Consider the following 72,089-nt stretch of genomic DNA (forward strand, 5'->3'; position numbering starts at 1 on the left):
AACTTATTTTATATGATAAATTTGATTTAATTTGTGTAATTATATAAACTCCCTATATAAGTGATATTATACCTATATATAAACATATGTTATATTTTTATACGAATTATTTAGGTTATATTAAAATATTAGATCACTTTGCAAATAATAAATTTGGTATAAATTTTTAATTTTATTAGTTCATATTAATATTATAAAGCATATATATACACAACTTACGTGATGAGGATGAAATTGGGCACTTAAGTATATTGAAATCTAACTTCAGCGAAAATACGAAACATCAAGATAAAGCCGCAGATCTGAGGCTAAAGGGGAACCAGAATAAAAGTGGGAAGCGAAAGATTATATTATAACTACATAAATGCAAATTTTAAACACGTGGCAACCAACGATTTGCACTTCTCAAATATTATTATTTGGGCCTCGAAACTAGACTAAATGGGTCTTAGTATAATATCTAACTAATAGACTATAAATAGACCCCTAAGATTAAATGTAAACAAGTCATTCCATAGGAGGAAATCAAATAAACAAATGTTATCTTCTTTTTTGCGCACTCAATTTCTTTGTTCTTAGCTTTTAGATCGATTTTCTTCATTTTTTTCATAAATTTGTCGTTGAATCTAATACCCAACTCAACATTACGCGAATCTAAAATTATATTCGCCGTGCATAGCGTGGGAGGTACATTAGTTTGTAATATAATGACTAATTTTATTTTATAAAGCCAAAAACAATACTACTAAGCCTAAAAATAGTAATTCTACATGGCCCGAATCTAAAGTATGATGTATGGCCCAATGGCTTTATAAGAAATTAACCACCATACGAAGCCCAACTTTTTAACATACATGTACAACACTACAATTTTAGGGTTAGAATGCGGTGTAATTCCTACGGCTGCTCTCCTTAATTTTATTTGTTCATCAGCAACACGCCGCTTCTCCATTCATCCTTCTTGTTTCTTTTGTTATTTCCTCAACCACACTAATCCTTAATACCAATCTCTTTTCGCCGCCTTTGCTGCCGTCGTTGAATGGAGTTGCAATCTCCCAACGGACATGAGGATTCCCTTGTCTGCAATTAGAGGATCGCGCTCTCTGCCGGCCACCGTCGAATGGAGCAGCATTTTCCAACAAACCTGAGTCCTTTGCTGCAAATAGAAAAGGTGCCCTTCAGCTCCTCCGTGCTCTCTGCAACAATAGTAGTTGTGTTTGTGAAACAAGGTAATTGTAAATATGAAATGTGAGAGTGAAGCATTCAGCTTTATAGGGTGAAAACTTGGAGGCTACTCATAGAACTCTATGTTTACCCAGTAAATTAATTTGTTTACCCAATAGATTGTTAGATGTCAAGCTTGGGCTCCAAGTTTTAATAGTAGATTACTATAAATCAGATGTTGAAATTGATGAACTGAAAGATTACTATAAATCAGATGTTGAAATTGATGAACTGAATTACACATTAGTTAAAAGGCTGGAGTGTTTTGGCGGGAAAATAGCCAAATTGTGATGTACTCAGCTTTATATATAGATATAGATATAGATATAGATATAGATATATAGATAGATCATTTCCACTCAGTCACTTATGTATCTTCTGCCATCCAATATCCTTAACATGCATTCTTTTCTTGTCATCCTTAGGCTCGTCTACAATTGAGGATGAGTGTTGTTCTAAACTAGTACATATATATCATACTTTTCTTACTGAGAATCACTCAACCAAATTAAAGCCTGAATCAAGCTAAATTACCCAAGAGTCTGCTTCCATTTTCTGACTTCTGGTATGCAGAAATGCATGTTGATTATGTCCAACATATGTTTTTCCCTGAATGCGTCCATGAGAACTGCATTATACTTTAGCACTGTCAATCCTGAGAGTAAAATTTATACTTACATGTGTAACCATTAGAACTGGATGCTGTAGAAAAATGATTTTCCTTACAATTAAGATTTGGAAACAGGCATATATGCTTGGATCTAATGTAATATCATAATATGTATGGTGTAAATGAATTCATATTTGTTGTCCATTCATGTTTCCAGTTTGTTTAGATGGACTGGACGAAGGTGTGGGGCTGTGTTAAGGACCACTCTAGGTGCATCAGACCACTATTTCGTATAGTGAGGGATCAGAAAGTAATTCTATCTGTTGGAAAGAGGTTCTATTCTTCACAGGAACAAGGACGATATCCTTTGGAAAGAAAGACATCATGGATGTGCAAGCTGCCATGTGTTCTAGTGGACACTGTGTTTGTGAGTAAAAATACATCACTGCGGTGCGTGCATAGCATGAAAAATGATCCGGACTTGAGTAGGGACTTTTTTGTACAACTCTGGCTTGCTGATAAAAAGGAGACATGGCCTACTGCCAAACGAAGGCATAAAGTTCTTAAATTCGATAGCAGTGGTGAAACAGTAATTGATGGCCGAACTATTCCGGGACTTATTCAGAGAATGCTTTCTGGTGCTTTAGATGAGAAGTCTTATGGCAAGATGAAGTCAGGTCTTAAGCAACCACCTACCAGCCAATCCATCACTGGTACATTAGAACCAATGTCTTTGGAAGAGGTAATGTTATCATGTGCTCTTTGGAGCCATGTATATATATATATATATATATATATATATATATATATATATATGTTCAAGAAAGAACCACTAAATAAAAAAAAGAATGGAGAATCATTCTCAGTCATTTGATCATCAAGATCTACGGTGGATGCATCATCTTGTTGGATGAATGCAGAACCTGGGTTCGAATCCTGAAGGGAGCAATTTTTTTTATTTTTTTAGCGCATTAATTTTAACAGCGAATGCATTAATTTTTAAAGTGGATGCATTAGATTTGATGGTTCACACGTTCTCACAAATAATGTATTCTCTCTAGAACCACACCCTATATATATGTGTGTGTGTCAAAAATTAGAAGCATTCTTTAGTTTTTTATATCACTTCAATTCTGGTATCAGTAATTTTTATGGCCAAACATTATGACGCTTCTATGTAAATTGACTTGACCAAAAACTTAATTTCAGTCCAAGGTTGCACCTCTTCTTGCAAGATCCAATCTACTGATTACCAGGGATATCGAATGGGCCAACTTGGTTCTTGGTTTTGAGCAGGTAAGCTTTAAGGTTTAAGAACTCCTCCAATAGCATTCAGTAGACATCTTGTCCCATTTGCCGACATAATATATGATATTGGGGGAAAACTATGTATGTGTTTCAACCATTCTCATGGTGATACTGATCATATTTTGATGTTGGTGGACGAAGTTTTTTATCCATCAGCATATGCTGTTAGATTTGGTGGCTCAACTGGACATCTTAGTCTGAAGAAAAAAAGCAACCTCTATTTACCTCACTAGGGTAAATACTGAGAGAATTGATGTGTTGTGAGATTTTTTAGTTTTGATAGCTGTAGGACTTGGTATTCTATTATACTTTCTATTTTGATTGGTTAGTTGACAACCATTTCTGATGATTAACTAACAATTTGCTTTGAATTTTTTTTCACATGTTTGACTAGGTCTCAACTAGAGGAAGCTGATTTTTACCAGATAATTACATAAATAGATTGGGCAATAAAACACTATTTGACGTATCTATAGCTTCTTCAGTTTCATAGATCTTTGATGCCTTCTGATGTATATTTTTTCATGTACAGATACATTTATCCGATTATCTTTTCTAATGAGGTGTGGCTTTGTGCAGGAAAACCGATATGCAATGGTTGATGTCTGCTACCCTCAAGCAGTATGTCTGTTCTTGGTTTTACTCCCTTGTGGTTTTACCATTCATTTGGTGCTGGTTTAAAGAAACTGACTGATATTGGACTCAGTAGTAGTAATTCTTAACATTTTACTTGTAGCCTGTAGGTTTCATACGCGAGCAGAGCAACGTGATTGCGAGACAGGTATCAATAACGCTTTGTGTCTGATATTCATAGTTTCTTTATTTTATAGTACAATATTTTTGATTGTCGTTTTTTCCATACTTCTGTTAATTACTTGCCTCTGAAAAGCATATTCATCTGTAGTGGCTCAAAATTGTTGAACATCATAATTAACTCAATGTAGTTACTTTGCAATAACAGTTGGATCCAAATATTTTCTTGCTCCAGTAAATATTTGATCACATACGGAAATAGAAAATTAAGTCATTGTTAGAGACTTAGAGGTTAAGTGTAAAATTGAATTCGTTACGTCTTTTGATTTGTTTGTGTTATGATGAAGATGCAAACCTTTGGTAAAAATACTTAGTAAAATTTGGATTATTTGTTATTAGATACTTGAATAAAATTGACACAGTATAATATAAAGATTACACTGAAGTTGGTTTCCCCCTTTTTGACCCTTTCTGCAGTTTTACTTGATAAATGATGCCCAAAACAGTCATTATCGAGTTTGGTGTTTTTGGTTCTTGTTTTTATTTTTCCTTGTTACTTTTTCCTTGCGGGGCATCAATTTTTTGTTTTTGTTTTTGTTTGATGATGGCAACACATTTTCCTGCAGTTGCTTCGCTTAAGACGCCCTTTCATCGCACAGATTACTGATGGATCTGGCAACGAGCTCTTTAGGGTTAGAACTTGTAATTGTTCTCATTATCTTCCATCTGCACTTGGACACCTCTTTTGGGTGTATGATTGGTGCTAATTGTTTTCTTTTGTATAACTGCGTCCAAGTAGGTTCGAAGGCCCTTTTGGTGGATCACCAGTTCCATTTATGCAGAGATAAATGGGAAAGTATGGTTTTCATCATGTCTTTTTTATGGATCTTTAATCTAACAATTGAGCCTAAATCTAAGCAATTTCGAAATAGCAGAGGTTTTTTTGGACTTAATGTCATTTGCCTTCTTTTCTGTCAGGAAATTGGTGTTGTTCACAGAAGATGGCATCTCTGGAGGAGAATTTATGACTTGTACTTGGGGTATGTTCTTTTAGTTCCCAGCCTAATATATTCACGGAATCTCTCAAACATGTGATTTTGATCAGCTGTCTGTCTCTTCTCTCTCAGGAATAAGCAATTTGCAGTTGTTGAGAACCCAGGCTTGTGGAACTGGACTTTCACTTTGAAGGACATTGATGGAAATGTATTGGCTGAGATAGACCGTGACTGGAGGGGTTTCGGATTTGAGGTTCTTGAATTATTATTTGATTCACGTAGAGTCGAGGAGATAGACCAGATTTGTTTTTACTTTAACACAAAATGAAAAGCTAGATTTATCCTTTTTGTTGCCATGGTGCGAGTGCGACTGACTAGTAAGGGATATAATTTCATTTTCTTTGTCAGCTAGTCTTGCTTGTCAAGTTATAGAATAGAATATTTATTGTCTATGTTGGTGATAGATTGACTTAGTAAACATTAAGAATTGGTGAATTAGTGATGCTATAATTTACCAAAGAGACCTATCTGCTGATTAGAAGAGCAACCGACTTTTCGTAATTGTTGTGCAGATTTTTACAGATGCTGGTCAGTATGTGATTCGATTTGGGAGCTCCAATTCTGGTGTTGCGCCGGCAGCAGAGGTAATTCACCGCATAAGTCGCACATTCGTTTTATTTAAATAGTGAATTTTCTTAATCGCATTTCTGCTTTTGTAGGTGCAAGAGTTAAATGTAGCTCGTTCCTTGACTCTGTCTGAGAGAGCAGTAGCTGTTGCCCTAGCTGTTTCACTTGATAATGACTACTTCTCCAGACATGGAGGCTGGTAAGATACTGGTTTTCCATATACCTTTAGACATTCATCATCATCCTCTAGTGAAAACGGTGCAGCCTTAGTCTAGCAGGGGTGCTTATCCGCTTTCTTGAAGTACTAACAGCACTCTCTCTCTCTAGCCATATATGCATGATAAGCAAAACTCTTCTCCAATCTGCATGATTGTTTGAGTGTGCTACTGTAGTACTTGCTTTCAGGCAATACATGCTGAAAAGTAGTATAACTTTCTTGTTCTTATCAGGGGCTTTCCCTTTATGGTGGTCGATGATTGAGAGTTGGTTGGCAAGAGGAGGGCTGAACGCGGTCAGATTTGAAACTCAGCCTTTCCTCACATTCGTTAAAGATATTCTTTTTTTTGTTTTTTCACTGCCAATGAGTGGCTATGGGAAAGTGAATTAGAGGCTTGTCGCAAAATCTTAAGTTAATCGAGCTTGAACCTCAACTGAATGCTTTATGTGCTTTCCATTCACTCTTTTGGTAGCAGCGAAAAGTTATCATGGCCATCATCATATGTGTCCTGTCGTGTCAAATTCTTGGATAATCACAGGATTAATTACCTATGTTTGCATCTTGCTATTTTGGTGGTTGTGTAGCCGATTCGAAGCTACTTAGGGCGTGTTTGACTTCCTTGTTAAGGATAGTTTGTTTCGTAATATGGGGTTAACTCTCCGTTTGATATCCCAATTTCTCAAAAGTGAAGGCCCGGAAATTAAGGCTTGGCCCGGCCTTAAACACTGTTACACAGTGGAAATAGAACTGGAGCCCTCCCCCGGTTACAGTAGCTCGATGCTACAGTAATTCTTGTTTAATTTTTCATTCACGCAATTGCCCCCAATTCCCATCACCACCAACACCACCCTGCCCTCGCCGACATCGCTGTTCCTCACCAACGTTCACCGGCGGGATTAATTCTTGCGAAGGGAACTCATCGATTACCACCGATTTCAGCGCGGCGGTATTAGTTTCTCACCTTTACCACCAATATCATGAGAAATCCCCTTTCCAAAATCGTTGCCTCCATTGACCTAAACCATGTAAATCTGCAAGGAAGTGGAAAAGGTCTAAATCTTGAATTTTGATGGGGGAGGGAAAGTGGGATGAGATGGGTTGTTTTCTTTTGAGGGGTTTTGCAGGGGGAAGGGAGGGAGGCAGCGGTGGGCTGAATCTTCTTGGCGGTGGGGCGGGTCGGCGCTGGAGGGAGTGAGGCGGCGATGTGCCGATTCTTATTAGCGGCGGGGCGGCGCTGGAGGGAGGGAGGGAAGGGCTGAAGTGGGAGGAGATGAGTTGTTTCTTTTTTTGTGGTTTTGCAGGGGAGGGGGAGGCGGCAGTGGGGTGAATCTTCTTGGCAGTGGGCAAGTCGGCGCTGGAGAGACGGAGGCGGCGATGCGCCGATTCTTATTGGCGGCGCTGGAGGGAGGGAGGGAGGGGCTGAAGTGGGAGGAGATGAGTTGTTTCTTTTTTTTGGGGGGGTTTTGCAGGGGAAGGGGATGCGGCGGTGGGGTGAATCTTCTTGGCGGTGGGCGAGTCGACGCTGAAGAAAGGGAGGCGCTGCGCTGATTCTTGTTGGAGGTGGCGGCTGGCGCTGGAGGGAGGGAGAGAGGCGGTGATGGGGGCGGGGGTGGGATGGAAGATGATGAGAGAGGCCTGTAGCACAAATTTGGTTCTACCTTTTCTATTTTTTAATTTAAAATTTTAATTGATTTAATAGTATAAGGTTAAAATAGTAATTTCACTATTTAATCTAGATTTTAATTTAAACTATCAAACAATTAATTCATGCTATCTAAATTTTATTCTTGATTTATCAAACACTAGGCTAAATTACATGGGTTTCATTTCCTACCATGGGCCTCCTAGTTAAAAATTATCATTCTGGTGTTTACGAAACCAACACCTAAAACTATAGAGAGAAACCGCGAACTATACCTAGTGTGGTGACTTGAAGAAGACGAAGTAAAAGTGAGCGGAAACCTTGCCTCAAAGAGAAAATAGCAGTTGTATTCGAAAATATGAGATAGCGTAAATTATAATACACGAGCTCGGGCCCTATTTATAGATTTACAAACGGAGGGGTAAAATAGTAAAAACATCTTCGGTGCATGCGTCTTGCGTGGTGGAAGGGTATACTGGTAATTTCGATAATACGCGGGAGACCTTCCCGCGCATTTAATGATTCCTCTGGTAGAAATGTCTCTTCTGGTAAATGCGTCTTCTCTGACGATGTAATCTCTGGTGGAGGTGACTCTTCTGGTAGACACGTCGTCTCTGGCAAAGGCTTCTCCTCTGGCGATGGTGACTTCCCTGGCGCGGATGACTCCTCTGACAAACACGTCGTCTCTGGCAAATGCTTCTCCTCTGGCGATGGTGACTTCCCTGGTGCGGATGACTCCTCTGACGAAGGTGGTTCCCCTGGTGAGGGTGACTTCTCTGAAGAACGCGATTCCTCTGGCAAGAGCCATTCCTCTGATGGGTGATATCCTTTTGGTAAGGATGGTTCTTCTAACCCATGCTGCTCCTCTGACGGGAGTGATTCCTCTGATTTGTACTCTCCCCCTACTCTGCACATATTGCTCCTCACCACATTCCTTAACCCACATGATTTATCAAACACCCCCTTAACATTTTATTTGTACATGTGTGCTAAACCTAGCACAAGTTTTTCACAATAAGGAAAAAATTTCTACCCAAATTACTCCAATGGTTACCAAAACTCTTTCTCCGATTTGGATCAAGTGAATGGTGTTTTACCCAAAATTTGGGTATACATTATTATTCACTTACCCGAATTTGGGTATGGGCGAGCCCATGTATTGTTATTTTATTTTATATTGTTAAAACTATTACTCCCTCCGTCTCATTATAAATTCTCATTATTTTTAGGCAAACAAATTAAGAAATGTATAATTAGTAAATAAAGTGAGTTGATGAAAATTATTTAAATATTAGGTATATAGAGAGAATATGTTGTCAAAAAAGGAATGCGATATTTGTAATGAGATATCTCATTTTGAAAAGTGGGACATTTGTAATGAGACGGATGAAGTATTAAATACCTTTTAATTATTAGTTTAGTACCTTAATTTCTTTAATTATTTGCCTTAATCATAGCTTCTACATTTTTTTTTTGTCTTTTTAGTGGGTGTTTTGGTTAAAGTACTGGTACTGATAAGATAAAAGTGGTCTATGATTTAATTTTTACTATATTATAAAATAATAAATTATTAATAATTATTTATTTCAATTTAGTTAATCAATAATCAATATTGTAAAAGTAAAACATTTTAGATAATATCCTGTTTGGTAAAATATTTGGTGCAAATTACTTAAGTTGGAAGACTTTCAGTTACCAAATTGCTAAATTTGGTGCAGATCAAGATGATTTTAAACTATCTTTACTAGTGATCGGCTCAATCGCTCAATCATCTAATTTCTTTAATATATTTAATTTTTTTCTCTTTCATATCACTAATATTCTACCTAATTCAACTATATTTATTTTTTATGGTTTATTCATGATTACTCCAATTACTCAATCACAATATTTTATATAATTATTTTATTATTATTTTTAATTGTGTTAAAAATAAATGAAAATAATAGAAAATTTGTAAAACCTTAAAAAATGATAAAATAATAAAAATTCAAAATATTATAAATTAAGAATAAAATTACAATAATTGGAATGTGAAAAAACTACACATTTAGTTACCATTGTTGAATTTGACAAATATACTTGATCAAATCATTTTTAAGAGAGACGCGAGCTTCTCTATTGCGAAATTGTGCGTTATTTGTCATATAGTTGGATAAACTTGCAATCCGTTTCGTCGAGGATTCAAAATTTTGATCATCATTTTTCTCATCTTCATTTTGTCTACTATTTTGTGTAGGTCGACCTTTCATAAATTCTGTGTAATCGCGATAGTTTAGCTCAGTGTGTCGTTCATCTTCCACTATCATATTGAGCATAATTATGCAAGTAATCATTATTTTTCGGGTTAATTATGCCAAAAATCATGAACTTTGGGCTAATTTTCAAACTTGTCATGAACTTTTTTTTTTTAATAAAAAATTCCCTGAATTTAAGGGGTTGAACAATTTTTCCATGACTTTCAAGAATCCCCAAATTGAATGCTGACTTGGCACCGTTTTAGTAATCTGAGACGTGACATGGCATAGCCGACGGTGAACAAAAACGACATTGTTTGAGCCCAACCATGCCATGGCTGGTGGTGGCGGATCTGCGAACCCCCCTGCTCAATCTGGGAGACGGTGGATCAGGTGATGATAATGATGGAAGGCGGTGGAGAGAGCTGGACCTGGGCTCACAACTCACAAGAAACCATAAATTACAGAGAAGAGAAAAACGACGGCTTCTTTTTCCACAAGCAATGAGGGTTTGAACCAATTTCCACTCCACTTTTCTTTATATCCAATGCTAAAATAGGGTTTCGATTTAATCACCTGAAATCGCCTATTCTTTTATGCCGACGGCTGATGGCGCTTCCTCTCGGCAAGCTCTCGCTCATCGTTGGTGCAGGTGAATTACGTCTTGATGCAATTATTGATTTGTTACAATTTTCTGAAGCTTATGTTTCTTCTGAATTTTTCCTTGTTAATGATGGTGGTGGATCTGGTGATGATGATGGTGGAGGGCGGTGGAGAGAGGGAGAAGGCGGTAGAGCGGTGGATCTGCATCGGTGGTTGGCGGCGGATTTGGTGATGATGATGGTGGAGGGCGGTGGAGAGAGAAAGGGCGGTAGAGCGGTGGATCTGCGTGGGTGGTTGGCGGCAGCGGATTTGGTGACGGCAGTGGGGGAGCGCTATGGAGAGAGAGCGGTGGCAGAGCGGCTTTGATGTGGGGAATCTGCGGGGGTGGTTGGCGGCAGCGGATCTGGTGATGATAGTGGTGGAGGGCGGTGGAGAGAGAGAGGGCGATAGAAGGGGTTCGATGCGGCGGAAGAAGAAGGCGATTGATCTGGTGATTGTGGTGGCTAAAACGACGACGACATAGCTCTTTGGAGGCGGCGCGGGGTCTGGAACGGCGCGAGAACAGCAGCAACAGTTTGAGGGAGGCGGGTCTTCGTGTCTGAGATTGAGGGAGGTGACCGTAGCGAAGAAAGAAGGCGAGGTGGTGGTCCTCGGCGCTGCTTCGCCGAAGAAAGGCAGTGGCGGTCCTTTGGCAGTGGTCCACCGGCCGACCTGGAGAAGGGGGAGGGAAAATAATGAATTTTTTTATTTTTTTTGTTTATTTTTTTTCCAAGTAGGCGCTACATCAGCTCGATATTACCACGTAAGCGCCATGTCAGCTCAGTATTACCACGTAGGTGACAGGTCAGCTCGGTATTACCACTAGGCGACACGTCAGCTCAGAGCTTCACCGGAGCAAAAAAGCATGGAAAAATTGTTCAACCCCTTAAATTCAGGAAATTTTTGATAAAAAAAAAAGTTCATAGCAAATTTGGAAATTGGCCTAAAGTTCATGGTTTTTTGTGTAATTAACCCTTATTTTTCCTATCATATCACGATCTCAAATAAGACATGGCCCCTTAATAAAAGCGGAACAAGTTTGGAGAATGTCAAATGCTCGTTCAATATTTTGAGGGATATTTCAAAAATTTGGTTATATTTGGGGTATGGGATTGAATGATATTTGGGTAAAAATTTACGAGTTTATAGTTTTGAACTGTATGAATTTTTGGAGTTTGAGATATTTTCAAGACTTGGATAATAATTTTGCACGCATAAGAAATTTTGAGAGTTTGAAAAAAGAAATATTGAGTTCCATAGGAAAAAAGAGAAAGATATAGTTTGATATCATATGAAAAGAAGATAAACGAATTGTATTGTGTGTATAATTGTGATAATATTGGTGATGCATTCAAGATGAGTCGAGCCCAAAAACAAAAAGAAATTGAAAAGCTTGAAGAGGAAGAAAGAGTTTCTCCTTTTGTGTCTCTTTTTGAATGAAAGATAATTAATCCCCTTACATTTGAATGTTTTCTCTCTATTTATAGGCTACCTCTTAAACCTAGCTAAACCCTAATACCAAGGGTTCGTTAGTCTAGGTCTCTTGGCCCAAGCCTCGTTAAAACCTTTTAGGCGAAAATTCAGTGGAAAAAAAAAATCAGATAAGGAAAAAGAGTACTTGGTCTAAATAAAAGAGTTAAAAATACATATATCTTCTAACTTTCAGATCTGACAACTGGAGTTAGCTCTAACTAGTCTTCGGATTTGCTCCGTATCTTTGTTGCTTCTTTAACTTTGATTTGCATCCTCAAATTAAGCTTCTCTCTTTCTTTAAACTCGTCGCAGCTCTGCTAGACTTGTCAAAATAATACGAATATACTCCTAATAATTTATTCTTAGTTGTGTATATGACTTATATTTGGGCTTTAGGTGGGCTTAGCGTATCTTATTTGGGCCTTTCTTTTTAAGAAAGGGAATCTCTAATTACATCCTCATCAATCGATGTCTATTTATAGAAGATAAAAAAATATATGTTTTGATATTTTAAATAATTGTATAACATACAAAAAGATATGTTTAATATTCAAAAAAAATATTTTATCCATCCTCAAAAAGTTTGCCTCAATTTACTTACTTTTTATTTTCGTATATGATCATACTATCAACTTTAGAATCATAACCTTTAAACACTAAACACTATTTTTATACATAATTTTATTATTAAATAATTTTTTATTAAAATCCCTGATATTTTTATTTGAGCAAACTTTTGAGGGACGGAGGAAATATCCAACGAAGAAATAAAAAAGTGGTAAGTTTCACAATTTTTATCTTACTCGATGTTTGTCCGAATGTAATTCTTTTTGTTTTTTTAAATAGTTTCCTACATGGCTATCGGTCGCTAGGCACTTTGGGAGTTTTAAACTTTTAGGGCATTCCCAATGGTTACCTAAATACACACAAATTTGGTCAATTTTAATGCTTACCTAAAACAAATTCGGTCAGTTTTAATGCTTACCCAAAACACGGGATGAAATCTAATAATTTAATGTGTCATTATGTCTTATTTTTATATCTATTGTTTTAATAATTTTTTATAAAAGTAAAATTTATTAATACTATAAATTATACTTAATTTTTATTTCAAAAAATTAAAATTTTTAAAAAGTATATGCCATGAGTTTGAAATGATCAATTTATAATTTGTTAATAAAAATAAAATTAAATGATAAAAAATTATTATATACCACAATTAGATGGAATAAACCCTAACTAATAATCACAAAATTAAACTAAAATATACAAAGTTAAAATTGAAGAAAAATATATATAAGGAAATAAATAGAATTGAAAATGATTACAAAACGGGGACATCAAGTATGATGCACTGAATCTCAATCCCCAAAACACACCATTTTCTAAATATAAATCATGCTTTATGATATCAATATTATCATAAATATATATACGCACATATAATGATTTAGTAGCAAGCAAAATACTTGCCAAACTGCTAATTTGGTGCCTTTGTCAATTGGCCTAACTTACATTATTAACATGTCGAAACATAAATATGGAAAGTCCCAAAAGGTTTGCTTCCTTTAATCCTTGTCCAATACACACAATAAAATAGAGTTGCGATTTATTGGCTTTTGAAGGGCAAACACCCACAAGCAAACATGATTGCTAATGGACTTTTTACATATCAACTTTTATGGCATTGCCGTTTTGCCAGGGTATAAAGAAGAGTCATCGTGAAGAAATTTTAGAGAAAAAGTCATTTATTTCATCATTGTCTCCTATTTCTCAATCAATCTACTTCTTCATCACCATTTCTTCCTTTTACTATTCTTTCTTCCTATTTGATGAGGTCCTATTTCTGTTGCAGTCAACACTCTTTATTTGCATGGGATTCTGTATTTCTGCAATGTTTTAGTCTTATATTAGTACGTTGTGTTAATATATAGTAGTAGTCTAAAATATAAAAACAATTTTAAAAAAAGTCACAACTATAAAACTATAGTAAAAGTAGCCATTTTGTAGTGAAAAGACAAATATATCCTCAGTGGGCCCCACAAAATCTCTCTCTCTCCTCTCCTCTCTCTCTCTCGATTTTTGTTGCTTTCAAATTTGTTTTATTCCTCAACAACTACTGTGACATCACAATTAATATTTCCATGCAACTTTGTTTTGCAGAATAAGAAAATAGAATCCTGGACCTTCTCTTCTCTCTCTCCGCTCATCTCTCTCTCTCTCCGGCGCGACTCCGGCGCTTCTCTCTCCGGCAGCATCCAGGACCTTCTCTCGCTCATGGGGTTGGGGTTGGCAGCATCCAGGACCTTCTCTCGCCTGAAACAGTTGCATGAATCGGGGGAGACCCTCTTCCACAGAAGCGCTCCCCGACAGATAGTCGCGCGACTCCGGCGCTTCCACGGAAGCAATCTGCGGGCAGGGACGAAGGAGAAGCCCACGCCCCACCGCTGCTGCTGCCCCGTGACAGGACCCTCTTCAACCTCCCCCAAACCCTCTTCCCCTACCGGAGCTCAACCTCCAACCAGACTGGTGGATGAGCCGCTGCAGAACGAGCCTCCGCTGCAGAGACGGTGAAGGGTGTGGCGGAGACGGGCGGCGGACAAGACCAAGGGCGCCTGGGGGTGGCCATGGATACGACGCAAGAACTGTTCTCAACCACCTTCAACACACCTAACCTATTAAATTAAATTGTCAGAAAATATAAGTTTGGATAGCAATTTACTGTACTACATTACCTACAATTTAATTAGTGCACAAACATGGTAATAACATTTATTTCTATTTTATTTTCATTACAATTCGTACATTCATTTATACTTCTAAATGTTGGTTGGTAAAGACAAGTTTATTAACTGGAATCAAAAGACACACACTTGCACAATAGTAATTTGAAAATCCAAAAAATTGTATTTGTAGAGAGAAATTTTGAAAATAAGATATGGAGAGCTAGAGTTTGAAAATATTATTGATTCTCGAAGGTGCAGCCTCATTTCTATTAAGGTACGTAATAAAGTTGAAAAAACGCATGTTCTTGAGTACACGAATTGATACACGAAAGAATACACGAATGAGCTTTTATGCCTCAAATCTAATTTTTTAGTTGATTTGTTGTTAACATAATGCATAGTTTAATATTTTGAAGTGAATATTGTAGGTATCAAACATTATTTATGAATTACAGTAGGACACGAAATCTTAGGTCGACTGATCTTGAGTGCACGAAGTGATACACGAATTATACACGAATTTACTTTCATGCCACAAACATAATTTATTGATTTATTTATTGCTAATATACTGTATATTTTAATGTTTTCGGTTGAAAATTGTTTGAACCATATTTAGATTTTAGTTACAGTAGGACACGAAATTCTTAAGTTGAATGATCTTGTGTACACGAAGTATACACATAACACTACACAAATGCATTTTTATGCCATAAACCTTGAATTTTGGTTGATTTGTTGCTATTATAATGCATAGTTTAATATTTCAAAGTGTACACGAATCTATACACGACTAGAGTTTTTCAGTGCACGAGTCTTTACACAACTAGGGTTTTTCAGTGCACGAGCCTGTACACGAAACTATGCACGATATGTACACGATTTATAGTTTTTATACACGGTTTTCATTTTCAATATATTTATAAGTCCTGTAATTTCTTTCAACAGATGTCGTATCGACCTATCATTATACATCATGGTGGTCATTGGGATAGAGCCGAGTACATAGGCGGGGATGATGTAGTTGTATTCATGGATGTGCAACAACTTTGTCGTGCTAGTCTAATGCGAGAGATTTATGAGCAATTAGACGAAAATGGTCGTTCTGACTATATGCTTTTCTACATATCAAACACCCATGAAGGGAGAAAAGTAAAGGTATCGTTGAAGACTGATTTCGTGTACTATTCGTGTAACTATGGATGATGCCAGGTTTCGTGTATGTCTTTGTGTTCTAATTTACAGATTTCGTGTACTGAAGAAATAGGTTTTGTGTATGACTTCATGCACTTGATATTAATAAATAAAAACAGCTTTCGTGTACTGTTTCGTGTTTATATTTCTAGGTTTCGTGTACTATGTCGTGTATTGAAGAACATGTTCAAGTGTGCACGAGATATTGTACACGACACTAGACACGAAATCAAATAACATACTTTTAAATGATTTGGCATCGATATGGATGTTAACATTTTCATTTTCATTGAGAATCATGCTTCAAATCTCAAAATAAACTTACTTAACACGATTTTATTGAATTCTCTATTAGATTAGTGGAAGTTGAAACTTACAACTTTGTAAGAGAATCCACATAAATATTAATGAAGTAACTTAAGATTTATACGAATAATAAACCATATTGTTGTTTTAAAGACATTCTTAGTAAAGATTATAAAAACTACTCAATTGGCTCATTGCACCAATTTATAATGATCGATTAATTCAAAAATCGATCTAAAATCAATCATCCTATATGGTGCACGAGATTAGGGTACACGCATGATTCGTGTACCCTAATCTCGTGCACCGTATATGATGATTGATTTTAGATCGATTTTTGAACTGATCCATCATTATAAATTGGTGCAATGAGCCAATTGAGTAGTTTTCATAATCTTTACACAACATTGTCTTCAAAACAACAATATGACTTATTATTCGTATAAATATTAAGTTACTTCATTAATATGGATGTGGATTCTCTTACAAAGTTGTAAGTTTCAACTTTCACTAATCTAATAGAGAATTCAATAAAATCGTGTTAAGTAAGTTTATTTTGAGATTTGAAGCATGATTCTCAATGAAAATGAAAATGTTAACATCCATATCGATGCCAAATCATTTAAAAGTATATTATTTGATTTCGTGTCTAGTGTCGTGTCCAAAAGGTAATAGTCATGTACAATATCTCGTGCACACTTGAACATGTTCTTCAATACACGACATAGTACACGAAACCTAGAAACATAAACACGAAACAGTACACGAAAGCTGTTTTTATTTATTAATATCAAGTGCACGAAGTCATACACAAAACCTATTTCTTCAGTACACGAATAGTACACGAAATCTGTAAATTAGAACACAAAGACATACACGAAACCTGGCATCATCCATAGTTATCAAGTACACGAAATTGTACACAAAACCTGATTCTTCAGTACACAAATAGTACACGATTACAGAATTTAAGTACAATTTCATCCAACATCCAACAAAAGCTCCAACACACAAACACATCATTGTCTAAAAACAGTCCAAAACATACATATTAGCACAATCATCCATGATAACTGCATCGTCTAAAACATTTTCCAAAACAATAACATAATCAATCCATAATAACAACTACTATGCCAAACACAAGCTCCAAACTCGACGAGCTATCTTCAACCGAAATGTGTGAGCAACACTATCGTCTACCTGTCTAGTACGTGGATGACCTGTGGTAATTCGATCCAAGTACATGCAGGCATAAACACCACAACTTACAGAATCTTGCTGAACGAATTGCTCGGTGGAAGGAACAGTCACCAATGTAAGGAAGTCCATCTTTTTAGTGAGGCTTGTTCTTTTTCCCCAGAATCCTCCTTTGTTCAAAAGCTTTGGAAACAAGCGAGTCACGGGCTTCATTTGGACCATGCGCTCAAACCATAAGTCTTGATTATGTATATTGTATTCATGCGCCTTGGAGTCGTGCAACTCGACAACCCAATCAATAAGGTTAATGCGGATAGTGACCCAATGATTATCAACATTGCAAATTGTCACAATCTACAATAGATACCAATATTTTTGTGTAAATATAATAAAATAAAATTTAACAAAGTAAATAAAAGATTGAAGTATACATAAATAATTATACTTACGTAATCCGCATCCAACCATGAACGAGAATATGGATTGTGTGTCCCATTGACCCGAGAAAGAAGCACCTTAGGTACTTTCCACCTTAGATACTAACACTTTTCAGAAACTTGGTAACCTTGAGGGTCATTGGGATGTAGTATAGCAAACTCCCTCTTCAGGTCTTCCTACAAAACACAAAAAAATGAATTAGTTAGTTCATACATAAAGAAGATATATAATAGCATATGTTGTATACTTACATAAAAGCCTGTATCCACAAATATCGTGTTTGTTGGATCCACACTAGGCTTTAAGCCTATTTGGATATTCGAATTCTCGCCCACCAACCGGTGTATCACCAAGATGTATAGATTTATAATCTGCACATTTGTGAAAATAAATTAAATTTATAGAAATTACTACGGGTGTCTTTTTTTTTACTAATTAATAAATCAAATTTTAATTTGGTGTAAATTTGATGTGGGCATTGTGGAATTGCTCCCTTCCCACTATAGGTACATTAATTAATAAAATGCAGGATATGAGAATTTTGTGGAATTAATTTTTCCACTCACAATTAAAATATTGCAAATGGGACATTTATTTGACCAATATACATGGGAGTATCAATGCTTTCAAGAACATTTAAAGCCTCAATTTAATTTGTGTGTGTATATAATTTGATGCTTATAAGGAGAGATCAATTTGATAAATATAATCGATTCATTTATCTCATCTGTTTAAACAAAAAAATCGAGAGAAACAGGAGAGAGAGAAGAGAGAGAGAGAGAGGGATTTTTGTTGATTTTATTTAATATATTATAGTTATATTATTTGTGGTCCCCATTGAGGATATACTTGTCTTTTTACTACAAAATGGCTACTTTTACTATAGTTTTATACTTGTGGCTCTATTGAATATATTATTTATTTTATAGGCTAAATATAAATTTCCCCCTAGTACGTTCACCCGTGCGATGCACGGCGAGTATTAAAATTAAACGATATATTTAAATAAATATAAATATTAAATAGTTACATAATATAAGCAAATCTATATCTATACATAATATAATTGAGAAAAACAAAATAAAAAGAATATGTTTATGTAAGTAAATATATTAAAATTCGTATACAGACAACTAAAATTAATACAAATTGAACTTTTAAACATATATTTTAACATTAAAGAGATCTAAATTAAATCAAAATGATTTCCCTCTCTTTAGTTTCATTAAAAATTACTATGTCCGTCCCTAAAAAGTTGTCATAATTTTCTTTTTGAGGTGGTTTGCCCCAATCTCTTTACTTTTTATTTTTGTACATGGTCTCACTATCAATTTTACAATTACAATCATTTAAAACTCATGCCGCTTCCCTTGGGGCAAATTTTTGAGGGAACGGGGGGAGTATTATATATATAGATATCTAACAAAATATAGAAAATACAATAAAATTAATATAAAAACTAAATAAATAAATAACACAATGTTCAACATTTATGGAAGAGGAAGAGAGAAAACTTTACTTTTAAACTTATGAATGGTGAAATAATATTTTGTTGGTAGATGATCTTATTTGGTTCTATATAAAAAAAATTATATTATATATTTTTCTTTTCATAAAAAAATATTCAATATACATCTTAAATTAAATACAATGACAAAATCTCTAATTTGGTGTAAAAATAATTTAAAATAAATTATGAACGAATAAGTTATAATTATTTAAAATTTCAAAATAAATTATTATAAAAAGAAATAAAAGAAAAAATAATATAGTAGAATGTTTAACATTAATGAGAGAGGAAAATTGAGATTAAAAAAAATATTTAATCTGAAACTTTAAATAATCATAGATTGTTCCAAATCTATTTTCGATTATCTTTTTTCTCAAATTAAATATTTTGTCATAAGCTTTAATTTAAGATTTATATTGAAAAAAATTATGAAACAAATTTGACTATTGTTAATAAATAAATAAATAAATAAATAAAGAGTGAAACAACATTCTTTTGGAAGTGCTCTAGTCTAAGATCTTTATATTATATATATTTTTATTCATAAAACAATATTCAATATACGTTTTAAATTAAAAAAATTATGATAAAAATAATTAAAAATAAATTATAGCATATAAGTTATGTTAATTAAAATTTTTAAATATTAAACATTTCCTTTTTATTCTCCCTCCTATTTCCCCCTTTCTATTTCCTCCCTCTTTTTTCGGTTATTCCCTATATTTGGGCTATAGTTAGTTATATATATTATCTCTCCTCTCCCATTTTTATTAACTTTTATCATTGCCTTCAATTGATGATTTTATTACAAAATTATTTCATAAATGATGAATTATTTGATTCATAAATGATGAATTATTTTTTAGGTGTGGTACTTGGAGTTCATAAATGATGAATTATTTGATTTGTCTAATATATAGTCAAGCCATTAGAGAAGACACCCTCTTTGATTCTTTAGAAAATATATATAGAATATTAGGTATGCATAATTCCATCCTTTTGAATAATCGATCATCCAAAGTTGAAGTTAAAAGACAAAAAAGTTGTAAAAAGAAAAAAAGACAGAATGAAAAAAAATTAACAACCGATCATACTAAAAGGCGGCAAATCAACTTGTCAGAATTCAAGTCATCAGACAGTCATGATATAATTGATGTTCTAAATTACTTTTGATCAAATTTTTTGTAGAAAATAAAATATATTTTAAGTTGAAGTCGGTCAATAATAAAAACATAAAGGTTGTATAATTAAGTTGAATTATAAATTGTGTATGTACAAGAGAAAAAAATTAATTTTTTTAATTAAAAGATTGGATTGGTATAAATTGTTGATAAATATATATGTGAACTGAAATGGGAATTTGGCTTTGATTTGAGTGTTTCTGTAATTACAGGAACGGAGATTATATTTATTTTAAGAAATAGTTTTCCCGTGGTTTATTCACAATTGCCACTTTATCTATTTGTGTGTTTCTACGCGACACAATTATGTCAATACATTTGATTAATGTCCATGCAACATATGTAGAATCATGACATAAACTAATAAAGTAAAATATAAACTGTTACATATTATGCACTGACGCAAATCCTTTAAAGAATTGTTATTATAAAAAAAATAACACGCCCATACTCTAATTTTGTAGATGATTCGAACATTCAATTTATTGATTTGTGGAGAAGTGTTACTAACAAATTACACTTCGTCATCGCACTGACTTAAATCCTTGACCACTCATAAAAAAATAGCCAGTTTTAGTAAATAGGCAAACAAAGTAAATTTATTAAAACGAACAAACATAAAATTTTATGTATATAAAAATTTGTGAACTTTTATGCCTTCATGCATAAATATGATCAAACCTAGTTATAAACTTATAGACACCAAAACGTCAACATTTTATTTTATTCCTTTTTTATTCTTTATTTATTACATTTCTGTGGTCAACCGTCGTTGATAATTGAAGATAAGGACAATGTTTCATTTTCTTTTATTTTGATGCTATTATGCTGACTCAACCAACTTCATGTGGACTTTCATCAAGGCCAATTCTTTTTAAAGTGAAATTATTAAAAAAATGTAATAATTAGCCATTTAGACTACTTTAGATAATTTTATTATTATTATTTTTTGTTGTTATTTGTCATTTTTCAATAGAAGACAATTGTATAAAACGATGTCACATTTTCACTATTCAATCTAAATAGAAGATTACAAGAAACTAGATGGGTACTGACGGAAAATTCCATTCGTGACATTCACTATTCTGTCGATAACTGCAACCACCGACGAAACACCAACGTCGACAAGCGATCACCATTATAATGGTCGGCATTCTGTTTACCGGCAGAAATCTATTTCCGTCAATGATTCAACAATGAGGAGAAGACGAATAGCCCGTCGGCGACGCTGTGACAACGCAGACGTTGTTTTCCGATTTGCGACAGAATTACCCACGAAATATTATGTCGGTAATACAGATGAAAAATTGTTCTTTCGTTGATTGCCTTGACGAGTGTACTGACGAACTCGTGTTTCGCCGTTGATTGCCATGTCTCTCTTTTACCGACGGAATATACTCAAATTATTGACGACCTGTTACAGAATTATATACAACTATATTAGGAATACATCTGCTAGAGTAAAATTTATACTCTATTATATTGTCATTATGTAGACATGTAATAGTTGCCTCAGATATTTTTCTCTGAGTATCTGTGTCAGTTTCTTCGGATGTTCTAAGTTGCAGTTGAGGCATTTAGTGCTTTCATATTTGCGAATTTAGCAGATAACTTTGAAGTTATCTTATGCGATCCTTTTGAATATACATGGCCACGATTTTACAGTTTTAATGAAGTCTTATTAGAGCATAATTACATATAGATTAAGATCATCCAAGCAGAGTCTTCATCAAGCTATAACTCATGTTTCCTTCTACGACTATGAAATGATTAACTTGAGCAACAAGAGAAGATTGGAGGCTTGAAACCTATAAAAGAAGGCCAATTTCGTTCATAATGGCTGGGGATTTTCATTCATAATAGCTCTCGCCATGTAGATGAGAATTCTTGTTGCCGCTAGGTGTCTCCCGGACTTGTTACCGTCTATAGTACATCCATTGATATAGTACTTTTATTTATCCTAGCAGAAGAGTGTTTGTGAGTTATACACTTGAGCGTGCATTGTAAAAGAGTTATAAACTCTTCTTTATTTATGGTTCTTGTTTTTCAAGGGATTAGGTGCGCCTAGAAAGTTAGTCGTTGTCTAGCTTTCAGTTATTCACCGTTGATGAGGTTTTGGGAAGATGTAGAGGCTAAGTAAGAGGGTATCTTATTGTGTAAGTCATTTGTACATCTTAACTTCATATAATGGATAATTTTCCTTGGGCGAGGCCCCCAAATGTAGGTTGTTTAATTGAACTGGGTTATTATTCTCCATGTATTATCTTTCGTACTCACATTCGCCGTTATAACACATTTCACCACATATTTTATGAATTAATTATTTTTTCACATCAATATTACAAAGCATCGAATTGATAACATTTAATACGAATTCGTAATCAATAATAATCTGTGCATATATGCACGTTAAGAAAACTTTATAATAATAATAATAATAATAATAATAATAATAATAATAATAATAATAATAATAATAATAATAGATAAGATTCCGGAGAATGGATTTTTCCATTGTTTTTATTATAATAGATAAGATTCCGGAGAATGGATTTTTCCATTGTTAGGTAGGTAATATAGACCAAAATGTCGCCAGAAAAAAAAGTGTAATTGGTTAACAACCTCATTCAACAACTATTATTCCATTTCATCAATTCCTAATCTTTCACTATAATATTGAATGATAAGCCATTTCCCACATTTTTTAATCAAAAGCCAATAAAAATAACATAGATATAACTAATCTCGCTTCTATTAAGTGAAACTACTTTTCATTTTCCTTACTGGATCGTATAACATACGACGTCAAAATTATAGAAAAGCGATATGTTTCTAGAAGCTGTTAAATATTTTATTTGGCATCCGTCGATAAGTAATGTTTAGCAATTAGTTTGTATCCTTACTTTAGTTCCCATTTTAACCATCTTACTTATAAAGTAAGAAAAAAATAATAAGAGAGAGGATAAAACTGAATTAGGTAAGTTTTAATGGTGAAGTTTGATTCGGAAAGTTTTGATGGATCTTGAATTAATGTGTATGTGGTTGAGTTTCGATTAAAAATTAATATTATTAAAAGTTAAAAAAAATAGAAAAATTAAAAATTGTATTAGAAAAATAAATCAAAGATGGTGCTTTTTCGATTTCCTTTATCCGCAAAAAAAACTAGTAATACTCCCTAACTAGTTTTAAAAGTGTTCATATATTTTAAATGATAATATGAAAAGTGAAATTAATTAAAAAATTAAATTCAAAGTATATATATGAAATTATATATTCTATAAAATATGTTTAGAAAGTATATATGTACTTCTCTGAAACTCGATTAAAACATACTGTATTCGTTTTTGTACTAGTCATATATATAAAAAGTAAAATTAATTTAAATAAAAGATTTCTCTAAAATATATAAAAAATTAAATTCAAAGTATATACTCTCTTCGCCCCAACTAACTTGATAAATATTAACTTTTGGGCCGTCTCAATTAAGTTGATTAACCTTCATATATGGAATAAATATAAGCAAAGAAATATCTAATGACTTATAAGGTGCATGGGCGGATCTACATGGTGGCTACACTGGGCTCCAGCCCAGTGCAAGCCCAAAATTTTGTCTTATATATATTTAATATATTTAACCTATAGTTCAGTCTAGGGGTGGAAAATCGGGTACCCGCGGGTACCCTACCCGCAAAATGCGGGTACCCGCGGGACGAAAACTGCCGAAAACGGCACCCTCACCCGACCCTCTTCCCCGATGCGGGTACCCGAATACCCGCAGCGGATACCCGCTGCGGGTATGAGGGTACCCTCACAGTCCCGCAATATTTTTTTTAATTGTAATTTTGCGGGTTTTTGGTCCCGCTGGAGGGTATTTCGTCCCGCGAGAGAGTATTTCGTCCCGCATTTCACAAAAAAAATTGAAAATATCCTTTCTATTTCATCGATTATCCATAAAAATTAGGGCTAGGAGGAGTTTTGGGGATTTGGGGGTTAATTCCTAAAAGTAAAATCTAATAAAATTATTTAATTTTAATTTTATAATGTTATTTGCGGGTAATGCGGGTATCCGCGGGTATACCCGAGGGTACCCTCTACCCGCAATTTTTGAGGATGCGATACCCGCACCCGACCCTCCACCCGAATTTTGCGGGTATCGGGACGGGTGAGGGTATACCCGATACCCGCAACCCGATTTTCCACCCCTAGTTCAGTCTTAGCCCAGTCTAGCTCTTATAAAAAGATAAAAATATATTTTTATATACTAATAAAAATAAGTTTATTCTTGTAGAAGCTAGATTAATTTTTCTAAAAACATATAGCTGTAGCTTTTTATGCTTTCAGTGTATATATTATTAAATCAATAGAAAGAGAATAATTATTTATTATAGTAGGTGATCGAATTCTAATCCTAAGTCTATTAAAATTCTACTTGAATATAAAAATGACTTGTACGGACTGCCCAAAAAATTTTGGCTCGGGGGCTACCGCCCCCGAACCCCCACTTATTGCCTTCAAGGTCAGCCCCCCTATCGGCAAATTCTAGATCGGCCCCTGATAAGGTGGTCTCCACCATAGCGTCTCTCATCTCTAGTGCATTGACTCCATAAAGAGGCGCTATAATCATCATTTCAATTTTATTCTATTTTAAAATTCAACATTTCATTAAAATTAAAACTAAACATTACATTAATTAAGGCTAAAAATCGAACGGGACTAGGAATTGTGCTATGAGATGAGGATGGAGTGCTGGTGCAAGCTTGAGCTCATTGTTTTCATGATTGTCTGCGTGTTAATAAAGGGGAGGCAATGGGTTTTCATGAGGCTTTGTCGTTGATAAAAAAGTTTAAGCCTTGGTCAAGTGGTATTTTGGATGGACAGCAAGATGATTGTGGATGTTGTCAATCCTCGAATATGAACAGATCGGGGTTTGGAGGAATTATAAAAACATGTAAGATCATGTTTCATGGTAGAGAGGTTAATGTATTAGCTCATACAATTGCTCGTAATGCTTTAAATCACAATATCTCTTATGTCTGGACTGGGCCACCTCCTTTTATGGTTGGTCTTCTATTTTTCGGGTGTTCTTGTGAGATACATCTAGAGGTGGCCACGGTTTCGATTTCGGTTTGAACCGAAACCGAACTGGTGGTTCCACGATTCCAAAATCCAAAACCATAACCAAACTATGAAAGCTCCCTCACGGTTTCACTTCGAACCGTGAACCAACGGTTCTAGTTTCGGTTCCAAACTGACGGTTCACGATTTCGAAACATGGAACCATTCTTTTATATTTTTATATTTTTATTTTATGTTTTAAAGTGTTGGTTTGAAGTTTATAAAATGTGCACAATGTTGAACTATTTATTTAGGTTGTAAATGACTGAGATTTAGTATGAATTAGATGTGAGAATAAGAGTTGATCATTTTATTTAGATTGTAAATGGTTGAAGTTTACTATAAATCCAATGTTGGGAAATGAAAGAATATCCAATCCTATGTTCTGATGATACTAAAACCACTGAAAGACACATTCTAGCTGATGGTGGTTTGAGTTTCTTGAATAGCTAGACTAAACAGTGAATACAAGATGACTGAAGATGTCGGCTCAACTGAAGGACGCACACAAGTCCAGAACACACCCAGAGATGCAAACTCAACTGAAAGCTCCTAACTGAAGGAAAATGCATCAAGAATGACTAAAGAAAGAAAGAGCACATGAATAACTTCCAAGACACGCCGCAGCTAATGAAGAAGTCAGAAGCATTGACTTTAAAAGAAGATGTCCTTATACCTGAGCCAGAAAAGAGACGTTATCTCCTAAAGGTAGGATTTGAAGAAGAAGGTCTCCGCCAATGGATCTATTTCTCAGAGACACCTATAAATAGCTCAGAAGATCTCAAGAGAAGAAGAGAGAAGAAGAGAGAAGAGAAAATTCCGATTCAATCCTTAATGCCAAAGCTACATCAGAAAATCAAATAGAGCTTAATATTCCTTAAGCATTGAATCGATGAAGAGAGGATTTAAATGTTGTAAAATCAGTTTCACTGATTACTTAAACTCTCTTATTGTAACTAGGATTTTCTCATAGATAAATGACTAGCCTAGTTACCGATTACTTGAGATTCTATACTCAGTAATCCTAGTTGGTATATTATAATACCCCTTTTCAAAAAGAGCGAGAAGAGTGTTTGTAATCGAGCTTGAGACTTAGACCAAGCTCAATGGTTGGTTAGTACCAGTAAACTAAACAGTTAGGTTGCTTAGCACCCGCAAGCTAAGTGTGAAAATCCAGCTCAGTGAGTTGGTTACTGTAAGGTGTTTTCCTTTTCAGTACAGGTCGCTTTGCACGTAAGCATTGCAGTTAGGTCTGTGTTGCACCCGTAAGCATCGTATTTAGGTTTGCGTTGCACACGTAAGCATCGTGTTTAGGTTTGTTGTGCACCCGTAAGCACATGCCCAGAGTATTCGTCAGATTAATCATCTAGCCGTAGATGTAGGAACGTTGTTTTCCGAACCACGTAAAAATCCTTTGTGTTCTTACTTGCTTTTATATTAAGTATTTGCGAATATCTATGTTTCTATAATACTGACTAGTTGAAAAGAGTAACTAAGAGATTCTCTGTGAAGAAAATCTTTCAAGGCTATTTCACTAAGTTTAATATTCCGTTGCTAGAGTTATAGGTTTAACTGATCAATCTTTCGATAGACAGTTAAATAAGTAACTCTATTCTGTTTTACTTACGACTGAAGCCTTACTTGGACTGAAGTTAATTGACCAGCTCAATTAATTGAAGTCACCCACTGAACCTATGTTTCAGTATCAGTCGCCACCTCTTGTCAACTGAACCAAGCATTTTCAAAGCAGTAAAAATGTCTTTCAGTACAAAAGTGTTTGTTTTAAGTTAACATTTGAAAAATAGCCTACAGGTGTATTCCCCCCCCATACACATGTCCTTTCAACCCTCAGGGGACTCAACATCCAATATAGGAATAAGAATTTGAGATAGATAAAAGTAAATGATATAAAAGAAGCACATGAACTTATGATTTTTCAATGCACATGATTCCCACATCGAATTTTTACTAAACTTCAACCATTCACAACCTAAATTAAATGGTCAATCCTCATTTCTTATTCTCACATTGAATTTTTACTAACTTCAAAATGGTTCAACATTATTTTACATTTCATACAACACTTCAAAATATAGTGAAAAAATAAAAAAAAAAAAAAAAAAAATGGCCGATTCGGAAAAATATAAGGAGGAGGAACCGTTGACCACGGTTCCAATTCTGAAACCATTGATCACGGTTCGGTTTTCGGTTCCTATTTTTTTGGGCATCTCTAAATACATCAATCAAAATTCTCTTTTAACTTAAAAAAACATAAAATTAAAAGATAGTCTAAAATAGAGAATTAAAAAAAAATCTTCTTGAAACTCCACATAAAATTAATGATGATTGTGATATAAGAATATGTTTCACTGTATAATTAATAGATTGATTCTAGTTATTTTAGTCAAACGAGCTCACTTATTCTACTTATTAGGATATCTCAATAGTTTTATAATTGTTATTAAAAACTTGAATTACTTTTAAAAAACTTGAATAACATAGACTGAATCACAACTAATTATAAACCGTGAAAAATGAGAAAACAAAAAAAGAAAGTATTTGTTGATGATGGTGTTTGAACCAATCATGCAAGTGGTTGGTAGGTGTCATTATTGGGCGACTTGGTAATCAAAGGCACCAAGCAAACAATGTTTAATTCACAAAGGATTTCTTTAGTCTTTGTTTAATTATTTGCCTTTTCCATTCATCAAAGTGAAAAACAAATGTTGACTTTTAACACCACCCCATGTATCGTCCAACACAAGACAATTTCATTATCATAATCTATCATCATATAATTCTCACTTATTTTTACAAAGTAATTCTTTATGCACTTATTTTTCCCATGTTTTCTTTAATTAATAGATTTATCATATAAAAATAAGAAATAATAAAAATTTGTCTCTTTAAATTTCTTCTTCTTCTTCTTCTTTTTTCTTATTTTCTACAATTTTTTTTACCCTTTCTCATCTTTCCACTCAAAGAAGGAATTATATTATCCCTCCATTTTTTTAGTGATAATATTATCCTTTTTTGAATTGAAAAGGAAGAATGAAAATGGTGAAATTATCTTTTGTAAAAAAAAGAGGGGGAAAAAATTAAAGGGAAATTTTTTTATTATCTCTCATTTTCTCACGATAAAATTATCAATAAAAAAAAGACCCCCTAATAGTCTATGTATCGAGTTCTATGCGATAATAATATCATAGTAGGGTTGAATATTTGTAGTTCCAATTTTCATAAAATTAGGAGTGTAATCGAATCGAGTCGAGTTGAATAACGTTATGCTCAAGTTTGGTGTTTAGTATTTAATCAAATTTGAAACTTTGTTTACCGAATATTTTGAGGCTCACCAGTTTAATCAAATACAAAATTTCTAAATTTATTTATATTCCAAATATTAATTATTATATTTTAAAAATAAGTTATATAATTCAAAATAATAAATATATTAACTATGTTCTTATAACAAACAGAGTTAATTATAGATTTAATACAATAGTAGATAAATATAAGTTGTACATACTAATAATTTATATTTTCAATTTGAATCATTTAATATGTATATTTGTGTTTAATTATATACATATTGTGTTCAAATAAGTTAATAAGTTTACATAAGACATATTTTGATTTTTTGAGATGGTCACCGACACAGGGCGCATCAGTCGGATGAACCACCAACTGCTCCTCGTCTCTATATTCTCTACCAAATAACTCCCGTCAATAGCTGCTGTCGTTCGATATCGTGGCCCCACCTCTGACTCACAACGAACAACAGCCTATCGTCATCGTTTTCGTCATCACCACCCCAAATCCTCACTTTGATTGACATTAGCAGCAGCACGCCGCCACTGTCGCTGTCTTATACCCTCTGCATTTAGCTGCAACAAAAACAACAATAACACCTACAACATATGTACATATCACAAGAGAAAGAGAAACATATGAACAATAAATTAGGATAATAGACTAAAAATATTCATTCATATTTTTGTGCAACATTATGTATATTAAAACCGCGTTAAACATACTTAAAAATATGGAAAACCCTAAATCATCATATTTTTGTGAGACAATAATACCCTTCCACGGTTTTTATCTTTAAAAGCTTCTATCACGTGTCGCATTTTTATGTATCCATATAACACAATGTGTAGTCCATATTTGGTTCTACGGTTAATGAAAGATGATCTACATGATCCATTTCCTATTATAACATACTCCCACCGTCCAGGAAAAGTGTGGTGTGGATGAAAGGACCCAAGTTTTAAGAAAATATTTCCTTCGTCTCACTTACATTGACACTTTTACTTTAAGCATGTAGATTAAGAATAAGGGGTTGAGTTGAGAGTGTAAAGTGGGTGAGGACCATTTGTTTAATGTGTGTAGAGAAGGTAGAGACCACATACTATTTTTGGAAAGTGCCTATATAAGTGGGACAAACAAAAAAGGCAAGTGTGCCAATATAAGTGGGACGGAGGGAGTATTAAGATATGTGTTTAAAGTGGAGAAATGGTTTCATTGAGTTTATTTGTTAGGTAATTAATAAATGGTTTATGTGAGGTTTTTTATAAATATTGTGTGAGAATGAGATACTCCCTAGTCCCTCCGTCCCGGCTTTTGGTATCCAGTTGAGAACGGCACGAGTTTTAATAAAGTGATTGGTGTGTTGTGAGTGGAATAAGGGTCCCATATTTTATGTGAGAGTTAAAATAATTAAAGTGGAGTAAGGGTCCCACCTACTTTTACTAAAAATAAAAATGGATACCAAAATGTGGGATGGCCAAAAAAGGAAAGTTGGATACTAAAAGCTGGGACGGAAGGAGTAAAATATAAGAGTACATATATATATATATATATACTAAAATAAAAAGACCACATTTAATTATTGATAGACGAAAATAGCAAAAAGATCACACTTAACGTGGACAAAGAAGTACTCCCTATTTAAGTTTCTGATGATAATTTTTTCGTATACAAATTACTAATTTAAAAATAAAACACATATATCTAAAGACTCAATAAAATGTTATAATTTGAGGTTCATTGCCTATAAAGATGCGAAAAGTATGTAAATTTTTATTTTTATTTATTTACTGGTTAAATAACACATAAATTTATAATTTGCTTGAATTCGATCTGAATTAAAAAATTCAGTGGTCTTTTTATAACTTATAAGTCTAAATTTCCTTTGAATTTGCATGCGAGAACTGAATTCCAAAATTATACTTCATGCTGAATTTCAAAAATGTTGTCAAAATTATACTTCAGGCTGAATTTCAAAATAAATAAAAATAAAAGTGCGTGTATCATTTAATAAAAATAGTTGTAATTAAAAATCAAAATTTAAATCTAATTTTCGTAGTTATAAATAATTAATCCTATAATTATAAATACATTTGTTAAAAACTTAAAATTTTTACTATCAACAACTGTAAGTATTATTACTATTTTGGTACAATAATAATAATAATAATAATAATAATAATAATAATAATAATACCACTTGAAACAAAAATGTTTTAACACCTAATATAACATCATAAAATCTATAAACAATAGAAATAATTAATATTCTTTTTTCAAATGCCAATTTTTTCTCCAATTTGACCCGCGTTTTCTCATTCAAGACTTCTCTTCTCTCTCTCCCTCTCTCTCTTCACCATGCTCTGTTCCTCCTCCACCACCACCTCCCACCACCGCTGACGGCGGCGCCTCCACCTCCCCCACACCATGGGAAACTGCAACGTCTGTATCCGAGCCCCCGAAGCCGACCCCCCAACCCCCAGACCCTCCACCCCCAAAGGCAACAAAAAAGCGCGCGAGCGGCACCCGAATCCCTACGCCCAATCCCCGTCGCCGATCCGCGTGCTGAAGGACTTCATCCCGCGCACCAGGATCTCCGACAAGTACATCCTTGGCCGCGAGCTTGGCCGTGGCGAGTTCGGCGTGACCTACCTCTGCACGGACCGCGAGACGCGCGAGGCCCTCGCCTGCAAGTCCATCTCGAAGAAGAAGCTGCGCACCGCCGTGGATGTGGAGGACGTCCGCCGCGAGGTCGCCATCATGTCCAGCCTGCCGGACCACCTCAACGTGGTGAAGCTGCGCGCCACATACGAGGACAGCGAGGCAGTGCACCTGGTCATGGAGCTGTGCGAGGGCGGCGAGCTGTTCGACCGGATAGTGGCACGCGGCCACTACAGCGAGCGCGCGGCGGCCGGCGTCGCCAGGACGGTAGCCGAGGTAGTCAGGATGTGCCACCAGCATGGGGTTATGCATCGCGATTTGAAGCCGGAGAACTTCCTCTTCGCCAATAAAAAGGAGAATTCCGCTCTCAAGGCCATTGATTTTGGCTTGTCGGTGTTTTTCAAGCCTGGTGAGACAATCTCTTTTTATTTTCCTACTCTTCGTCTTCTTTAGGATTCTGTATTTTCGCTAAATTCAAGAACCAGTTTTCTATTTCCTCCTTTCAATTTGGGGGTTTTGGTGTTCTTTTATTCACTGAGTTTCGTGTGTGTTCTAATTTTTTATATCTGATTTTTGTCTTAAAGAGCGCATATTCAGAAAGTTTTGTAGCCTACAATTCTATTATTTCAGTAATTTGAAAATTCTCTTTTTTTTTGGTTTGTGGCAGTAATGGTATTCTTTATTTATTATGCTGTTTGATAGTTGAATGATTTATCTTCAATCTGCAGTTCATACCAGCTTACAAAAATCTCTCTCTTCAATCTGATAATGTTGTTCGGCGAAAGCTTCTCTCTCTACTATATACTCGTTTAGGATGTTTACTTCCTGATTGAGTATTTTTATCCTCGTTACTAGGATTTCTCCAATTTTACCCTTATCGGATATGAATAAAGTAAAATTAACTCAAATGATGGGAATTATCAAGAATCTCGGATATCCCAAAGTTCAAATCCGTCTTAATCTTATCTCTTTCTCTAATCAAGAAATGAATTTTAACCAGGTGAGAAGTTCTCTGAGATCGTGGGGAGTCCATACTACATGGCACCGGAGGTGCTGAAGAGAAATTATGGGCCAGAAGTTGATATCTGGAGTGCTGGTGTGATTCTCTACATTTTGTTATGTGGAGTTCCTCCTTTCTGGGCAGGTACTTGTTCTTCCTCTGCTCCTTCTTTGGTCTTAGCTTGTGGTTTTTGCTGAGTTCGTCTATACCAAAACTGTGCTTCAGAAACTGAGCAAGGTGTTGCACTGGCAATCTTGAGAGGAGTGATTGATTTCAAGAGGGAACCATGGCCTCAGGTTTCGGAAAGTGCAAAGAATCTTGTTAGGCAGATGTTGGAGCCCGACCCAAAGAAGCGTCTGACAGCCCAGCAAGTTCTTGGTGAGTATGGATTACTGTTTGAAAAAGTATTAATAGTGTAAGAGAGTGGTGGTGTGATTGATTTATGCTGCATGTGATTCTCTTCTCTTGCAAATGATGATGGGTTCATGCTGAGAGAGGGAAAGATGCATTAAGCGTGCAAAAATGTGAACATTCTTTAAAGATTTAAAAGCAAGTGTTAAAAGGAGCAATAACAATAAAGAAAAGAAAAGAAAAGAAAAGGTGTTTTCAGATGATAGTTTGCGTAGCGATGCACAACCTGTATGCTGATACTGGTGTTTTAGGATGGACCTTGCTGATTTTATAAATTGCAGCAATGGAATCCTCGGTGTTCTCGACTATCCGATAGCTGATAGGAATATTTTGGGATCATATCAGAGACTGCCTCTTGCATAACCAAAAGTGATAAAGCACTTTTTTCCAGCTTTAAAATGTTGAAATTTTATACTCCTAATTCAAGATTAGACCATTAGATTAATTTCTTGTGCTACGTTTTCTTATAAAAGGCAACTTTACTAATAATCTATTGTGTTGATTTCAAGAGCATGATTCTGTTTTTCTCTATCATCTTATGAACTATCAATTTAGATCCTTTGTTCATTACTTTTTTACCATTTAACAGATTGTATCTATAACTGGTGATTCATTTTTTTATTATTCTAAAACTTTTAGGTTAAATTATTGTGAACATTAATACTTCTTCACTGACACCGGTAGGAAGTATATAGAACTGGCCTTTGGATAATCTGAAATTCCAATGTGGTGCTAAACAACTAAATACTATATCACGTAGAGTTGGGTTCTGTTTGTCGTAACTAATGTCATGCTTACTGGCCACTGCTAGGTTGTACAGAATCCACTGCATTGCCCTATAAACTATAGTTAACCTATTAGGCTTCGTTTACTTTGATGGTTAAATTTATCTATATTAATAGCCTCTACTATATATTTTATTTTAAGGTTATTTTACATATTATATTATATGTATTTATAAAAATATATTACTTCATTAGATATTACACTAAATCTATGTGATATATATCTATAGCTATTGATTAGGCTTATAAATAAATATATCCATCCAATAAATTATCTAATAAAAGTAATGAACTAATAGATTTTTTAAGATAATAGATTATCAAATAAAATAACATGAATTACACGTACAATGTACGTTCTTTCTGCTAGTCCATAGAAAAGGAAGGATAACAAAAATCTATGCCTTGAAATGTGTCTTTTCTTTTTCCAACATTTGACACAAAAGAGATGTTCACCATTTTTTCTTCCTTATTATCACTTCAAGGATGGATACTTTGTGTCAAATGTTGGAAAAAAATGAGACATTTCAAAGCATAAATTTTTATTATCCATCATTTTCCATGGATAAATTTATCCATCAAAGTAAACGCATCCTTATAAAATGGAGATGAGAGAGTAGAGAAGACATGACCTTTTTGCTGCATGTGGTTTATGCGGCTCTGACCTATACTTGTCTCCTTTATTGTCTTTGTCAGATCACCCATGGATACAGAACGCAAAGAAAGCTTCGAATGTTCCACTTGGAGATGTAGTAAGGGCAAGACTCAAGCAATTCTCTGTCATGAATAGATTCAAGAAGAGAGCATTGCGGGTAAGCATAGCACAGCATACTCATAATTTTGTGCTCAATGGGATATATAAGGTTTAAAAAAAGCAGTTTCTGCTGCTGAAAGTAAAGCTAGTATATAAAAGGATTAGTTGGTAAATAAGTAGAACTGGTATCCATAGAAACAGTCTCAGTATATAGACGATAGGTCATGACTCTGTACTGTATCTTAAAAGTTCAATTCTTTTCATGTAACTGAATAGGTGATAGCAGAACATTTATCCGTTGAAGAGATAGAAGTAATCAGAGACATGTTCGCTTTGATGGATACCGACAACGATGGGAAGGTTACGTTTGATGAACTAAAAACTGGTTTAAGGAAAGTTGGTTCTCAGCTGGCTGAGCCTGAGATGAAGTTGCTGATGGATGTGGTAAGAATCATGCAGTCCTGCATTGTTATAACTTGTTATCAAGGCCTAATAAAATGATATTTATAGGCTGATGTGGACGGAAACGGAGTATTGGACTATGGAGAGTTCGTTGCAGTTACCATCCACTTACAGAGGATGGAGAACGACGAGCACTTCCGCAGAGCGTTTATGTTCTTTGACAAAGACGGGAGTGGTTACATAGAACTAGACGAACTACGAGAAGCTTTAGCCGATGAATCAGGAGAGACCGATGTCGATGTGCTCAACGACATCATGCGGGAAGTCGACACTGACAAGGTTTGACAATTCTTACTTGCCTTAAGCTTTTTTTCTTTGTGTGATAGATTAGATTGAGAATACATAGGATTGAGCATTTGAAGGATTACATGTTCAAACAAGCTCGAAATTATTCAATCCATCAAAGCATGTGGCGGATTAACTATCTAAGCTAAGATATCGCGCTCATCTTTCAGGACGGCCAGATTAGCTACGACGAGTTTGTTGCAATGATGAAGACCGGAACGGACTGGAGAAAGGCGTCGCGACAATATTCAAGAGAAAGGTTCAAGAGCTTAAGCCTTAACCTAATGAAAGATGGCTCTATGCTGCTCCAGGATGGGTTCACTGGTCAAACTGTTGTAGTTTAAAAAACTTTGATGAATATTGTCGCGACGCCCTCTTGCTTGACTCGTGCTCGACTCAATATCTGGCATCGCTTGAAAACACGAAGCTTCTCAAGTCAAGGAGTTTCAGGTATTGCACGATTCACGGTTCATAATTCATCGGAGGAGGTGATGCATCGTAGTTTCTTTGTGTTGGGTAGGGTAAATCGATATAGATGTGTTCGTGTTTTCGTGTTGCATATTGTATATTTTTGTGATGTCTGTATTTTTATTTTTGTTTGTTCCATATGTAGTGTGCCTTTTGTTAACACCATAGTTGATTTTTTGTTGATTGGAAATGTTATCTCTGGTGAGATTCATGATTTTTTTTCCCCCAAGTCTTGATGATGCTCTTCCTGAACATATGTTTCGCACTTATGGATTTATAGATAGTGTCACGTGTGATGTTGAATTAGATTTTAGTTCTAACGCATTTTAACACGTGAGACGTCTTACAGAAGTTCTTGTGTTAGTTTTATATTTTTTTCACGGATCGACACAAATAGAGAATTTGGATCGATTATTATGATGCATTATATTTTGCTATTCAAATTAAGGAACTTTTGATGGAGAACTTAAATTCTTTGAGGCTGTGTTTGGCACCCTAGATAATTTAGAATAGTTAAATAATTTTACTATTTTTTTTGAATTAAAATTACAATATGTATCTAAATATAATTAAATAATTAATTTGCATGCAGACAAATCCTCTACACCACATAAAAATGGGAAAATAATCGTACGCATGCGGGACCACTATCCACATAAAGATGAGAACATTACGTATACAAAAATGAGAAAGAGTTTTTGGATGCCTCAACTTTGTCATTAGAGTTAAATAATTTTACTTTATTTGAATGTTTGCTAACCTATACTCTCTCCGTCTCTGAAATAAGTTCATCTTTTTCCTTTTTGGGACGTCCCCCAAATAAGTTCATCTTTCTTTCTTTCCATTTTTGGACAACTACCCCACCACTAATAATACTTTATTTATTCTTACTTTTCACTTTTTCACTACACTCAATACTAATTATAACATTTTTTCACCTTTTCACCACTCCCAATACTAATTATAACATATTTTTCTCCACTATCAATATACTTTACCACTTTTCCTTAAAATCCGTGCCGTCCCCAAAGAGGAACTTATTTTGGGGACGGAGGGAGTATTATTTAACAAGGCAGTCTGTGATAATTGAGAGGTCCGATCTTATTTTACTGCTCCACTTTCAAAAGTAATATGGCCCCCCTCCTCTAATTATTTATCCGACGCCAAATTACTAACTTCTTTTTTCAACATACCCTTGTGGTTCTGCAAGATTATTTTTTTTGGAGGGGGTTATTCTTCTTTGGATTTTTTTGGAGTGGAACTTGTGCCAAGAATTGGAAGGAGATGAATGTTTTTTTTAATTATTATTATTATTATTATTATTATTATTATTATTATTATTATTATTATTAACATATGTCACGTGTGGTGGCGACTCGGGTCACCAGCATCCCGCTTGGATATACTGTAGCTTTTCTGGTGTCCCGTGTGGCATCGACTCGCGCGTGACGTCACTCAGGTCACCAGCGTCTCGCTCATTGGCACGTTGCTGCCAGAGATTGGGCTGTTGGACGGTCTCATCAGCCTCACCCTCGCTGCTGTCAACCTTACCGGTCCACTGCCTTCCAGTGAAGACGGTGATGAGCTTCGCAGAGCTCAAATTGTTCAACATCTACAACAATAATTTCACAGGGAATCAGTTGTAGGAGTTCATGAGTTTAAAGAAATTGAGAGTTCTGGATATCATTGGAAACTACTTCTGCTACCATAACAATTGAGAGTTCTTCTAGGGTCGCTAGAGAAAAAAAATGAATTTATAAATAGCCATTTAACAAATGTTAGATTGAGGAATTTATTTGCTCCAATTTATAAACGTTAAATTGCACAACATAACGCTTTAGACTTATTTGATTTTCACCATAAACGTTTTGATACTTAACCTTTTAATCTATAGTTATATCTTTTCTACTATTAAACAAGAACATTAAATATCTTAAATTTTTATCTTACTTATCAAACACCTAAGTAGATAACTAATTTCACTTTCATATATTATTTATTTTAATTTTATTGATCACACTATTTCCAAATAGGGGTAATTGCCTGTAAATTCCTAACGTTTACACGGAATTGGTTTTTGCACTTTTTTTATTTTTCTTCTTTTAAATACCTAACCTTTAGTTTTTGTCTGAAATTTATCCGATCACCGGTTTTTTCTTACGCCGGCGCCGAAAATGCCACTTTGGCAGCCGGAATTCACACTGTGGCAGCCGGAATTCTCCACTTGGCTCATTTGTGACATGTGGCAAAAAAAAGCTGAAAAAAATTGAAATAAAAAATACATGTGGAAAAAAAATAAAAAGAAAAGAAAAGGAAAATCACCCCCCCCCATCGTCCTCTCTCCCTTCCCCCACCCCAAACCCTAACTCTCCCTCCCCCACCCAGCGCCGCCCCCTGCCACCTCCACCACCGCCGGCGCCGCCACCCACCGCTACCACCACCAACGCTCCACCGCCTGGAGCAGCTGAGGAAGTCGATCGTCGCCGCCGTCCTCCGGAGCAGCAGAACAGCCTCCACTTCGTGGTAGTGCACGAGCAAGGCGCGCGACCAAGCGGCGGACGGAGCAGCAGACCAGCCTCCGACTTCCGGCCTCACCCTCCCCAGATCTCGTTGGCCTCCCCCTCCCCAAATCTCGTCGGGCTCCCACTCCCCAGACTGCAGCGACCTTCCCCTCCCCATCCCCAGATCCCGTCGACCTCCGCCGCCCCCTCCCCTTCTCACCTGACTTTCCCCCTCTTCCTTCACATCTCACCAGTTCCAATTTCTCCGAATTGAAGCGGCGAAGCACGGGGAATTGGTGGTGGCGATGGTGGTGGTGGCGCAGCAGGGGGCGACGAGAATTGGTGGAGAATTGCGGATCTAGGGCACGAATTGTTGCCCTTTGTGCGCTGCCGTCTGTGCTTGCGAATGTGGTGAGAACGGTGTAGGGTGGTGCCGGCAATAGTGGCGGCATGGGTGGTGGCGGGTTGGGGACTGGGGAGGGGCAGACGGGATCTGGGGATGGGGGAGGGACAGACGGGATCTGGGGATTTTGGGGAGGGGCCGATGGGTCTGGGGATGGGAGAGGGCCAATGGGTCTGGGAATGGGGGAATGGGTGGCCGGCGCTGGCATATGGTGGCGGCGGGCGGCACCGGCGGGTGGCAGGAAGAGGGAAGAGGTGAATTAGGTTGGGGAAGATGATGAGTTGGAAATTTTCTTCTTTTTTTTAAAATTTTTTTTGCCACATGTAAAAATTATATTTATATGTCAATTTCGGTTGCCATCTCATCTATTCCGGCTGCCAAAGTGGCATTTCCGGCGCCGGCATAAGAAAAAATCGGTGATCGGATAAATTTCAGACAAAAACTAAAGGTTAGGTATTTAAAAGAAGAAAAATAAAAAAAGGTGCAAAAACCAATTTCGTGTAAACGTTAGGAATTTACAGGCAATTACCCCTTCCATATATGAATACTTAACATGCATTGAGTTGCATAGAGGTCTATTTTAATATTCCAATACAGTATTAAATCCATTCCATCACTTTCAAAGTATTAATAATATTGAATTTTGTCATGATCTGACACCTTAAGCACCACATCCTTTTTTCGATAGCCTAATTTTTAAAAAAGCCTTTTACGCAGAATGATACTCCCTCCGTCCACGAAAAACATGCCACTTTGCTTTCGGCACGGGTTTTAAGAAAATGTGAGTAAAGTTGGTAGTGGAGTAAGGGTCCCACTTTAAATGTGAGTGAAGTTGTGTGGACCCTACTACTAAAAATGGAAGTGGCATATTTTTGTGGACGGACGAAAAAGGAAATTGTGGCATATTTTTGGTGGACGGAGGGAGTATAACACAATCATGCTTAAATATTTTGTGACATCATTAAAAATTAATATTTTTTGGCCCAATATTATTTGGATTTGTTTTGCTTCGCAATCAAATTTTTGAAGAGCCTTAATGAGTCGTCAAATTTTATTTTATTTTATACTCAGTAAAAGAACTAAAGAACTAGAAGAAGCATGCCTTCTCGCTAACCGAAATGAGATTTAATGTACCAAACTTTATATCCCACTTTATGTCCCACTTTCAGTTTTGTTTAATTTTTTATGTATATTTTCTTCAATTTCAACTTTATATGCTTTAGTTTAATTTTGTGATTATTAACTAAGGTTTATTCCATCAATTTAGGGTATATAATTATTTTTTATCATTTAATTTTATTTTTATTAGCTAATAATAGGTTGGTAAATTCAAAGTCATGGTATATACTTTTTAAAAAAAATAATTTTTTGATATAAAACTTCAATATAATTCAAAGTATTATAATAAATTTTATTTTTATAAAAATATTTTTAAAATAATAAATATAAGTATGGAACACATTGGCACACATAAGATTTTGTGGGACACTGGATCTCATCTCCGACCAACCTTTGGTGGATTTTGCTTTGAGGTCTTACTTATTGGCTTATTGCTCGTGAAACGAGTCCAGCCAGTTTTGGGCTGGGTTGGGTGTAGATATTAGGCCCAATGGTATCCGACAAGTATCAAAAGCTAATGGACTCGGGCTGGATCGGCCCGACCCGAAATATTTGCACTGTAAATGGTATTTCAGGCTTGGTTGGGCTCCACTTATTTTAGCCCGTGGTGATTTTGGACCGACCCGACCCGATTTGGAGGGGAAGGGAAGCCCGACAGGCTCAGGCTGGCAGGCCCGACCATCAAATTAGATGCAAAATTGAGGGTTGGCGAGAACAATAGTGAAGAGTCGATGGGCGAAAATGTAAATTCGGAAAACTGAATCGATTAATGAATGACAAAAACACCCCTGCCGGACATCAAGAAATGGCCCCCACTAAATCCCACGCATACCCCACCTCCCCCAAATCTCACGTTGTCACCTTCCTTTCCAGTTTCCATCGAAGAAATCAAAACTCACAACGAAATTCCACCAAAATTCAACCCCCACCGTCGATTTTCCCTCAGCCGCCAATCGCCGCTTCGCCGTCGCCGGAGCTCGCACAGCTCCCTTCTTTCATCCCATTGCCTCGGCCGCACATCCTCAATCACACAGTGCGAGGAATAGAACAGGGCGGAGCAGGAAAATTGGAGCCCTACGATGGGGGTGGATTACTACAACATCCTCAAAGTCAACCGCAACGCCAGTGTCGAAGATTTGAAGAGAGCCTACCGCCGCTTGGCGATGATTTGGCATCCCGACAAGAATGCGAACAAGCAGGAAGCCGAGGCCAAATTCAAGCAGATTTCTGAGGCGTACGATGTCCTGAGCGACCCGCAGAAGCGCCAGATCTACGATCTCTACGGCGAGGAGGGCCTCAAATCGGGCCAATGTCCGCCTCCACCGCGCAGTACGAGGGCCAACAACCAGGGGTTTCAGTACAACCATCAGCAGCACCCAAACCCTAATTTCAGATTTAATCCGAGGAATGCTGATGATATTTATGCGGAGTTTTTTGGGGAGAGTAGTAATGGGAATGCCGGCGGTGGTGGAAGTAGTAGTAGTGGTGCCGGTAGAAGAGATGCGTTTTTTAGGAGCACGACGATGAATGGTGGGGCTAGAGAGAGTTCGGGCGGCGGAGGATCGAGGAAGGCGCCACCGGTGGAGAATGCGCTGATGTGTAGCTTGGAGGAGTTGTATACTGGTTCGACGAGGAAGATGAAGATTTCAAGGAATGTTCTTGATTCTCATGGGTACGTGCATTTCCGTCCATTGCTACTTCTCTTTTATTTCTTTCTCCATTCTGCAATTGTTTTTGGGATGAGTCATTGTCTTGTTAATTGTTCAGATGGTATTGATTTGGGAAATACCTAACTTTTAAGTGTGTGTTTGGGAAGGGGTAGGATTGTTCAATGGAATATGATATTGTGGCAATTGGCATGGATTAAGACGCAGGTTTTTGTTTTTTGCATGCTGGAGCTTCTGGTCCTGGATTTAGAGTGCCAAAATATCTTCCTGGAGAATTTTCTTACTTACTTGGAAGACTGCGTGCAATTCTTCTTACTCTCTAATAGTTGAAATTATTAGTTTTTTTCCGAAAAGATTTAAAATTTGGCATCAGTTATTTGGTTAGTAGAATGGTTTAGTTAGAAAAGTTGTGTCAATTGTTTTGCTTAGATTAAGAGGGTGTTTGGCTGAGCTTATAAGCTCTTCAAAACAGCGTATAAGCTGTTTTCTTTAGGAGCTTATAAGCTCCTTCAAAGTGTTTGGCAAAATAAGCTTCTAAACAGCTTATATGCTCTAAAATAAGCTCCAAGAGCTTATAAGCTCCCAAAAGATAAGTTCCTCTACCCCAACTTAGATTTTTATAATCTTATATGCAACAATCATTTTTCAAATGTTTTTCAACTATAATTTATTATTTTCATCATAAATCATTCAAGTTCCTTTCTCTTCGATTTGCTCTCTCTAACAAAAAAAATCTCTCTCTAGCTTATAAATTCAATTATCCAAACACTTTGACAACTTATAAGCTCTTAAGAAACTACAACTTATAAGCTCTTGAAACATCTTATAAGCTGCTGGAGCTTGTAAGTTCCTTAAAATAAGCTTAGCCAAACACCCTCTAAATAAATTTAGCTGTGCGTTGAGGACCTGAGGTTGAGTGGCTCTACTTGAGAGTGAACTAGTTTCACTTATAATTGTTTGTGTAATATGTATATCTGCTTGTGTTGCATTTTTTTAAACCTATCTGCTCACCAGGAGCTGAAGAAATTATTTACTTTTGATATTGCATAGTGACTGACTCCAGTCTCCCTCAATTGGGCCAGTGAAAAGTGAAAACTAGAACACTCACAGTCAACATAAATACCTGTCCGTCAAAACTGTGAACAGCATAAATTTCCACTTACCCTTTAACCTTTTATCTGTATTAGACTCCTAGGAACTTGATTCTCCATCATAAATTACATTTCTAGTTTTTTATTGCTTTCATTTATTACATGCCCCATCATGAAACCAGGTTTACAACAATAAATTGGTACTAGTGCCGTTGTCTGAGGTTTCATTGCTTGTAAATCTTGGCGATTGTATTCTTGTATGCATTTGCATTGTATTATTGGATCCCTGTTGATAGATGATTAGAACTAGTATACATAGACTAGTGAAGAGGCTTTTGAGATAATAATAATAATAGGATTCTTTGAAGTTAAGGAACTCTTTTACCTAAATTTTGTGGTGCATCAAGTGCCTTACTTATGTTGGAAACTTGGTTTGCCTTAAAACTTGAAGTGCAGGTAGCTTATAGGATATGAAAATTTGAAGATTCTTCAGTGGGAAATAGATGGGTTTTTTTTGTTTGGGGGGGGGGGGGGTAGTTGAAGTTAACAAAACCAGGTAAAGTCGGTGATTTTTGGGCTTGTATATGGTGTTGAGGTTTTTGTCATTTCAATACTTTCTTAGGGTTCTCTCGTTAGAGTTGACAATATATCCAGCATAAGTCATGTCACTTGGTGGTGGGCTATTGCTTTAATGATTCTCAATCTATTTTTGTTAGGTTTGCAAGATGAGATGGTGTTTTGTGATGAATGTCTGTCGGTTGTCATAGATACCTATACCTCAATGAAAACGTGTTTCTGCAGTATTTTGTTTAGGTTTTAGTTTGAGGAAAGACTTACCAGGAGAATACCTGTGTTGGCTATGATGTTCCCTGGGGAAGATATCTGAAGTCATATGTTATTTCCTATAATATGTTGTACCACTTAACTTTTCTGTCATGGCCTTTGTGAAAGGATTGCCTGCGCCTCTGACTTTGTTGATATTCCTTTTGCACATAATTTAAGAAATCCCAACTTTTGAAGTTTGTATTAATTTAAAACACTTATGCAAGTGATTGCATTTCAAGTCAATTGTCTTACTGTGCTGTAAAATACGTATGGTATTCTATATCCCTAATTGCTCAGCACCTGCAGAATTACTAGCAAGATGTAATTTTCTGCAAATCACAAGACAACAAATTTTAGGTAGGATAAAATTGTTCCAGATAAGATGACTGGTTTTCTGAATGTTGATTCTTGCCTGTCTCGTTTTCAACAATTTGATTGCATGTGTTTTTACCCATAGTTGATTTCTCTCTTTTTGGACTATTGCTCCTCAGTCCACTGAGCTAAAATTTCTCCTGGCCTTTTAGTTAGTCATTACTTATTAGTAGTTTAGGTAACATGACCATGTAGTAGTTGCACAGGTAATTTGAATGCGAATGAGTTGAAATTTGATCTATTCTGTAAGGGGGCGTTTACTTTTGAGGATTAGCCTAGATAGGTAAAAATAGTACAGGCTAATCTATTGTTTACTAAGATGAATTGGAACTTTGGGATATCCCGATGCCCTTGATCATGTCTATCATTTGAGCTGATTTTGCTTGATTCATATCCCATTGAAAGGGTGTGATTGGAGAAATCATAGTAATGAGGATAAAAATACTCAATCATGAAAAGTAAACTTCGTTGATACTGAGTGAACTATTAGAAAATATATCAAACTTATTACATGCCATTAGATCCATGTGTTTGCAGAAGCAACTGAATAACTATTGCAATGCTGTTATGGTTCATTGCTTTTCTGAAAATTTTAACATGTTGCTCGTTGATTTCTCTCTCTCTATATATATATGTGTGTGTGTGTGTGTGTGTGTGTGTGTGTGCACATAAGAAAATTAATGTTGATCTACTTGTAATGTCCGTTTGTTGTATCTTCCTTCCTGTCTTGTAGTAGGACTCGTATGTTGGATGAGATCCTGACTATTGACATAAAACCTGGCTGGAAGAAGGGCACGAAGATTACTTTCCCAGAGAAGGGTAATGAAGAACCAGGCGTGATTCCTGCAGATCTCATTTTCGTAGTAGACGAAAAACCTCACTCAGTTTATACAAGAGAAGGGAATGACTTGGTGGTGAAGCAGGAGATAACTCTCCTCGAGTCCCTCACCGGGAAATCTTTTGAGCTTACCACACTGGATGGCCGGAACCTAACAGTCCCTTTAACAGAGATTGTGAAACCTGGACATGAGATTTCTGTCCCTAATGAAGGGATGCCCGTCTCGAAGGATCCTAGAAAAAGGGGAAGTCTGAGGATTCAAATCGATGTCAGGTACCCCAAAAGGCTCACCGAAGCCCAAAAGTATGAACTGAGGAGGGTTTTGGGTGGGAACTCGTGATATCATCCCCTGAATCATACGAGTCACACTATTAGTACAGGCAGATGGTGCAGCGTTCGGGTGTAAATACCAAAAAGTATGCTGCTATTGAAGTATGTGAATATTAGAAAGATGTTGAAGTTTTTCTTCTCAACAGCTCCTCCATGCCCCTGCTGGACAAGTGCCTCAAGCAGATACCTAGTACAACTTTTCGTGGGATAAGAAGATGTTCGCCATATTTATGTCGGTATGATATTCGTTTCTTTCTTATTTTTTCCTCCTTGGGGGTTAATGGCTTTCTTTCTACTTGTGGACTAGATTTCATTGTGTTCAGCAGAGATGATTGAGGTTTTTTTTGTTGCTGAACAAATTTATGTTTCTTATATAGGGTATCATCCAGCTAATAAGAATCTCTCTCTCTCTCTCTTACATGTTAGGCTTCACTATGGCTGCCTGAATTTGCTGCCTGTTGAGAAATGCATCAAATTTTATGACAGGGAAATATTGATATAGCAACACATTGATATGCCCCAAGAAAGGAATTCATATAGGAATTCAGTCGATCAGTATCATATCATGTCATTAAAAAGTTCCTGTTTAAACATTGATGTCAAAGCAGATCCTGTAAGTAGGTGAGAAAAGATGGTGGATAGTTGAACTAAACATGTAATTTTTTAAGCTTTCATGGTCAGCTTGGACCTAAGGTTTCTTAAAAAATTTAAGATAATATTACGAACATTATCTTATGCTTGCAAATTATAGTAACTTTTATTATCTTACATTTATAAATACAAGTAAGGGTGATTCTATTCATAGCCCCCTTTAAAAAGTATAACCATTCATCTAAAATATTAATAATAAATAATTATAAATTTACTAATTTATCCTATGATCTATAGCTCCCAAATTAAATACTCTATAATCTATAGCCCCGGAATAATGTACGATGTTATATAATTTTTTTCAATCATCTCAATATTTGAAATTATGCTATGTGTATCATCTCAATTTTCAAAGTTTTGATATTAACTTTCGGTCGTTCAAACCCAAAAATTAGTCGCTAATAATATTAACGACCGATTTAACGACTGTTTTCGGTGGTTGTTGTTTGCATCGTCGTTCCGAGTCTTAACGATCGTTTTTTCGGTCGTTAAATTTAACGACCGAATTTTCAGTCGTTAAAAAGAGAAAAATAAATAAATAAAATATTTTTTTTCGAAAATAAATAAATATATATATATATATATATATAGAGAGAGAGAGAGAGAGAGAGAGAGAGAGAGAGAGAGAGAAGTTAAACAGAGAATGCTAAATATTTAGAGAATAGAGAATTCGTGAAATAAAAACGAACAGATCTATAATTTTTACGAACAGATCAATGTACCGCATGAACAGCAATTTGCCCCGGGTTCGAATCATGTTGGTGGCGAGTTTTTCTCTTTTTTTACTAAATACGTCTGTTCGTTAGTTATGTTAATCTGTTCGTAAAATGTATAGACTTGTTCAAAATGAAATATATAATAATTCTCTGTTTAACTTGACCATATATATATATATATATATATATATATATATATATTTTATATCTCTGCATCCACAAGTATTTTAGTATTTCTAATGTATTTTGACCTTAATTAACGTTGAAGTTCCTTTCGAGTGGTCACCGGTACAGAACACTCAGATTATTGATATATCTAGTACCTATTAATTCATTTAAACTCTATTTCAATGTACAATATCATTAATCATTCATAACCTTATAATATGTCGAGATGATATCTAAGACTTGTGGTGCCGACGAAAGATTGACGGTATACAATATTATCGTAATAAATTATTAAATTATTAGATTTATTATAATTCAATATACAATATTATTCATTTATTAAATAAAATAACTTATTATTTTAAAATAATAAAATATTTGAAAATAAATAAAATAGATGATATCAAATAATTTATTATTTTAAAATAATAAAATTATTAATGTTTTGAAAATAATGAATCAAATAATTTAATAAATCTAATTATATTCTCAATAATTTAAAAATAAGAATTAAATAGAAAATTAATTAAAAATAATTATATATATAAATAAATATATAATCAAAAAAAAAATAAATATAATAAAAAATTGAAATTAAAAAAATTAAAAAGTTGAAAAAATAATATTAACGACTAATTTTTCGGCCGTTAATAAATAATTAAAAATAAATAAAAAATAAAAAATATTTTTAACGACCGAAAATTTCGGTCTTTAAAAAAATAAAAAAAATTAAAATAATATTAACGACTGAATAATTCGGTCGTTAAAAAAAAGCAAAAATAAAAAAATATTAACGACTGAAAAATTGATCGTTAAAAAATAAAAAAATACTTGATGACGGGCTCGTCTTCTTGGCCACCGCCACTGTCACCGTTCCGTCATGGTCGCGAACAATAACGCCAACCCCATACCTCCTTTTCTCCTGGTCGAAAGCGGCATCAACATCAAAGCGGAATCGCCCTCGCGAGGGTTTCTGCCAACGCCTCTCTCCCAGCTTCACTCAAAGCCATTTCTCCACAAAAAAAATCGGTTTGGCAACAGAAAAGGCAGCATGAAACGCAAAGCCGTCTGCCTCAGTGGGGGTGTCAAAAGTCTCATGCTTTCGGTGCTTGATATGGCAGAGAAAGGACCAAACTTTCCACATGAGAATGCACCAAATGTTGTATTCCTCGCTCTCCAGTTCAGCCACTAAAATACTCGCAATATCCGCCATTTCCATACCCTTTGTTTTCTTCAATAATGTCCAAAAGCGGGATCTTTTCCACACATCATGTATTTTCGGGCAGTGGATCAATGCGTGCGAGGTAGTTCCCCACTGATCCCAGCACTGTTCGCAAATACCATCTGTCGGGATATGGTGTCGTCTAAGATTTGCCTCAGATGGAATAAAATTGGTGAGCGCTCTCCACATAAAGATTTTTACCTTAGGCGGCACCGTGATATTCCAAACCATTCTTCCCCACTTTTTCCGATTCTCTACGCTAGTGTGCGGGTTAGGCTTATCCACCTTGGGGATGAGAGTAATAATTGTTTCATTCCATTCCCTAACCTCCGCCTTTCCATTCAGAACAGCCAGGACCTCTCCAGTTATCTCATTTCCCAAGATCGGCCAAAATCTTTGGTAAAAGCGGGCATTAAATCCATCGGGACCAGGAGCTTTTGTGGGGTGCATATCAAACACCGCCCTTTTTATCTCATGTGCATTATATGGTTTCATAAGTACTTCTCTATCATCATCAGAAACTCATTCCTCAATCTGACTCACCACGGCATCGATAGCAGCTATAGAGGGTCTGTTCGAAAGGAACAGATTCTGAAAGTAATCTCGTATGATCTTCGCCTTATCCCTCTCTTCTTTCACCCACTCACCCGTGTCATCCTTAAGTTGCTTAATGGAGTTCTTTTTCCTCCTCTTCAAAGCTTGCGCATGGAATGCTCCAGTATTTCGATCGCCATTAGTCATCCAGTTAACCCGCGCTCTTTGTTTCCAATGAGTCGTTTCAGCCTCTACAGCTCTCTCAATTTTCTCTGTGAGCTGCAAAACATCGCACATCGTGGCTTTACTGTTAACATTCCTCATAAGTTTAACTCTCTCCTTTCGCATGTCTGCTACTTTTTTTTCCAATTTGTCAAACTTGCTTTTTGCCCATGTCGTGAAGAAATCAGCACAAAGTGCCATTTTACTTGGCATATCCAAATAACCCAACGATGCCCATTTACACAAGAAGTCCGGAACAAAATCTCTTTCCATGAACCATTTTTCCTCGAAGTGGAACCGTCCCTTCCTAAAACTTCTCAGCTGCTGATCCTCCTCCTCAACCACACAAACCACCGGCCTATGGTCAGACCCAAAAAAATCAAGAGCTTTTGTTTCACACATGTCAAAATTCGTGTTCCAAAGATTGTTCCTGAAGAACCTATCTAATCGGCTTGAGATAGGATTCTCCACTTGTTTGTTCATCCACGTGAGACTTTTGTCGTGGTTAGGGGGTTCTTGTAATCGGCTGTAAAAAAGAACCTCCCTAAACTTCTCCATTTGCCCCGGGTTTCTGCTGTTTCCTCCGCACTTCTCAGTTGCTAACAAAATCTCATTAAAGTCGCCGCCTACGAGCCACGGCATGTCATCCATTGGAATCAAGTCACTCAAACGCTTTAAAAGGTCCCAAGAGAATCGCCTCTGGCTCACTTCTGGGTTTCCGTAAAATCCCGTGAACCTCCATTGTCTCCCTTCCTGTAAAACGTAACAGTCAATGTGTCCTTGCGAAAACGAAGTAATAGTCATCTGAAGACTTTCCTTCCACATAAGAATCAAGCCTCCTTGTCGTCCCTTAGCGTCGACCACAAACAAACCTTCGTACCCCAACAAACTCCGCCAATTAGAGCACTATGCTGTCACGAGTTTCGTCTCACACAAGAAGACAATTCCCGGGGAATTACCGGCAAGAAGGCGCCGGAATTCATGGAATGCACGTGGGCTTCCCAATCCCCGTGCATTCCATACTAAGTGAATCATAATTCTCAAAGGGCTGCGACGTGGCAGCCACCGCCGTTATCGAGCAATCTCTGTTATCACCATTTTCAATATGTCCCACTCTTTTTTTCTTTACCCTCTCCTCGTCTACTTCCACCTCTCCCGTTCCCTCTGATTTATGCCTAATTGTTCTAATTTTGGGGGTTTACATGCGCATATTTTAAGTTAAATCTTCTGGAAATTGGTGCGTTTTATGGTTTGTTTTATGCTTTTCAAAAGATTTAGGTCTTATAGAAGGAAGAGTGTGATTTTGGAGATTTTGGGAGTAGAGAAGCCCGCTTCAAAGCAGAGGAGTGCGCTCCAGAAGTCGCCAGCGAAATCCACTCAGGCCAGAGAAGTCAGGCTAGAGAAGTCAGGCCAGAGAAGTCAAAAGTCAGAGCAGAGGAGAGAAAACCAGAGCAGCGAAGTTTCGCCAGAGAAATCACTTCGCTGCTGAAATCATAAGCGCCAGAGGAGTCGAAGCGCCAGAGGATTCGAAGCGCCAGAGGAGTCGAAGCGCCAGAGGAATCAAAGCCAGAGCGGAAGCCATTCCGCTGGCGAGAGCCCCGAATTCGACCAGAATGGAGATGACTTGTAGCGCGCGTCACAGCTGGACTTACCTTCCTTTGCACGATTCTATTCCTTTTAGAGTCCGGCTTTGCTTGGCAACTTCCATGGTGATCCATAGGGATTTGAAGTCTATAAATAGGGCCATACTTTTCATTGTAAAATATACATTCCCCTTGCCCTAATCTTTAGTTTCCGCTAGGCAGCCAAAGTTTAGGTTTATTGCTTTCATAGTTCTAGTTTCGATTTCTGTTCTATTTAGTTTAGTTTATAGTTCTTTAAATTCATGTTTTAGATTAGTTCCCGTTTAGAGTTGTAATTACGTGACAGATTACTTCTCGAGACGATTTACGGTATTTCTTTAATTAAGTTTATTTATTTGTTTTTAGTTGCTTTCTTTAAATTCTGCAATTTAAATTATGCACTTTAAATTATGCAATTTAGTTTTATGCTCATTAGATTAGAAGCTTTTAAATTACAAGTATTTAAATTCATAGTTAGTATTTAATTTCCAAGTTCTTTTACTTTTATGCGTTTAATTCTTGCCTAGGGTTTAATAGTTTCATGCCTAGATAATTTTAAGATTAAGTTTTTAGTTAAGTTTAAATTACAAGCATTAGTTAATAATTCCTTTTTGCCTAGTTAAGTTTAATTCGCGTTAATTTACTTTCCATATTTTAGTTTAATCATCCTTAGTTTACTGTTTTCGCGTGACATAACTAATTGCCCTTTAAGATCTTCCTTGAGAGATGACACTGGGTCAACTTATCACTGCTAGGATGTCCTTGTTCTATTGCAAGTCAACTTAGAGGTGTTTCTAGTTGAGTCAAATTTTGGCGCCGTTGCCGGGGAAGGTTTTAGGCTTTTTAGTTGTGTCACTTTTCTTTCCGTTTTTACTTGCTTTATTTTTCTTTTTCTTGTTTTTGGTTACTGTCTCCCTCCGGTGCGTTTAATCCGTGTGTTAAGTGTTGTGTATGGCTCAGAACATGGAGTACATGGGAGATTTCACCCGGCCCGTCATCGGAGACACCAACACTTCGGCTATTGTGCTTCCACCCGCCGTCAGAGATTACAATCTAAAGCCGAATGATTCAAGTCTTCTACCTCTGTTCCATGGGATGCCGAGTGAAGATGCCCTACAATTCATCCGTGAGTTTTGCACACAAGTTCAAACCATTCCATTGCTAAAGCTCACGGAGGACCAACTTAAGCTCAAGTGCTTCCCCTATGCACTTAAAGATCGGGCGAGAACATGGATGCTAACTCTGCCGCCCAACTCTATCACCACTTGGGGAGAAGCTTGTGAGAAATTCATGCTAAAATACTATCCCAGCCACAAGACTCAGGAGCTAAGGACTCAAATCATGGAATTCACCCAAGGAGTGGACGAGCCCCTACATGAAGCATGGGATAGATTCCAAGAACTCCTCCGCCAGTGCCCACAACATCAATTTCCCAACGTGATGTTGATGCAATTTTTCTACGATGGGTTAGTGCAAACTGCCCAATTTATGGTGGACAGCACTGCAGGAGGTAACATAGCTCGGAAAACTGCAGTAGAGCTAAAGGAGATATTCAAAACCTTAGCCGAGAGCTCCCAGCAGAAATCAGTCCGTGGAAAGAGAGTTGAGGCCAGCGCTGTGACGAACCAGTACGAGCTGCAAAAGCAATTAGCGTCAATCATGCGCGAAGTACAGCAGCTCAAGATGAGCCATATGGAAGCTGCACCTGTCCCTGCGCAGAGCATAAATTGTAATCAAAGCAATGGTGGATGGAGAGGTCAACACCAAAGGAATTTCCAGCCTGCTCAACAATTCCAGAATGCTCCACAACCGCCAATACCTCCGCAAAAACAGTCCCTGGAGGAGACTATGCAGGCTTTTATGGAGGTTAGTAAGCAAAACTTTGAGATGACCAAGCAAAGTATGGAGTCTCAAGCTGCCACTATCAAACGCCTCGAGACAACCGTAGGGCAACTGTCGGGTGCGCTGGACCAGCTACAGCAGCAGCAGAGCCAAACTCATCAAGCGCTAGCTCTGGCAAGGATGCCAGAACAGACTAGGCTGCCAGCTCTGGCTCGACAGCCAGAGCAGAGGAGAAGGATGACAGAGCAGAGGAGAGCGCCGGAGTTGGTAAGGCCAGAGCAGAAACTTCACAAATCAAGTACGCCATATCAACCACCGAAGCCCAGCCCGCCTCTGCCACCATCAATTATTGATCCAACCCAACTATTGCCAAAGAAAGAAGATCCAGGGAGTTTCATTATTGGTATTGGTTTGGGTCGAGCTGGAGAATTCACAGGCATGTTAGACTTGGGGGCGGCAGTCAATTTGATGCCGTATGCTATTTTTCAGAAATTGGGCAGGAAGGATGAGGAGCTTAAAAGCACGAAAATAAGACTTCAACTAGCTGATGGGGCATATTGTAGCACTCGTGGTATTTTAAAAGATGTTGAAGTCATGGTGAGAGGAATCACGGTGCTAGCCGATTTCGTGGTGCTCGAGGCAGGGCATGGCATTATAGGAAAGAATGGGCAACTTGTTCTACTTGGTCGGCCTTTTATGGCTACTACCCAGACGCGCATTGATGTGGGTTCTGGAACTTTGAGCATGGCCGGGTCTGGTAGATCGGTAACATTCTCCGTTTTTAATAAAAAGCCTATTATTTCTAACTCTTCAATGCATATCTGTTCTCTTGTGGAGATTGCTGACCAGGAGGAAGAAGTAGAAATTTTCAGAGCTAACTGTCTTTCGCCAGCTCTGCCAAGCGCTCCAGCTCTGACTCTTCTGCCAGCTCTGAAGTTGGACGCCAGAGTAGAAATTCTTCCGCCAGCTCTGAAGTTGGACGCCAGAGTAGAAATTCCTCCGCCAGCGCTGACTACTCCGGCTATGACTATTCCGCCAGCTCTGCAGAGTACTTGCCAGAATGTTGCTAAGGAGAAACTGATGTGCACCAGCCCGGAAGAAGACAAAATTATACAAAATTTTCTTGATAATTTGCAGGATGAGGAGGCCATTGAAGATCAATTTTTGGCCAAGCTTCCACTCGACGTCAATGCCGTTCATAAGGTACCAACTACCGTGAAAGAGGATGCAACCGTTGAGGAAGAACGGGCTGATGTGCTGCCGTGCAAGGATGATAACGTGCTACGAGTGCAGAGTGCACCACTCTTGGAGGAGAAGAAAGAGGAGAGATCTCGACATAGCTCTTGGTTCGAGAGAATGATGAATGCAATGAGCTCTGCTTGCTCATTAAGAGGACCCACAGCTGAACTGAAGGATGATGTGCTTTCACGAGGACTAATTCAGCTGACGTTTCATAGCGATTTTGGTTAAGGGATCCTCTACGTCGGGCTGGCGACTTTAAAACTAGCGCTTGGTGGGAGGCAACCCACCGTGGTTTGGTTTTTGTTTTCGTTTTTCTTGTTCTTTGTTTTCCGTTTTTGTTTTTGTGTTTTCCTAAGCTTTTGGTTGCTTTGCGGATACTATGATGCTTGGTGTGCATGTCTTGTTTTCAGCGCTGCAATTCTCAATATGCCGCCAGTGCTGCTGCCACCACCGCTGCTACTCTGCCAGCGCTATACTTCTCCGCGCTGCACTCCTCCGCGCTGCTCCGCCAGCGCTGACCGGATTCAGCGTGGCCACTCTTCACTTTGCCACAGACAGCGAATTCCCCTCTTCACCACCTCGCACGATGCTTCAATTTCTCAATGCCGATAATCAGGGACGTTTTATCCTCTATTCTTATTTCTTTTGTGCCCTGAGGACATGGTATGCTTTAAGTGTGGGGGGGTGTTTTATTGTGCCTATGCTTTCAATTGGGCGAGATTAGTCTTTCTATGCTTAGTTTTTAGTCTCGAATCTTGCTAATTTTTATGAATTTGTGGAAGAGTAGATGGTTTTCGATGCGAATTTCGGGTTTGTGGATGAATGGTGGTTATTCTTGGTTTTACTGTTGATATGTGTTTCTTGATTGTGCAAAGAATTAAGAGTTTTGTTGCAACACTTTTGTAAGTAAGTAAAACGTGATTTGTCCGGTAGATGCTAGAAGGAGTGTTGTCATTGTGATTGCCTACGATCGTATCTTATCTGTGAAATGTGAAAAATGTTGGACGAATTGCCAACTTCAAAATTGCCAGCTCTGAAACATCTGGCCTGTTCTGAAATGTGATAGCTCTGAGTCTCTGCTCCTCTAGTCTAACTATGAGCATGGGAAACCACGTGAAAAGACTTTGGAGTACATCCAAATGGTTTTTATTTCACGAATTATGGCTCAACTGTCGAAAATCTCAAGCACACAAAGTCTGAAAAATGGTGATATTGATTATAAAGGCGATCACATTAGGGAATTCACTTCTAGAGGAGAATTGGGTCTGATCGAATTACTTACATTACTGTTTTGTTGCCTCCTAAACTTTGAGTTACTTGCATGATCGAGAGATGTGTATTGATTGTAAAATTTTGAATTGACTTTGAGAATGTTGGATGGAAATTAGCATCGTTGAAATCAATCTCTTCCTATGATTCATACGGATTTTGCTTGAGGACAAGCAAAAGGCTAAGTATGGGGGGTTGATTTATGCCTAATTGTTCTAATTTTGGGGGTTTACATGCGCATATTTTAAGTTAAATCTTCTGGAAATTGGTGCGTTTTATGGTTTGTTTTATGCTTTTCAGAAGATTTAGGTCTTATAGAAGGAAGAGTGCGATTTTGGAGATTTTGGGAGTAGAGAAGCCCGCTTCAAAGCAGAGGAGTGCGCTCCAGAAGTCGCCAGCGAAATCCACTCAGGCCAGAGAAGCCAGGCTAGAGAAGTCAGGCCAGAGAAGTCAAAAGTCAGAGCAGAGGAGAGAAAACCAGAGCAGCGAAGTTTCACCAGAGAAATCACTTCGCTGCTGAAATCATAAGCGCCAGAGGAGTCGAAGCGCCAGAGGAATCAAAGCCAGAGCGGAAGCCATTCCGCTGGCGAGAGCCCCGAATTCGGCCAGAATGGAGATGACTTGTAGCGCGCGTCACAGCTGGACTTACCTTCCTTTGCACGATTCTATTCCTTTTAGAGTCCGGCTTTGCTTGGCAACTTCCATGGTGATCCATAGGGATTTGAAGTCTATAAATAGGGCCATACTTTTCATTGTAAAATATACATTCCCCTTGCCCTAATCTTTAGTTTCCGCTAGGCAGCCAAAGTTTAGGTTTATTGCTTTCATAGTTCTAGTTTCGATTTCTGTTCTATTTAGTTTAGTTTATAGTTCTTTAAATTCATGTTTTAGATTAGTTCCCGTTTAGAGTTGTAATTACGTGACAGATTACTTCTCGAGACGATTTACGGTATTTCTTTAATTAAGTTTATTTATTTGTTTTTAGTTGCTTTCTTTAAATTCTGCAATTTAAATTATGCACTTTAAATTATGCAATTTAGTTTTATGCTCATTAGATTAGAAGCTTTTAAATTACAAGTATTTAAATTCATAGTTAGTATTTAATTTCCAAGTTCTTTTACTTTTATGCGTTTAATTCTTGCCTAGGGTTTAATAGTTTCATGCCTAGATAATTTTAAGATTAAGTTTTTAGTTAAGTTTAAATTACAAGCATTAGTTAATAATTCCTTTTTGCCTAGTTAAGTTTAATTCGCGTTAATTTACTTTCCATGTTTTAGTTTAATCATCCTTAGTTTACTGTTTTCGCGTGACATAACTAATTGCCCTTTAAGATCTTCCTTGAGAGATGACACTGGGTCAACTTATCACTGCTAGGATGTCCTTGTTCTATTGCAAGTCAACTTAGAGGTGTTTCTAGTTGAGTCACCCTCCTCCCTCCATTTCCCCAGAATCCCCCTTTCCTCCACACTAAGTGTTTTCTCTCCGGCCGTAACTGGGGAGATAGTGCGCGCCATTCGTTTCCAGCCTTTGCCACCAAATTTTTTCTTGGTATTTTTTGGAGACACCTCAATATTGTTATTTCAGTTGAATCGTGACACGGACATCCGTCTCGTACTTTATACTCTATTCGTCTTCAAAAAATATGTCATGATGTGAATAATATAAACTTTAAAAAATATTAGTGTATTATGAATAGATAAAGAATTATGTTTTATATAATAGATAATGGGTTAACTAACAAAAAATAATGTGTTCAATATTTTTTTTTTGGAATAAGTAAGTATATAAATTAAAAGAGAGAGAGAGAAATTATGGTGCGGAATATTAAAAATGACAAAATATGCATATTTTTTTATAGACGGATGAAATATTAACTATACTCATGAAATATATATATACACGTAAAATGTTTATTTAGTGGCTACAAACAAATCCAATAATTTAAAATTAAATACCGTTGACAAAGAAACAATATAGTATGTCAATAAATGCTTGTGATGTCCTCAAATCTATGATGCACGGATTCTTCAAAAATTAGTATGTACGGCGAATCGGATTCTTTTAGGGCGCGATTCTCTCAGATTCTCGTTGGATTCGCACCCGATTCGCCACGTGGCGTATCTTTTAAAACAATTTATAAAAATAAACCGGATTCACAAATTCCATAGGCGAAATTCACGTATCTCGTGCACGAAAGGCCTACACAAGGTTATTTTGATAATTTTATTTTCAGTTATGACTTATATATTGGATATATTGGACTAATAATATTTGAATCGTTATATTGTTGCTCAATTAACTTATATAATTGAAAATACTTAACTTTTGGGTAAAATAAAATGTAAATTACATATAATTAATTTAAGAAAATTTAAATTGTATATATTTTATAAGCATTATATATAATAAAATTTTAATAATTAGATGTATCTTTGCCGAATCGCATCCTATAATTTTTAAAAATTCGTATCCCCGTACTCGTATCGTATCGCCCCGCATCCGTACCTCCGTACCTAAAAATCAATATGGGTCCAAATATATACCTAAAAAAAATAGAAAAAAAAAATAGTATGTACGATTGAAATAAAAAACGATTGAAAAAAAAAAACGATAAGGAAAGGGGTCAACTTTCCATTTTGGAAAAGTTGAAAACACGATAAAAAGTAAAATACGGAGCTTGAAGAGATAACACAAAAAGGGAAAAGCTGCACAAATCTTTTACGCCAAGGTCTCTTTTATTTTCTATTTTAAGAGATCTTACACTTACTGGAGTATTTCTTTTTATTAATTCAAACTCAGATGTTACACTAGTTTTGCTCATTTTGTATATGAATTAGAAGCTCGACGATGAAGCGCAATCTGTTGGTAAGACGCTTCTCCTCCAATCAATAGGTCGGGGTTTCGAATCATTGTAGGAACTAGAGTGTGAGTGTGTTTTTTTCTTTCTTTGGTTGTAACAAATTTTAAAAAGTATATGAATTAGAACCTTTTTTTTCATGTCAAATATTATAAATTGCGCCATAGAATAAAGGAAGACAAACATGGAACTTGGGCACCAATTTATTTTACAAGACTTTTGATATTTGACATTTATTGATGGATAATTACAACGATACACGTATATAACTGACCTACACTATCAAAAAGTAGAATAGAGTTTATATTCTTCAAACTTCTTATTAAATATCATAGAGAAAAATGAAAAACAATTTGTATGAGTATAATGTGCCATAAATAACATTAAAGAAGCAACTACCGTACCAGCTGTACGTGCCAATATAAGTAGTCGTAGAGAGTGTTTAATTCAATCCAATAAATTATTGAGTAGCCAACAAACCTTGAAAAAAATATAGGAATAATTAATAGGTTGCGATAATTGAATAGTGCTATTTGGATAAAATTTGTCCGGATAAAAAAGGGTTAAATACTTTTCAAAATTGATTTATTTAAAAAATTTGGTTCAATATTTTAATTTTATTGTTTTTATTGTTTTCTTCAAAACTAATAGGGTTACGATAATTGAGTAGTGCTATTTGAATAATTACTTTCATTTTTTTCTCCATATTGTAATTTTTTTAACCATTTTTCAATTTTAATTATTTTTTATAGTTTTTATACTTTAAAAATAATAAAAATTATTTAAAAATTACAATGTGGAGAAAACAATAAAATTAACAAAATTCTTATTATGAACCAAAAAAATTTAAATAAATTTTTTTTTAAAGTATTTAATCAAATTTTGTCCGGACAAAATTTTGTTCAAATAACATTATTGTATTTGTTTATTATACAAGTTTTATGCCGGTATATGCACGTAGTGGATGCTTTCATCTTTTATTTTATGTACTTTTTATTTTTTTGGAAATTCATTACTTGAAATAAATAAATGCAGGTTTATGATCCCTATTTTGGATATGGGGTTCTATTGAAATATATTTAGAGTTCCATCTATTTTATTTCCCATAAAAAATCCCAATACTTAAATATGTTTGCCTTGTTTTCCCTGAATATTTGTTGCATAATATGTCTCAACTTCGAGTTTATCTAAATACGAAGTGATTTTGTTATAAATTACCAACAAATTAACATATTTGGTTTTAAATACTATTAAAACCAGCAACCCACATGCCAAATTCCCACTATTCGTTTCCTTTTCTTTTTCTTTTTTCTTCTTTCTCTTTTGGTTTTCCGTTTTTTGCCTTCTTCTCTCCTCTTCTAATGGATATCTTTCTCTTTTTAATTTCCTAAGGGAAAATTTCTTTTTGGGGAAATTGAAGTGATGGCACAAAACACAAACACAAGGAGGCGTTACGGCCTAGTACGGATGGTACTTTCGAAAGGGACACTTTATTTCATATCAAATATGAATAATATGATTGTGTCCCACCTTCATTTTGTGTTACCATGTGCCAACTCACTTATTAATGTTCCCCAACCTTATCTTCAACTTGTCCACAAAATCCCCCCCCCCCCCCCCCAAAGAAGAAGCTATCATCGACCGCCCTTCGCCCACAGTTCTTGAATGAGTGTTTCATTTCAAATTTTAACAATACAACGATGTTAATATTTTCGTATTTTTCCCTTTGTTATCCACTACATATTCTTTACTTTTTGTGATTTTTCATGGTGAGAGTAAAGTTACTTACTTCATTGATATGTGAATTTTGATGGTTGATCGATGATACTGTTTTTTTACATTCGTTTCGAAATAAATGTCTTATTTCAAAATTTAATGGTAAAATGATGTCATTTTTTTTTTCATTTTTGCCTATCTTCTGTGATTTTTCATGCACCAATCAAAGACAAAGAAGAAGAGAGTAAATTTGTACACTCGATCGATGATACTTATTTTTCCCTTACATCTTCTCTTTAGCATTTCTACATTTGATATTATAAAGTAGGGGTGAGCAAAACCGGACCAAAACCGACGGATCGAACCGAACCGGTCGGTTTCGTCGGTCCGGGTCGGCTTTGGTCCAGTGATTGGTCCGGTCCGGTCCCATTTTCATGGACCGATTTATGGTCGGTTCGGTTTCGGTCCGGAGGAGGCCCAAAACCGATGAAAACCGGACCAAACCGAATATATATATATATATATATATATATATATATATATATATATTAAATATATATTTAATATTTTTATTAATATTATTAATATTTTAATTATTTCTAATATTCTAAAACCCTAATTCTCTAATATTTTAATTATTTCTAATATTTTTATTAATATTATTAATATTTTAATTATTAATATTATTAATATTTTAATTATTGTTGTTAAACAGGTTAAAATATGTGTAAAAATGTGATTTTTGGGTTAATTTCGCAAACTACCCAGTTTTTTCGGTTTTGGACCGAACCGGACCGAGAACCGACGGCGGTTTCGGTCCGGTTTCGGTTCGGTCCTAGCGTTTACGTCGGTCCGGTTCGGTCCTAAAAATCTTAGAAATTCGGACCGGACCGACTGCTCACCCCTATTATAAAGTAAAGAATTATAATATGCAGGGGCAGATCCATGATTTAAGTTTGGGGGGTTGAATTTGTCGAACTATAGTGTCTGTACATATTTACACGGGAATTTAGGGGGCGGGAGCCCCCGAGCTAATTTTTTTTGGACATTCCGTACAGTTCATTTTTTTTAAAGCATATAAAGATCTACTTCTATATTTTTTTTTAAAAAAATTGTTTCATCTTCTAAAAAAATGAACTAATTTTCATTATTAATAATTCATAATTTTACTTTCACATGAAGATTGACTCAAATTCAATATTTAAATTTATCTAACAAAAGAAAATAGGATAAATATAACAAATCAATGTAAAATGTTAAGCAATTAACAATGGATACTATAGTAATTAAAACTTTGTATCATAATTTTCATTATTACTATATTTATTTAAAATTAAATTCAATAAATTTTAAAAAACCCTCAAAAGGAGACGTATGATAATATTTAGAGTTGATCTCCTGTGCGCTCGAGGTCAATTTTAATCACCATTAATTAATGTTAATTATTATTTAATTAATTTAATTAAAACTTAATTAATTTTAAATAAAATTTAAAATTCTAATTATCTTTATTCTAAGGAAGAGCTCATAATCAGGAAGAGCTAACATAAGTTTTTGTCTAATATTTGTGTATACTTTGTATCTAAAGTTAGGCTAATAAATCACAAAATTTATACATCAACATGAGTAATAATAATTTATCTCCACTTCGCCTTAAAAAAGTAAAATATTTCATATTCTTTATTTTTTAAACCGGATTATTGAAAGTAACACGATATAATAGTTGATGTTGTCTTCACCTAAAAGCGAAAATGAGGATTAATTTGAAAAGAAAACATTTTTAAATTAAAACAAGTAACACTTCTCCCATCAAAGAACTTTAGCTAACTTAAGATTGTATCGCAAAGTAACAACCCTATTCATAAATCCCTTTTTAAAAAAGGAAAAGAAAAAAAAAACATATTCATAAATACGTACATACGAATAACTTCAAGTAATTAGCAACAATAGGGATGGCAATGGGCCGGATCTGGACCGGATCCTGTTTGGTCCAGATCCAGATCCGATTTTTTTTACATAGATCCAGATCCGGTCCAGATCCATTGGATCCAAAAAAATGGGATCCAGGTCCAGATCCATAAGATCCACAGGATCTCGGGTCCAGACCCGGATCCATATTCTTTTATTTTCTAAAATAATTTCTAAACTAATTAAACATCAAAATAAAAACCATAATAATTGTCTAAAGTTCAACAATCATTCGAAAAGAAAATTCAAATAAATTAGAACACAATAATCCAAGTACGAGAACAATTAATTTATGTTACTCCTACCTTCAACATCATCAACACCCTGTAAAAATTAAGAATAAAATATAATGACAAATACAAAAATGAAATAACATATAATTTTAAACTTAAAAGTGGAGAAGAAATGCAAAAACACAAAAAAGTGCGACACACATACATGCCAATTTTGTAGACTGTATTTTGTTAAGAAATTTGAAATGCAAAAATAAAAGAAAACACACACACAGAGGCTATCCTTCGATGTTCAATATTTTTATTTGAGATATAAAATCTTGACAGATTATAATTAAATACAAGTATTAAAATATTCTGCAGAATGTAGCTAATTACCCATGCCTTTATTTGTTCTTCTAAGGGCCATTTAATTATATTTGAGCATTAATATTATACATATTTATCGTAAGAATGTGAATCTTCATTTGTTCTTCCAAGGGCCATTTAATTAGCTCAAATAGCATTAATATTTACATATCTATTGTAAGAATGTGTGAATCTTTAGCATTATACTAATTCAAATGGATTGACTTATTCCATTAATGTGAAAAAACTAGTTTAGCTCAAAATTAATCTTGTCTACAGATTGCGAAGGTAATTCAGATAATTAGAATTAACCTCAAAATTTGAAGTATTAGAAATAATCTCAAAAAGGTTTGCTAAAAATTTATATATATATTTATTTAAATCCGGGTCCACGGGCCGGATCTGGACCGGATCTGGGTCTTAAACCTCTTACTCCAGATCCAGATCCGGAAATTTAAAGAGTAGTCCAGATCCGGTCCAGATCCGTCGGGTCCAATATTTACAAGGTCCAGATCCATAAAAAAGGATCTGGATCAATGGATCTGGACCGGGTCCTGGATCCATTGCCATCCCTAAGCAACAAATGCATCATTTTGGAATAGGGACTCCGCAAATTTAGGTTCACGCACTTCTTTTCTAAATAATTTATATAGTTTCATTTAGGGGTTATTGCGGTAAAATTCATCAAGTTTGTCAATTTTCTGGTTTATATCATGACTTTTATTTTTGGCCAAAAAATACATAAATTTATAATTTGTTCTTAAAAATTCCACAGTGAATATTTCCGGCGAAATCGAAACTTATGTGTCATTTAGGCAGCTTATGTGGCACGAACGTGGCATTTAATTTATTTGAGAATGATGATGTGTTGTCACTCCCCCTCACCCAGCCCCCCTACCCCCACCCCCCAACGCATCAGACCGTTCCCCACCAACCATTGCCCTCCTCCCTCCCTCACCCACCCCCCAAAACCCCAACCCATCGGACCGTCCCCCACCAACCATCCCTTCCCCCTCCCCCCTCCCTCACCCCGCCGCCGCCACCACTTCTCCTGCCTGGCGGGCGGAGCCTTCCCCTTTCCCCAACCCCGCCGCCACCACTTCCCCCCTCACCCCCGCCGCCGCCGCCACCACTTCTCCTGCCTGGTGGGCGGAGCCTTCCCCTTCCCCCAACCCCGCCGCCGCCACTTCCCCCCCACCCAACAGACCATCCCCTTCCCCCCCACCCCCCAATCCAACAGACCTTCCCCCAACCTCCGACGAGCTGAGAAAGCGGCGTCTCGCCGGTCCATTTGGGTCTCTCCAGCTGCCCCTCCTCGAACTCCGCCGTCATTCTGCCGCCAGTCGACTGCGCCGCCGTTGCAATTTGTCATTCTGCCGCCACTCCCCCTTCCCCAACCCCATCGCCGGTGAAATTAACACTTCTGAAAGATGGATCGTGGTGGTGATTCCGTGAATCTGGTGAAACCATTATTAAGCTTTGGTGATTTGTGGTGGGTGGTGAAATCGTTGATGGATTGATGGCTTTGCATCAGATTTTTTGATGGAAACCCTATAATCTCTATGGCTGCAGTCAAGTTGTAGATTTGGGGGGTAACTTCTGTTGAAGACGTCTCTGTTGGTGGAGGAGGGCGGCGAATGGGGCGAGGGCGGCCACGGGCGGCGAAGGGGCGGGGGAAGCACTAATAGCTGCTTTCCCTGCAATCTCTACCATGTGTGTGTGTGTGTGTGAGAGAAAGAGAGAGAGGTGTATGCGTGATTTGGCGATTCTGGCGGCCACGTTGGCAATCCGATCATCGCCAACTCAGATTAATTTGGGTGAAATTGTAAATGGTGGGGTAATTGCAAATAAATCTTAAATTCATGTATTTTTTGGCCAAAAAAAAAAAAAAATCATGATATAAACCAGAAAATTGACAAACTTGATGAATTTTATGGCAATAACCCCTTTCATTTATATCAAAGTTAGAGTATTTTGTTAAATTAGGTATTTGTACAATTGTATATACTCCTATATTTTATAATTACGTCTTTGTGATTGTGATTATACTAGTAAACTTAAATTTAGAGTAGTTTACATGGAAAGAAAAGTCACCGGTTTCTAAAGGCTTTATGGAGCTGCATGATCTGAGTGCTGTGGAGACGAAGGAATGAGAGTCATTCTGACGGAATGGTATGGGAGATCAAAAGTACAAGTTTAGACATTAAAGCAAGAATGTGGAGTTGGAACACTATCTTTGAAACGATAGACTGGAAGGATTCCTTTTCATCCTGGTGTTCTAGCGATTTATCGAGTCTGCTTTGTAACTAAGCTTTGGGCATTTTTGAAGCCTAACTTCATCTTAGTTTTTTCTTCTTTGATAAAAAAAAAAAAAAGTTTTCATACAATATACATATATAGCCACATAAATATTACTCCCTCCATCCCATGAAATTAGTCCCTTATTTTCTTTTGGGATGTCCTAGAAAGATAGTTCACTTTTTTAATTAATGTTATATGAAAATATTGTTTTACTAAATTAAATGTTTCACATAAATGTGAAAATGATGTGTGAAAATAATAAATTAGGGTATTAAAAATAAAAACATAAAAATTAGTATTTTTTAAAGAAGATTAAATGCATTTTATTAATACGTGTGAAAAGTGAAATGTGACTAAATTGGTGGGACGGAGGGAGCACACTTTATTGATATATAATTTATTTTTAAACAGTAATACAATATATGCTAAGCTAGGGATGTGTGTATAAATACAATAAATGTACAAAATGATCTATTGAGAATCCACATGGAGTGCGAGAATTAAGAATTTGTCTTAACAGTTGCGAACAAATCATTTTATTTTGGTGAACAAGTCAATAATTTTTATGAACAAATATTTTCGTTTGAATTCCAATCGTGACGGGAGCGAAATTTTCAATATATTAAATAGATACTTATGTTCATCAGTTGCATTGATTTATTCGTAGAATTTATCGATTTATTTATTATTTTTATTTTTCATGAAAAATAATTTTTTTAATAGAATTGAACCAAATCATCTATATAAAAAGAGTTTCAAATAAGAACCACTAAATAAAATAAAATAAGACGAAAGAATTCGATCATTAAGATGTAGTACTAATTACGAGTCCCCAACTCCTACTCAATATATAAAAGTTGAAAAACAATAATACACGGATTCATTACACAGTTCCAAACTCCCAACACAGTCCCACTTCACAAAAAATGGGACCTAACTTTTTTTTTTCTTTAAAAGAAAATGGAACCTAACCTAATAGTACTTCATTGATTATCCCAATTGGGAGGTTTAAAGTTTAGTACAATTATTCAGATCATCAAAATTGTAAGGGCAAATGGTTTTTAATACCCACTTTTATAATACATCTATCAAATCTACCCACCTATATAAAACATCTATGAAAAATACCCACTTCATAGTGAAATACCATTTCTACCCTTATACTTAATTTCTCTTTATCTCCCATCTTTTGCCTAATTAAGCTTGACTAGTATATCGGCTGGAAACTTTCCTCGTGCCCAATAGGTTACTTCGGTAAACTGGGTCTGGACTGTGAGACAACGCCACGTACTGTTAAGCAAAAAATGATTAAAATTGGTAATTGTTCAAATTGATCCCGCGCTTCTCAAAATGGTATCAGAGCGGGTTTTTATAGAGGAATTATATAATTTTTAGTTTATTTTATTATTAACCCATGTGGGAGGAGACTCCATTAAAAATTTATGGATCCGGACGAGTGTCCGAGATGTGTACCATACAGGAACACTCTCCAACATTTGGAGAGTGAAATTACCCGTCTACTAGACGGACTCAACTGGAACAATCGAGCCCTCGTTACCAACGTACGACGAGGAGAAGATGTCGAGATTATTCGTGATATTATCACGAGTATCCAATTCTACCATGAGAACCTCATGGGACTCGCCGCCACCAGAACGGCGATTGAACGAACCAGAGACGAGGCCCATCAGTCACACGATTGATGGAACAAAAAGACAAGGTGGGAGTAGTCTATCCAGGCTACCACAAGATCGAGCCAGACTCTTCCGACAACGTCAACTTGCGGGAGATTCAGAAAACGGTGGAATATTACGGCAACAAGCTGTATGAACTACCGATGGAGATAAGCAGAATATCACTCAAACAAGAGGAAATCCTTACCCTCTTGCGTGATATCCAGAGAAGAATGGAGGAGATCGAAAGGCGAAAACCATGTTCCGGAAAAATTCGGAATCAATGGTCCAAAGACCCGACGTCTACAGCTCTATTCGATGCAAAACCCAAGGAGTTGCAGCCGGAGGACATAATCCGAATCATGAAAGGCAAATATCATGGATAGCCTTGACAGAATCGGATTAGAAGATCTACAAGAGTTAGCAGAATCTTTTGCTAACCTCAATATGGTTGATCTAAAGATGAACCAAGGAGATGAAGGCCCCAAAATCGAGCCTCAAGGAGAAGAATCGTCAGGAAAAGGGTCAGCCCAAGACGATGCAAGTCAGTTCCAACGAACCCGACGACGGAGGCCTCAGATGCAGAATACTCCGGTTGGAAAGGTCACACTGGAACCAGTCCATCCATATGGATTGATTCTCAACCTTGACGAAGCCAGCTTCAAAGAATGGGAGGGTCTCATCGACGAATGGGCTTCATCATTGAAAGTCGTAATTACCACAATTGATTACGACAAAAAGGAATTTGCCAGAGTCTTCGAAGCTAGTTTGGCAGGCATGGCAAAACAATACTGGGACAAACTTGAGGTTCCAGTAAGGGAAGAATTGTTTAGTAGTACATCCATGTATGACATCATCAAGGAAATTACTAAGCAGATTAAAATCCATTTCTTGGGAATGGGTTTTTTCGAAGGAGCCGCAGAGGAGAAGCGCAAGAAATATCAACAGGCACTTCACAATCTAAGATTGATGGTGCTGGAGCCAAAAGCTCTCGATGAATTTCTGCGCCTATATACCCTATATGTCCATATGGGGGAAGTTGAAGATCAGACGGCCATGGACCTATTTTTCCCAAAATTTCCAAGTCCATGGAGGGAGATGCTCATCAAGGAGTATGTTTCACCCGGAACATATCCCCTCGATAGTGCTTCAAGAAGGATGTCTTATGTCCACAAGAAGCTGTCCGAATGGTGCCAAAAGGCGGCGGACCAGAGGAATCTCAAGAGATTGAGAAGACTCAACAAGAAATCCCCATTGATGTGCGACAACATTGATCTTCCAACAGAGATTGGTGCTGAGTTGCTGTATCAAAGGAGGAGCCGAAAGAAACATAGGTACCAACCCTATGAAAGAAAGTCCAGAAGGAGTTCTTGGAAGCCAAGAACTATGTGGACCAGACAGAAGGCACGCTCCTACAAGTCAGGCCAACGGAGCGGACCATCCAGAAACCGATTCTCAAATCAAAAGAGAATCCCGGCGAGAAAAACTTTCAGGCGCACTCAGGCCAAAGCAAATGAAAGTTTCAAAGATTGTAACTGCTGGACGTGCGGTGCAAAGGGGCATATCTCTACAAATTGCCCAGACAACAAGATGAGGAAATTCGAATCCACACCGGATATCGAAGACGCCATCTACCACCAGGATTTGATACCCGTGTATCAATTCGAAAATATATCCTCTGATGAGAGTATATATGAGCAAGAGGAAATCTTTAGTTCTGAAGATTCGGAGATGTCCGATGGATCAACCGGAGCCGAGTCAGACTAAAGAAGAGCACGAGGTTCACCACACTCAGCAGGAAGATCAGAATGGATTTACTAGCCATTTTTTGATCCCACAAAAAGAAGTGGTGAAGCAGCTCGTGAAAAAACTCAAGAAGGAAACCGAGGAGGTTCAAACCTACCAAGGATTTTCTAATGGAAGATTGAATCGAGTGTTAAATAGCTTGATTCCAACCAAGAGGAAGCATCATGTCTATTTTGGCGTCACAAGCCAAGAAACGGCGCTTCCAATTGAGATCACAAGCAACCAGGTGGAAATCCAGCTGGTTCCGGCCGAAGATATTAGGAAGGATCTCAGGAAAATGAAGCCAGAAGTCGCAAGTACGATGAAATGGATTCATATTGGAGCAATTCAATTGGTGCTCAAATCTTCCCTTCTCCCAGGGACAGACCAGCCAATTGACGTCGCACTTTGCGATAAAAGGGTTAGAGATGCCAGAGAATCAGTTATTGGAGCCTTTTCGGGCAATCTCTATGCCAAGAAGATTATAACCGAGTTCTACCCACAGATCGCTTATAATCTACAGGATTCATCCTTCAGCCGAGCCCTGACTCTCTATCAGGACTACAAAAAGAAGGAGTACATGACAGATGGAAATAGGCCATACTCATTGACTTATCAAGTCTCGTATGCCCTATCAAATTCCCATCATACGGAGTTATTTCTGGGAAAAGAATTTATTGAAATTTCAGAAATATTCAAAGAAGTTGCTAAGGCAGCCCCTCCAAACCGAGTGGAAATTCCCCAAGCCAGGGAAATTGATATCGATGTTGGAGACAAACCAGTGCTTAGCCACACCCAGAGTCTCAGACTGGGAGCACCAAGGCTATCATTCCAAGGAAATAGGCTTACTTCAGGGCCTATTACAAGAAGTTTCTCTCACTCCTATGAGAGAAGGGCGATCCAGGAAACACCAGTCCCAGACATGAGGGTCAAATTCAAATGTCCCGAAGGATGGAGACAGGTTTCCACAAGAATTAATACAACAAGTATGGAAAATAAGTTTCCTTGCAGTATGTTGTATTATCTGGCGAATCCAGGCGACAACCGATACATCGGAACTCTGGAGGTTGGAGGTTTTGAAATTCAGACCGAAGGCCAAGCCGGACAAGAAGCAGATGTCCTAATCTTAGGGCGAAATTTCCTTGACAAATATAAACCATGGTCATGGAAAGCAGGAGGAATGGAGATCACCATTGGACGCCAAAGAGTGATGATCCAATGACCAGTCCATTCTCGATATACATCTCTGTTGGGATGTTATATGAAAAATTCAAAGCAGAATATTTTGCTGCTTATGTGGATTCAGGAGCAGGAATTTGTACAGCAAAACGAGGAGTCTTTCCAACAGAAGTGGAAGAAGATCTACCTCGAATTGCAGGAAGGGATTTCTCCAAGAAGATTTTACTCTTATCAAAGGGAGTAAAACAGACGGAAATATTGATCGGCGGAGCAGGACAGACACCTTGGTATAAGGTCAAAACTCCACCAATTTATTTCCATGATACCGGCGCAGATATATTATTTGGGAATAATTTTCTGCAAAGCTTCAAGCGGTATATTCAAGACAATGAAGCCAGGAGGCTAGTGTTCACAACCAATTGTGACCACAAGATCATTGTGCAAAGGCTCAAGGGAGCTTTTCATCGCTCGATGCCAATCAACTTTCGCAGCAAGCGTGGTGATGACGGCAGACTCCGGAGACCCCAAATGAAGGATCAAAGGAGATTCGGAGAAGTTTTGCTCAAATGCAGAACTGAGGGATTCCCAAATCTCTCCGAAGAGGAAATTCAAATCCTCAAAGTCTCCCTGATATCACACCAAGATATCAAGGAAGAAGAACAGGTGTCCATTGCCGACGTCAAAAGGAGAATCCAGAAGTGTTACCACGAGGATCCTTTGGCATGGTGGGACAAGAACCAGCTCAGAGCAACCTTGAAAGTCAAAACTGGAAAGGAGTATGAGTTAGTAAGGTTTAGACCTATCCTGATGAATCCTCAAGATCAACAGGATATGATGAGTATAATCAAGGAACACCTTGATTTAAAGCTGATCGAAGAAGGGAGATCACCCTACAGCAGTCCTGGATTTCTGGTGAGAAATCATGGGGAGATCAAACGAGGAAAACCGAGATTGGTCATTAATTACAAAGGGATTAATGACATTCTTGAGTTTGACGGATATTTCATCCCAAGCAGAGAACACCTCATCAACTGCATCAGAAGTGCGAGGGTATTCTCAAAGTTCGATTGCAAATCAGGCTTCTACCAGATTCGCATGGAAGAAGGGAGTAAGAAGTTCACAGCCTTCTCAACTCCACAAGGACATTATGTCTGGAATGTCATGCCAATGGGGCTAGCCAACGCGCCTCAGATATTCCAAAGGAAGATGGATAATCTCTTCAAAGATTATTCTTCGTTTATGTTTGTTTATATTGATGACATCCTTATTGCATCAAAAAACATTCATGAACATGTCAGGCATCTGGAGATCTTTGCGGATGTTTGTCAACAAGAAGGACTGGTACTGTCTGAAAAGAAGGCAGTCATTGCTACCCAGAAGATGGAGTTTCTGGGAATCGAGATCGATGAAACTGGGATAATTCTACAAGATCATATTGTGGAAAAAGTCCAGGGATTTCCGGAAGATCTCAAAGAAAAGAAGCAACTCCAAAGCTTTCTCGGAGTTGTTAACTTTGCAGGAATGTTTATCAAAAATCTTGCAGAGAACCGGAAAGTCTTCAGTCCACTACTGAAGAAAGATGTTCCGTTCATTTGGAAGGAGGAACATCGGGAGGGTATGAAGAAGTTGAAAGAGATTTGTAAAAATCTCCCGAAACTTTCAATACCACAAGACGAGGATGACTTGGTCCTCTACACCGACGCGAGTGATTTCTGGTGGGCAGCAGTGCTTACAAAGATCACCCCTTTTGGAGAAGAACCTTGCAGATACTGTAGCGGTCTTTTCTCCGACGACGAAGCTGTGCGATGGCACATCAACGAAAAGGAATTCTTTGCAGTGCGAAAGGCGTTTAAAAAATGGCCGCTTTTCTTACTTGCTAAGAAATTTGTTTTGAAAGTAGATAACACTAACGTTAAAGCTTTCTTAACAAAAAAGATTGAATCTAAGCCTGAAAAATCTAGATTGCTTAGATGGCAAGCCGAATGTCAATATTATGATTATGATATTGTCGTTTTAAAATCTGATCAGAATGTTCTTGCAGATTTCCTTACAAGGGATGGAGCTCCCTGAAGTGGAGGCCATCGAGGCAATACAGGGGCAGCTCTTTGCAAGTCTAGAGCTGCTACAACAAGAATGGCAGAAGTGTGTACTACACACTAAACAAGCTGGAAAGATACAGGCGGCTGACGAAGCCCAAGTATCCAACCAAATCGATGATTGCTTCATGAAGATGTTCAATCTTCAGGAAGTACTCAGCAAGCCGCTCTTGCGCGTTGTCCGTGAAAACCGGGCTAAAGCAATGCTTTCCGTGCAGGGCGAATTACCTGTAGCAGGGGATTCAAGTACCCCTAGCACAAGTCCTGAGAGAATGGCTTCACGGCCGGACGCTCGAGGAAAAAATGTTGTTAAGGGGTCACTTCCTGAATCAACATGTCAACCCACCACCTCTGGGGTAAAAGAGGGAGAGATCAATCTTAGGCCGATGACTGGCCAACTTAAGATTGATACTAATTTTATTGATATTTCCCCTTCTTGGCAGATTTATCAAGATAGATGGGAGAAACTCATCACGAGAAAGGGCATTAATCCGGGAAATTGCCGGGTTGATGTTGCAGGGAGATACCCTAGAATCTGGACAACTCCAGGAGCTAATCCAGACCACATCAAGGAATGGTATGAGTTTGGGGCTTTGGCCTCAGTTTATACCACTGCTCCAGCCTTCAACGAAATCAAGGGTCTACCCAAGTGGATCCAGAAAACGGTATTTGAAGCCTGGGAGAACAACGAGTCCCTTAAACGGGGAGACGTTCTGGAACTGTACTTCTTCAGCGCAGCACCAGAACCTGTCGGAAAAGGAGTCTATGAAGCTTTCCATTTCATCAAGCTTCGGAGACCAGATACAGGAGCATTGAACCGGATCAAAGTTCCTGATTTTCAAGTCCCAATCGCCTCAACATTCACGGAGGATCAAATCTCCACGAGACGAGCATGGGGGCTATGGGTCTGTCTTACAGAGATTGACAAAATGAAGTCCAGATTCAAGTTCTTTCAAAGTTCTGATCTGGGAACGTTCCTGGTTAACACAATGACAGGGACAACAACCGAGTTTGCCAAAAAATCTTTCGAGAAAAAGAGGCAAACGATATGGGACAACAAGGTTGCGGGGAGCAAAGAGACTCCTCGCAAATTCTGCAATATGGCTCATTCGGGCCAATGGATCGAGAAAATCTGCGATCAATGTTCGTCGCAGAAGGAGCCAGAATTCGGCAAAGGTTTCTTCCCGAAACCTGACAGAAGGAGGTTCCGGTCTGATGAACACGATAAGCATCAGACTCCAAAGGGGAGGACCCCTCGGGCACCAAAAAAGTAAGGTGGCCGACAGAGAAGAGTGAATCATGTGATTCACAGCAAGGAACACACCCACAAAAACGACAAAAGTGGGTGGAATGACAGGAGGACCACTCAGCACACCAGGACAAATGTGAGTGGAAAGAAAAGCAGCCGGCCCCTACCAGCATTATCACAAGGCGATAAAGCAAGGGTCCAGCACATGTGACAACACCAACAATTATCGGCAATAATGACCAACAAAAGAAGGTGGATGTCAATTTCAAGCAAGCTGGCCACAAAGAAAAGCATTCGAGGCCAACTACCAAGCAATAATAGAGGGTATCAAACCTCTATAAAATCACAAGTGCTGGAGAGAAGAAGATCATCCGAAAATCACACAACATTTTCACACACCACTTCCTCTCTCTAGAAATTATCTTTTGTATTTTTTTTAAATTCTTGTTTTCAAAGTTTTTCGTTTTAGTTTAGTTTCTTTTTATTTTATGTACACAAGTATTAGCTACTATAAGTA

General features: G+C 36.8%; 3 protein-coding genes and 1 long non-coding RNA gene across 6 annotated transcripts; 3 read left to right on the forward strand and 1 right to left on the reverse strand.

Moving 5' to 3' along the window:
• The first annotated feature begins 764 nt into the window (after window positions 1-764).
• On the forward strand, window positions 765-6,301 carry LOC131002768 (altered inheritance rate of mitochondria protein 25-like). 2 transcript variants are annotated; one of them, XM_057929236.1, is made up of 12 exons: window positions 765-1,229; window positions 2,052-2,576; window positions 3,044-3,130; window positions 3,722-3,763; window positions 3,879-3,923; window positions 4,522-4,587; window positions 4,695-4,751; window positions 4,874-4,935; window positions 5,023-5,143; window positions 5,463-5,534; window positions 5,610-5,716; window positions 5,967-6,301. In XM_057929236.1, exons 2-12 carry the CDS (start codon window positions 2,061-2,063, stop codon window positions 5,995-5,997), a joined length of 1,206 nt encoding a protein of 401 aa, XP_057785219.1. In that variant the 5' UTR covers window positions 765-1,229; window positions 2,052-2,060; the 3' UTR covers window positions 5,998-6,301. The 2 variants fall into 2 exon arrangements, with proteins under 2 accessions (XP_057785219.1, XP_057785218.1); XM_057929235.1 differs by having other exon boundaries at window positions 861-1,171.
• Window positions 6,302-16,815: 10,514 nt separating this feature from the next.
• LOC131002769 (uncharacterized) lies at window positions 16,816-17,965 on the reverse strand. Its single transcript, XR_009094405.1, has 3 exons — window positions 17,844-17,965; window positions 17,604-17,768; window positions 16,816-17,508 (listed from the first exon to the last, which is right to left on the reverse strand). It is a non-coding gene; the product is annotated as an uncharacterized LOC131002769 (long non-coding RNA).
• A 13,000-nt stretch (window positions 17,966-30,965) lies between these two features.
• Window positions 30,966-35,762, forward strand: LOC131002770 (calcium-dependent protein kinase 10-like). Its single transcript, XM_057929237.1, has 7 exons — window positions 30,966-31,777; window positions 32,369-32,512; window positions 32,594-32,746; window positions 34,261-34,376; window positions 34,595-34,762; window positions 34,829-35,059; window positions 35,236-35,762. The coding sequence occupies exons 1-7, from the start codon at window positions 31,135-31,137 to the stop codon at window positions 35,407-35,409; spliced, it is 1,629 nt and encodes a 542-aa protein (XP_057785220.1). The 5' UTR covers window positions 30,966-31,134; the 3' UTR covers window positions 35,410-35,762.
• Window positions 35,763-40,368: 4,606 nt separating this feature from the next.
• On the forward strand, window positions 40,369-45,409 carry LOC131002771 (uncharacterized). 2 transcript variants are annotated; one of them, XR_009094406.1, is made up of 3 exons: window positions 40,381-41,228; window positions 44,245-44,915; window positions 45,106-45,409. XR_009094406.1 is itself a non-coding variant. In XM_057929239.1 (2 exons), exons 1-2 carry the CDS (start codon window positions 40,636-40,638, stop codon window positions 44,687-44,689), a joined length of 1,038 nt encoding a protein of 345 aa, XP_057785222.1. In that variant the 5' UTR covers window positions 40,369-40,635; the 3' UTR covers window positions 44,690-45,095. The 2 variants fall into 2 exon arrangements, 1 of the variants encoding a protein (XP_057785222.1); XM_057929239.1 differs by lacking the exon at window positions 45,106-45,409 and having other exon boundaries at window positions 40,369-41,228; window positions 44,245-45,095.
• Window positions 45,410-72,089: the final 26,680 nt, after the last annotated feature.

The sequence above is a fragment of the Salvia miltiorrhiza genome, unplaced genomic scaffold (genome assembly GCF_028751815.1).
Source record: "Salvia miltiorrhiza cultivar Shanhuang (shh) unplaced genomic scaffold, IMPLAD_Smil_shh fragScaff_scaffold_19_1, whole genome shotgun sequence".
In the NCBI taxonomy this organism is placed as follows: Eukaryota; Viridiplantae; Streptophyta; class Magnoliopsida; order Lamiales; family Lamiaceae; genus Salvia; species Salvia miltiorrhiza.

Excerpts from the sequence above, each read along its gene's own strand:
- LOC131002771 (XM_057929239.1), top strand. The coding sequence starts at position 40,636 with ATGGGGGTGGATTACTACAACATCCTCAAAGTCAACCGCAACGCCAGT. Across the intron at positions 41,229-44,244 it reads AATGTTCTTGATTCTCATGG|TAGGACTCGTATGTTGGATG; the intron begins GTACGTGCATTT and ends CCTGTCTTGTAG.
- LOC131002768 (XM_057929236.1), top strand. The coding sequence starts at position 2,061 with ATGGACTGGACGAAGGTGTGGGGCTGTGTTAAGGACCACTCTAGGTGC. Across the intron at positions 2,577-3,043 it reads AACCAATGTCTTTGGAAGAG|TCCAAGGTTGCACCTCTTCT; the intron begins GTAATGTTATCA and ends ACTTAATTTCAG. Across the intron at positions 5,144-5,462 it reads GGAGGGGTTTCGGATTTGAG|ATTTTTACAGATGCTGGTCA; the intron begins GTTCTTGAATTA and ends ATTGTTGTGCAG.
- LOC131002770 (XM_057929237.1), top strand. The coding sequence starts at position 31,135 with ATGGGAAACTGCAACGTCTGTATCCGAGCCCCCGAAGCCGACCCCCCA. Across the intron at positions 31,778-32,368 it reads GTCGGTGTTTTTCAAGCCTG|GTGAGAAGTTCTCTGAGATC; the intron begins GTGAGACAATCT and ends AATTTTAACCAG. Across the intron at positions 34,377-34,594 it reads TCAAGAAGAGAGCATTGCGG|GTGATAGCAGAACATTTATC; the intron begins GTAAGCATAGCA and ends GTAACTGAATAG.